The sequence below is a fragment of the Impatiens glandulifera genome, chromosome 2 (assembly GCF_907164915.1).
Source record: "Impatiens glandulifera chromosome 2, dImpGla2.1, whole genome shotgun sequence".
Taxonomy (NCBI): Eukaryota; Viridiplantae; Streptophyta; class Magnoliopsida; order Ericales; family Balsaminaceae; genus Impatiens; species Impatiens glandulifera.
The window spans coordinates 13,342,399-13,414,487 of NC_061863.1; the positions used below are offsets into that span (position 1 = coordinate 13,342,399).

Sequence of the window (72,089 nt, forward strand, 5' to 3'; positions counted from 1 at the left end):
GTTATTTGCAAACTAAGCTTTCAAAATTTTTGATGTGAAAATAGTTACTTACTTATTTCAAAAATAAAATAGGATGAATTTCAAAATTAATTAAAATGAACGCAACTTATTTATCAATTGAATTGTACTATAAAGTGATTAAACAAATTAAAAAGTAACTTCAATTATTTTTAATGCAAAATAAATTTGATAAGTCTTTTAGAAGATTTCAAAATTGATTAGAAAAGAATAAAACTTGACTGACAATTTCATTTATTTTAAAGTTGCAAAATAAGTTGTAAATACCCTTTTTTTTAGTTTTAATACAAAATAAATGATTTTAAAACCATTAACGAGATTTTAAAATTAATTAAGAATAAATTCTACTTATTTTACAATTTTATTTTATTTAAAGTGTTAATCAAATTATAAAATATAGCTTTCAAAATATGTTAGTTTTTTTTTAGAAATATTCCAAAAATATTTTGAAATCATTTTCTAACTTTTTACGATTTTAGAAAATTGTTTGAGATTCCAAAATTACCAAAATAGTTTTGAAATTTTAAAATTCGAACCAAACAGGCCTTAGGACCAGTGTCCTAGGTCCTGGGTTCTTTTATCAGTCAAGGGCTATGAGCCCTCGATCCTAGGTTGGAGACCTCTCGGTTCGGGTTCGGGAACCTCGGTCGGGGTGTGGGAGCCCCTCGGTCGAGGTGCTAAGGCCACTTGATCCTTGGCTAGAATTCTCGGTCGAGTGCTATAATTCTCGGTCGGACTTCTCGGTCCTAGGTGGAAGTCATTGGTTCTAGGTTCAGGAATTCTCAGTCGGGTGCGAGACTACTCGGTATTGGGTCTGACTTCTTGGTCCTAGTTGGAAGTCATTAGTCCCAGGTTCATGAGTTCTCGGTCGGGTGCGAGACTCCTCAGTTCTAAGTCTAACTTCTCTGTCTTGTTTGGAAGTCATTGGTCTTAGGCTTAGAAATTCTCGGTCGGGTGCGAGACTCCTCGGTCATAGGCCTGGCTTCTCGATCGAATGTAAAAATCATTGGTTAGACCTCTCGGTCCTAAATGAAGAACATCGGTCGAACCTCTCAGTCTTGACTGAAAATCCTTGTTCGGACATGTTGGTCCTAACTAAGTTTTGTCAGTTGGACCTCTCGGTTCAGACCGAAGATCCTCGGTTGGATCTGTCGGTCCTTAAGAACATCAAAATTTCAAGTTATGTAATTTTTATGGAGGCTTGGATTTTTTTATCCAAAACCTATGTAGCTTCACCGAGATCCCAGAAACATTTAAAACATCACCCCCAATGTATCAATCGACCTGGGTGATGATCAATTCATTCAAAACAATTTTTGGCCAAAAATTAGATTTTTGGTTTTAAAGTTGTTTTGAAGTATAAGGAGCTTTCCAATAGCTTCCTTATACTCCATATACTTGATTGATACCAAAAAATAAATATTGACTTTCATTTGAACCAAATCAAGAACTCAAAGTTTTCAATTATTTTGAAAATTTTGAATTTGATCAAATATGATCCAAATAGATGCCACCATCATTATAAACATGTTGGGGAGCTTTTTGAGTTGTTGTTCTTGAGGATTAGCTTAAGAATAGTAAACTTTATTTTTAGATTTTTTAAATTTAAATTTGAGTTTTTATGTTTAAGGTTGATTGATTAATTATAACCTAAATAAAAGTATGGTAATGATCTTATGATTGATTTACAATCTTAAAATTCAACAACTAGACAATATACAAACTTATGAAACTTGAAATATAAAAAAATTCAAATTCAAATTGGAAGTATGAATTAAAGGGTGATTAGAAGCAAACCAATGATTGGAGAACACTCCTTAGACCTTATGGAATCTTTTGGGATGCCTAGATCTAAGCTTTCGAGCCTTATATAGAAAATTCGAAAAATCGGAAAGTTTGAAGCTTTAATGGCGGATTTCTAATTTTATTTGATTTGAAGTTGGAGATTGGATCTCTTGGCTTAAGATTTATTGAATAGCCTCTCGAAGTCGGTTGAGGACTTCAAGTGGATCGAATCAGCCGAAATCCATTTATGGCATTTTGGTTTCTCTTCATCCAACTTGCTGATATAGGTATGATCAATGACTATGAATGTATGGTAAATGATCACCGAAGTAGGGTGATAATTTTATCCTTTGAATCAGCCGAAATGGTTGACTGTAAGCAAAGTTCCATCTTTGAGAAATCAAAGGATGATATATGTTCTTATCCTCTGGCGAACGCGAGGAAGACGACGAACTAGGGTGAAACAACGTTGTTTCGGGCGCATTTGGAAAACGTGGAGCGTTCCATCCGTTAGCGCTTAGTTGCGTTTCTTCCGTGATTGAGCGTTCATTTGGCGTTTCAGCTAACGGGCGTTAGTTGATCATGTGCGGCGCGACTCGCACTCCTTCAGTTACAGCGGGCTACGGACGCAGGCGTTGGATGAGAATCCAGCATCTATCCAATGGACGCGGTTTCGACTGTAGTTTTTTTTTTCAAGTTTCGGCAACACCCGATTGTGAATTATTTTTATTTAAAACCTTAAGAGTTTGTTTGAAATTTATTTTTCTTACACCCTTTTGGCTTTAATTTTTTTTCATTTAAAATATACAAAATATTAAAAATAAATATGACAAATAATTTGTCAAATTATTTTATTTTTTATATTTTTGGGTTAAATAAATAATTTTTGGGGATGAAAAGGGTAACCTCATTTCATCCTAAATTATTTATTTTTATCCCTTTTTTTTTCTAAAATTACTTTAAGATAAAATGAGTACAATATTTATACAAAATAATTTTTTTTTTCTTTGACCATTTTCCTTATTTAATTAGGTTTTAATTATCACAATAATTAATCCAATTAAATTTTTTAATTAGGTTTTGGCATTGGGTTAATTATTTTAATTTTATTTATTTAAAAATAAATCAAAATAATTATTTTAATTTTATAAATTAGGTAGGTAGATTTTTAGTGCTTAAACCTATATATGTATTATGTGTATGCATATATAGTCTAAATGAACATCTCAAACATGTTCATTTTTTTCAAAACAAATGCAATTTTATAAATGTTTTGAATTTCTAATCATAGACGATGTCCATGCTAAAGGATATTAAACTTATCCCATTGATCAATAGTTTCCACGAAAATGAGTGGAATCATGACATTTATGGACTGACCCCCATCATGAGGTTTACAAACTTTAAGATAAACCACACCTTCATGATGCAAATGCAGAGAGGTGGAGCCAAACGAGATGGGTTTTCTATATGGGAGAAGGCATATGTTCCCAACCATAGAAGAGTTCCAAGTTATGCTAATGATGGACAACTAGAATATTCAACATTTAAAACCACTTGTGGAATCAATGTCCTTGAGGAAGCTTTTGTAAGAGGAATACGGATATACTAAGACAACATCTGAGACAATCCTCAAAAAGAATGTCATCGACTTCTATAAATGGACAAAGATGGAAATCAGGAATGGACAAGTCCCCTTAACTATGGAATACTCCTTGTTGGCGATGACAGTCCTGTTGGACCATTTCTTCATGGTTCTAGCGGATGATAAGCCATACTCCAAAATCTTAGAGGTAGCATACCACATGTGTAGGGGAAAGAAAGACCCCTCATGTATCCTTTGGCTGAAACACAGAAGGGTTTGGATGACCCATTCTTAACTTCTACAGTGAGTAAAAGAGGATTACCTTTAATTCTCTACATCTAGCTGCTCGACAAACTATGATGTTTTTCGCCATTATGTACAAACACATCATGTCCCTTTCTCTTCAATATCGAATAATAAGGAAAGATTTACCTAGATATTTTGTAGAAAATGACGACGAAGATAGGGAATTTCTCCCCTGTTATCCCATAAGAATATGGAGTACATGATGCACGATGAACCCATGATCATGCTTATGGGCTTGGAGTGGGTTACCTCCAAGTACACTCACAACCTCTTCAAACAGTTTGGTCGTAACTTTATGTCCCCTTATACAGGAAATTTCATCTCCAAAGACAGGCTAATCGATCATAAAGCTTATGTGAGATATCTCGAGAAATGGTACAACACCTCTTAGATGAGCATCCCGAAGAAGCGGAAAAACTACTTGATCGTCATTATTGAAGATTACAAGAATGTGAAGAAAAATGAAGAGGATGAAGCTTCTAGTGTGGGAACATGTTACAATTGGACCTAAAGCTTGTGACCGCCATCAACACTTTTTCCCTTTTAGACTCTCTTTATAAATCTTAAACAAGAGAGATTTGTCTGTAACAAATTTAATGAGTATGTTTTATATAACAACTCTATGTGTTTTATATAACAACTCTACGTTTGCTTTATGAATCACAAAGGAGATGTTCATTCTCTAAGATTCATCTTATGTGCATATGTATTTTATTTTGTTAAAATTTCGAACCCTCACTTATTTCTCTTCGCAACAATCCACAACTACGACAACCGACATAGCCACTAGAAAGAGATATCAAAAAATCGGACGTTTTATACGCCACCAGATGGCCGAAGAACTCCCAGAACCTGATATGGTCTTTACGACCGTATTTAGGGAAATGAAGGAAACTTTGCAACATATGAGGAAAACTCGCGCTGATCACAAACTCTTTAGCTAATCAACAAATCCCGTCTACATCCCAAAACATGCCTTCCTCTTGATTTCCTACATAGCCTATCCCAGTTATGTTAACTCCCATCAATCCCCGTCCTACTGGTCCTCAAGATCAAGAGGAAGTCTCTCTCTATGAAGACTCTAAAGAGGATATTGGCCTAACCATATGGGCACAACATGGGACACATGAGGAGGTACTCAACCCCCTAGGACCATATGAAGAACAAATTTCAGCGGCTGACCAATCACCGCTAACGGAATATGAACACAAAATGGTTAAAATTCAAACCATCCAGGCAAAGATGCAAGCCTAGCTAAATAAAATGGATAAGGGAAAAAGTATTGAAAACTCTATGACTAGAAAGACACTATGAAAACTGTCGAACGAGTAGTTATTCCTTTATGCGTTAAGCTTCCAGCCATATCTAAGTACAATGTAAAAAGCGACTCGTCACTTTTTTTCAAAATGTACACTTCTGAAATAACTCATTGCGACTTGGAGAACCAATAGTTCTCCACCTATTCCCTAGTACCTCGATGACGCTGTTCTGTGCTAGTGTCACCATCAAAAGATAATGTATCTACAAAGCATTGAGAAACTGGTTGTAGAATTCATAGAACGTTTCTCTATGCACCTCAACTTGGAATGACCAGAAAAGAGGATGAAAAATATTAAACAAGGAGAAAATGAAAAATTCTCCGTGTTCATCGAATTATGGAAAGCTATCGCCGATGAAATTGATTCCCTCCCAAGCGAACATCAACAAATCGATATGACCTTGGAAAGCGTTAACGAACGATATTTTGTTGGGTTCGCCGTCAAAACCTTTTAAAATATGAAAAAAATGCTGAAAACTGATAATAATCTCAATGACGCCATTGAGAAAGAAGAGATAGAGGGAAAAACAATCAAAGTTACCCCACCTCCAAGTTGTTTCCCGAGAAAGGAAAAGACAAAAGTACACTAGGAAACCATAGCCTGATTGGAATGTCCTCCTCAAAAGACAAGCCCAAATAAGTCTCCACAGGCTAAGGTAGTATAACCACCCCTACTAAAACCACACCTCCAAAGGCACGTAGACCTCCTAGAGTCTTTGAGACTGAGGAATGCCTTTGAGTCAGGTGATAATGATTCTCCAAAAAAAGAATCTTATCAAACCCCTCTCCCTAAGAATGAACAAACCATTTTTGGGAAAGTATGAGAAATCTTGGTGTGACAACTATCAAGCAAAGGGCCATGCTACCGATAGTTGTAGTGCCCTTAAATACTTGTTCCAGGACTTGATCGATCAAAACGTGATCGCTAAGCCGAAGATAGCCAAGAATCCGCTACTGGATCACCAAGTTAGCATGATCACAACCGACGAAGCATCCTTTGAAATCAACGCGTTACTAGACCTAATCCATGACGCCGAACCATAAATGAACATGATTGATCCATGGCCCAAAAAGAAGTCTAAAATATGTTCCGTTAAAACTTCTAAATGGTAGAAGTAAAAAATGACTGCCCACATCTATGCCCCGATAAATATCGTGACAAAATATGGTGGAACATATTATCAACCCAGTTTCATAAAAACCACGCCGACCAATGTGCCATCCACTTCCCAACCACCAGTATGGAAAAAAAGGGAATACGGGACTAGAGCTCTTAACTTAGGAGACAACCTCCTAATTCAACTAAAAATGACGAATTTAACATTTCCATCTAGGAAATCCTGATGTACTCTATTGAGCATAGAAAAACAATCATCAATGAGTTAAATAAGGTCAATATCCCTGCTAACACCACCCCATAGGAATGATTAGGAATCATTTTTGCGAGTTTCCAACATAACATGATCGGCTTTGAAGACAAGAATCTTTCATCAACCGAATCAGACCATGATAAAGCCCTCTACATTTCTGTGCAAATGGAGGGAAAGGATATCTAAACGACGCATAGTTGTCCCACTAACCTTGAGTGGACAATTCATCTGCGAGGGACAAAGCACCCTATGCTTTGACTTCCCCAAACTATTTACCAATCCAAATTTATAGATATATTTTCCAAGTCTCAAAATATTTTCAGATTGTCCTCATAATCATAACCATTCTATTTGTGTGATTAGAAAAAGAATTGACTATTAGCACGAATCCCAAGAAAACTTGGCTCGGATTCCCAAGACAGCTGATCAAGCACAGGAAGCCAGCTCTTCCAGTCTTCAAAGAACCGATTCCCTTTCATCATCCTTCGATACTATGATCGACGAAAATATAACTCTTTCTCCTCTCATGTGTAGAGAGATGTCAAATATTGTACATTGTAAGAATATGAGAACAATGATCTTGTTATATAATATTTTCTTACATGTAATAAACCCCTCGATGTATCATCAGAAGTTGACTTGAATGTATGAGTAAAAATGATATATTTCATTTTACTCTGACTTAAACTTTGAAACCAAACACTTCTTAGAAACCGTGGATGGGATTGTCTCCTCAACAGAAAAGAAAATTAAAATTAATTTAAACATGGCCAATGATCCTCTAATCGTACTGATCGACCCAAATTTAAACCCGCGAGAACGTCTGGAGATAGTTGAGTTTTTGAAAGCCAACAAAGATGTCTTCGTCTGGTCATATAAAGATATTATAGGTATTTATCCAAGGATAACACGGGACCACATTCCTCTATATTCGGACATTAAGCCAATAAAGTAGTAAAATTTTAGACGGATGAAAGAGAAAGTCGTGATCAAGATCAAAGTGGAAGTCCGTAAGCAACTCAAAGTTGGACTCTACAAAGTAGCATACTATTCTACCTGGATAGCTAACGTAGTTCCCGTTCTGAAGAAAGATGGGAAAATACGTGTATGTAGATTATCGCAATCTGAATAAGGTCAGCCATAATGATCACTTCCCCTACCATACATCGACATATTATTCGATCACGTCGTCAATCATGAATTATTATCATTCATGGACGGATTTTGAGGATACAACCAAATCATGATGGCCGCGCAAGACAAAAAAAAAGACCACGTTTATAATAGAAGTAGGAACATTATGTTAAAGGGTCATGCCTTTCGTTCTTAAGAATGTGGGAGCAACCTATCAAAGGGTATCCACCATGATCCTTCATGACATCATCCACAAGGAAGTGGAAGTATATGTCGACGACATGATCTTCATATCAAAGGATCGAGAATGACATGTCAAAAACATCGAGAAACTCCTACAACAAATCAGGAAATATCAGCTACGACTCAACCTAAAGAAATGTACCTTCGGTGTCACAACTAGTAAAATGCTCAACTTCTTAATCACACAGAGGAGAATCGAAGTCGATCCCTCTAAGATAGAAGCAATCACGACTATGAAGGTCCCTTGAAGAGAAAGAAAGGTCTGTTGATTTATTGGGAAAATACAATACATTAGCCGATTCATCAGTAAGCTTACTATGACATGCGATTTGATGTTGAAGCTTCTAAAGAAAGACCAAAATTTTGTATGGGATGAAAATTGTCAACAAGCTTTTGACAGAATAAAGAATTATTTAAAATCTCCCTCATACTCATGCTGCCCATATTCGGCATTTCTTTCATCCTATACCTTACTATAATAAACATAGTCATGGGAAGCCTGTTGCCTCAAGAAAACGATGACAAACTTGAAACGACTGTGTAATATATCAGTAAAATAATGACTAAGTGTGAACTTAATTACACTTCAGTTACGAAAATATGTTAGGCATTAGCATGAGTCACCAAAAGGTTGAGACACTACATGCAAGCCCATCTCATCAAGTTCGTGTCAAGACTAGACCCGATCCAGCTACTTGTTCAACCGCACTCTTCTGTCACCTAGGCTAGCCAAATGAATGACGATGTTATTCGAATACGACATAGCCTATAAGGTACAAAATTCTATCAAATGAAGGGTTGTTGCAGACTTCTTTACTAACAAACCTATCATTATTTAGTCAAAAGACAAACTCGAAATCCCCGATAAGGGAATTATGAGTATAACATCAGACATATATAAACTAATATTTGATGGAGCTTCCGGAAAACAAGGTTATAATATTAGGATTTTTTATTTGACCCAAAAGGGACGTACAATCTAATATCCATAAAACTCAAATATTCTGTAAGCCATAGAAAGAGAGAGAAAAGCTCTAAATATTTTTAAGGAAACGTGATCGGCACAGGCGGCACTACTCGGCACGATCGGCACAAAGACACGATAGGCACATCAATGACATGATCGGCATAGGCGGCACGATATTGTCTTTTACGATATTATCTTTGAGTCAGAAGTCATAAAATCGGCGCCGAAATCAGCATTGATCAAAGGAAGTGTGATCGGCATAGTAGGCACAACACGATCGGCACGGACGGCACAATAGGCACATGCGGCACAACCCGCTCTGCACGGACAGTTCGATATTGTATTAATCAAAGAAAGCGCGATCGGCACAGGTGGCACGAAATGATCAGCACGGGCGGCACAATAGGCACAGACGACACGACCCGATCTGCACGAACGTCATGATATTGTCTAGCGACGTTCTGTTGTGTAGTTGGTTTTGACTGTTATTTCTGGTTTTTAGTTTTTTTGGCGGCTTTTTTGGATTTTTTGGTTGTCGTTTACTGTGCAGTTTGCTCCTCAATCAGGCTGGTCTGGGTTGGGTGGCTTTCTTGGCTCCTTTATTTTCATCTGCTGCTAAAGATTATTGTTGTTGATTTCTGATACAGGCCTGAATTGTTGATAGTTTCTATGTCATTTGGTTGCTTGCTACGCAGGCTGAGCCACGATGAGCCTCCGCTCGACTAGCCTTCGCTCGACCAGCCTCCTCAACCGAACTAAAAGCATAAGGAAAAATAAAGGGAATATAGAGAAATTGGCTGAAAGAGCTGCCACTTTTTCTAGGTGTCCGACCGGTCACAACATTGCTGATGCAGATGACGTTGACTTCAATACAACTGTTGCATCGACCACTCACATGATTGGTCTATCAACCGGTCGCGCCCATCTCCCGACTCATCTCCCAACTGGCCATGACGCCCCTCGCTTGACCGATCATGTATCCTCCAACCTGACCATCCTGGCTGCTGTCAACCAAACTAGTAGTGCTACTCCTTCGACAGGCCATATCGCTACCACCCTGACCGGTCACGATGCTATTTTTCCAGTCGGACTCACCTCATCCACTATGGCATGTCACGACATCCCCACCCCGACCGCTCAAATTCCCGATAAGTCGTGGACCATGGGATTAAATGAAATCACATATATGGAGGGCATTAGGAACCAAATTCTCAAATCTCTCGCCTAGTTCCAAAGGCATGAACTTGTCATGACTAATGAAAGGAGCGAGCAAATCATTTGTCAATTCAAAATTCGATTCAAGCAAGATTGGAACTCATTCGACAAAACCGAATACGAGGAAATCATTTTGCGGTCAGTTAGTGTCACGAGGGAGTTCTACAAGTGCACCAAAACCTACGCCTACACTACACAAACAAATGCAAACCGATCATGGCAAACCAATAAGGTTTGGGGGAAAATGGGACAGTTAATGGAGGCAAGCTCAATGTGGATCCTAGCCTAAAAATTAAAATGCTCGAACACCCGCTCCAAATCGAACTCCCCTTATAAATTGAAGAGGAATGCATCAACGATTGGAAGCGAGTTGTCGTCGGTCACTTCATGGGCACCCACAAGGCCCCATTCTGAGCAATCAAGGCCGCCCTTTTCCGACAATGGAGCAAAAAGGGACTTAAAAAGTCAAAGTCAACGATTTTATCTATTTCTTCCTCACTTTTGGCATGGAGATCGAAGCCCAAGCCATTGCCGACTTAGATTTCACCTTAATGTTCAGCTTATGTTTGAAGCTTGTCAAATGGAATGAAGAAATGGACATCAATAGCAAACTACCACAATACGAACAAGTGTGAGTGAGACTAAGAAACATTCCACCGCACCTTTGTAATGTCAAAGCACTTGCCTACCTCACCGGACTCATTGGAAAGCTGCTTAAGCTCGATCCCAACTTTAACTCGTTTGAACAAGTCACGTTTGCCCGTGTTTGCATTGAGATCGATTCAACAAGTACAAAACCGGAAAAATTCGAGTTAAGATGTCGGAATGGAAACATGGCTGTCATTGAGGTCATGTACGAGCAATCGGAAAAAGAGAACGGGAAAAAGCAAAAGAAACCCATGGCCACCCCCGAACAAGAGAATCTCAAGGTGGTTAAGAAATCCTTTATCGAAATTCTCAAAACAAATGAAAACCACAACGAACATGTGAACGAGAACCAAACTAATCTCGATTCCACCGAGCCTAAAACTGAGGCCCTTTTCCCACTAATTAGGCTCGAAAAGCCTGACGTCGACATTGATGATAGCGAAAGCCAAAACATCTCAAAAACCATGAGCTCCGAAACCAAAGAAAGGCACAATGTTGTCAAAGAAACCACCTTAAGGGAAACAACTCATACGTTCAACTCCAAACTCAAGCCCAAAAGAAAAAGAGTGATAAGAGAAGCTAGCGAAGAAAAAGAAGCCGGAACTCTATCCAGAAATATATCCCAAAAAGACATAAGAGTGACAAGAAAGAAGGAAAGAAAGAACAAGGGCAAAGACAAGAGAGACGAGTCCGAGGAAATCAACCAATATCGTCTTGTTTTAGTTGATTGATTGTTAGTTTCATTCCTTATTCACTTTTGTACTATGATTTCATGTCCGTGTGCGTTTCTTAGGCCAACTGTGAATTTCTTATGGCCGTCATGTGTTGACTTTGAGCAAATTGTTGTAAGCTCAATTTCAGCTCTTGTACTCATTTTACCCTTTTCGGGTTTTTTTAATTAATAGAGTAATCTATTTCTCAAAAAAAATATTCTATAACCAATAATGTGGTCGAATGCGAGGCATGCCTCTCGGGTCTCAAATTGGCATATGAAAAAGGGGCAAACAAGCTAGAAATCATTGGTGACTTTAACTTGGTTATATCACAAGCCAATGTCACTTGACAAATGAAAGGGGAAAACTTAAAACCCTACCATTCTTACCTGACCAAACTCATGAACAAATTTGATCAAGAATAATTTGTTCACGCTCCAAGAAGCCAAAACTGTTTCGCGGATGCCCTTGTTACTTTGGCAGCCATGAATCAAATTCCTAACGGAATTAAAGTCAAACCATAAAAAATCAAACAAAACCAACGACATGCTTTTGAAAGGGAAGCAGTAACTTCCTGTGAGAATGTTGTTAAACCCTAGTACGATACTCTCCAAAAGTATATCGAGTACGGAGAATATCCTTCTCAGTTCCGAGAAAAGGAACGATGAATGTTACGCTAGTATTCCACCAACTATTCTTGGATCGCCAATAGGATTTACCGTCAATCTTTCGACAGTCAAAACATGCTCTACATAGATAATCCTAAATCCAAGAGGGTCATGGAAGAAGTACATGCAGGAACATGCGGCCCACACATGAACGGATGACTTTAGCTAAGAAAATACTTTGTTTAGGATATTAATGGCAAAACCTCGAACAAGAATGTGTGATCCATGTAAGGAGCTATCATTAGTGTCAAATCTATAATAACCTATAGCATACACCAGCCTCGCTCCTGTACAATATGACATTTCCTTGGCCCTTTTCTACATCCATTGATACTAGTATTCCAAATTTCCGTTAGTACTCCTTTGAATTCTTTGTCTTTCATTGAGAAATTAAATAAATTCAGTCTTTTTTCCCTTTCCCAGAAAAATTTCAACGAGGAATGATCAGAGATTCCTGGTTGTAGAACTTGTATCTGGCTTCTTGGATGAGATATGTCTATTTCTCGTTGATCAATCCACGATCAATGGGACTCTTCATCATTTCCTCTAATCCTCTAGTAGCTGACAAGGAAAATAGATTACCTAAACTTGAAAGTTCAATACAGTTGATGTTTCTTCTGATGCATTCATTGAAGTCCAACATTTATTGCATGATCCCTATTTTCGGTTCTCTATTTTGGATGAATCTGGTGATATTAAAGTCTCCCATTAAGATCCAAGGCTCATCATCATCGACTTTACTCTTTATCTCTCTCCATAATTGCCTTCTTTCACTTGCTACATTTCTTCCATATATAGCAACAAAGTAGTGTTTCTCCTTTGTTATCCTACTAACAATCTCCACCATGATGACCTACTTATTGGCGAATAACTTCTTGACCTTAACTAGGCTATTGTTCTAGCCAACTCAGATTATGATGTTATACTCATCTAAATTGTGTATATAAGACCTGTCTCTTCAAAAATGGTATTTACTGACAGTATCAATTTGATTGTGCCTTACTCTCGTCCTCATTATACCCATAATTGTGATTTCCTGTTTTTTAATCATTTTTCTGACTTCCTTCTTTTTGATGAGGTCGTTGAGACCATAATATTCCAGGTCATTATATTCATGAAGAAATGTTGACAATGTTCTTACTCCTTCATTTCCTTTTCCCTACAATCTTTCTCCATATTTATGGTTTGTATGGAATTTAAGGTCTAGGATGGTGTCTACCTCTCGTCTGTGTTGGGACCTGAACCATTTCGTTAGAAGAGGAGTTGGAAATTCCTTTGCCTACAGGTTTCCCTTCTCTACCATTTTTGTTTCCTTTGGTGCTTCGGCTTGCCCTTCCACATTTTCCTTTCTTGCTTTCCTCTTTTTGTGTTTGATTTCCTTTTGTTCCTTCACCTGAGTTTTGAACTGTTTTTCCTTTGGCATTGTTTTCTTTTTCTGCTTGTTTTTTCACCAATTTTTCATTTGCATTTGGGAACCTTTTGTTGCTTGACTTCTCCATTCTACTTTTATTGTTCCTGGTTTGCTTTTTAGCTGGTCATTGATTTAGGGTATCTCACTATATAATGTTTAAAGGTATTATAGTTTATGCATTTATACGATCGTCATTCATAGTTTATTCCCATCTTGGTAGCATTGCCTTTCAATCCACCACTGTAATTTCATCGGGGAGAATGCTCTTGGGTTGAACTTCAATGTTCATCCTAGCGTATGTGAGATTTTCATTTTCCTCAGTGATTTTGTCTATCTATAACGGGTTTCTGAGAAGACTAGCAAAATGGCTTAAGGCTTTCGCGTTGTACATGTGGGATGGGATATTAAGCAGTTTGAGCTAGATTTCCTCTAATTCTTTTGGAATATTGTTATAGTTCGTACCCTCCTTCCATTTTTTGAGCTTCATGCATTCTTTCCCCACGTGCAAATGTCCAGGCTCTAGAATTTTTTCAAGATTTACCTCTTAATTAAACTTTAGGAAATACATGTCGTGACTGTTAGAGTTGACTTTTATCAAACCTACTTTTTCCCATCGCTTCATGAGTTCTTCCTTGGTAGCTTCGAAAATGGTAGGTTCTTTCCCAATATAATTACCCACTATCACATGTTCTCATGATCGAACACATTTTTCTTCCACGTCAGATGTAATGCACCTAGGAAAATATGTCCATTTGCTTTAAATGCACCTAGGGAAATATGTCCATTTTTAAGATTTTGCTTTTGCTTTCACTTTCATTTGTTATGATTTGGTCGTCTTTGTCTATGGATTCTTTTTTTAGACTTGATCAACCTGCTAATTTGGATTCTTCTTTAGAGTATAAACTTTTGTCTTGGTACATTTTATCAATTCTTTCATTGTGTTGACTGACCTGCTAACAATAACGTCATACTCCACTTTTTTTAGTAGGTTCCAATATTGGAGGTAGTGCATGTTTAGTTGAATAGTGAATTGAGCACTTTCTTTATTGAGAATCATTTCTCCATTATTAGCTTGCATCAACATCCTTGTAATTTGGTTTCTCAGCCCTTTAAGGTTTTCTCTCTCATTGAAACCCACCCCCAGTTAACTTTTACTTTCTCTTGAGTTTCCCATATTTCTCCTACATTTTTGTTTCTTGCATTATTCTTACCTTTGTTTCCAACTTTGATTTCTTCCAGACCAGTATTATTTCCCTTTTGTTCCCCTATGCTTTCTTTTTTCTTTCTGGTCCCCACTGTTTTTATTTTGTTTTCCTTATTTTCCTTGTTACATACTCGTTTTCTCGGATTGATTCTGATTCCCAAAAGAATCAGCAACAAATTCATTTGAAAAAGTTTGTTTATTTGGACAATCATTATGTATTTGATTTTTTCTCTTATCCCCGTTGATATTCATATTAACAAAATTATCGAAGGCTATAGTGGAAAAAGGCATATCTAGAGCTTTTCTAGAGTTGACATCGTTGCTCTTACTCACGAATTCAGGGGTGACATCCTTTCCTTCTTTAGCTAGAGTGTCTTTGTTTTTATGAGTAGTAATAGAGTGTGTGCCCCTCTTTCCTTCCTGTTGGTAATCTGCATCCTGGACTTTCTTTGAGTGAGTGGAGTAGGAATTCGATACCTCATGTGCCTATTTGAGAAAATTGGTCAGGCTTGAGCCAATGGTTGATAAAGAAGAGAGATTCCTTACTACAAAAGCCTTCATGTTTCCTAATGTTGATTCGAAGTGGAAAAAGCAGACGGATTCCTAATTAGAGAAGAAATAGACAAGAAATTAGTATATGTAATATTCTGCAGAATAGTGAACTTATGCACTACAAAAATCGAGAATGTTTCCTGATGTCGATCAAGATGTCGACCGAGATAGATAGTCGACCGAGAGTAAAACCACAGTTGGCTATGAGTGACCGAGAGTGCGACCACAGTTTATGAGATTGACTAAGAAAGATCGCTCCAAGTGACCAAGGGAGCAACCGAGAGCAACCAGAAGGGACTTCTAACGCTTACTGTGACAGCGAAAAGCGACTATATATTTTTGGATGCGGCTACAAGAAGCGACAATTGTTAGTCGACGCTTTGAGAGAACAAGTAAATAGTGGCGCTTATAGCGATGCACGATCAGTATGATTCAAACCCTAATTGCGCTTGCGAATGATCTGACTGGGGATTCCGCGGGGTAGTTGATCATGTCGTTCATGGCAATCGTGTCATTCTTGTCAGCGATTGTGTTGTATCGACCATGTCGCTCGTGCCGATTGTGTTTGAATCGACAAACTATGTTTCTTGCTTTTCCGGTGATGTGATTGAATTTATGATTTGTTATTATTGTTGAGTGGAATGATGTGCATGTTCTTGATGAAGAATTTCAAGAATTTGTCACCAGAAAATTTTGCCGGAAAATTCTCGCCAAACATCTCTTGAGCTTTATTTTTATTTAATTTAAATAAAGAATTTCTAAAAAATCAAATTGTAATTTGATTATTACATGTCTCGAATTATTCAAATTTAAACCCAAATGAATTATTTTTAATTAATTCAAAAGTTATCAAGATTATTTTAAATAATTAAAATAATATTTTATTTTAAAAATATTTCTAACACGCAAACCGAAGTTGATATTCTCGAACCTTGAACTTCCCCAAAACTAAAGAGTTTTCTAGGGTTACAGAGAGAATTATTATGAGACTCGCATTTCTAGTCATATCATTTATTTATTTATTATATTTTAATTTAATTTATAATATTTAAGTTAATATTTTATTTTAATATTTTAAATTAGTATGTTTAGTTTTAATTATATATTATATTTATAAAATTAAATAGTTTATTAATTTAATGAGAATATAAATAGATTTAGATAAAATGTTAATGAAAAATTTAGTAGCTTAGGTTATTAGACTAATTGTGTTTCGTGTGTGTATTTGTACTTGTGTCGTGTCCGTATCGACTCGTAACCGTGTTACGATCATATAAACTCATAATCATGATGTGATCATGTCGTCTCGTGTTTGTTTACGTCTCGTGTTTATGTCGTAATCATGAGCTGTGTCGTCTCGTGTTTGTTTCGTGAGATAATATTGTATCATGTCATTCCGTACTAATATTGTGTTGGATTGTATTGATTCGTGTTGATCTAACTCATTGGCCAGCTCTACACATAACTCATAAGATATAATTATGAAATTTGATAATATAAGAACTTTGAAAATCTTAACAATAAATTTGCAAGAGATATTATTGAATTATTATTTAGTTACCTAGTGGGTGTTTGGGACTATATAAGAATTCACTTTCATAAGATATTTTTGCTATTTCCACATTTATATTGACATTTTGAACACTTTTGAAAATTTAGTGTAACTAATTTTGATGAGTTTGTTTTTATGTTAAAAAATAGAGTATTTTAACAAATTCTCTTGTCATGTCTATTATAGAGAATAAAATTTATCTAGAGTAATTTGTTCTTGTGTTTAAAATATTTTCAAATAAGTGATTTAATTACATATAAATTTATTCATAGTATTTTTCTAGTTTCCTTTCTATATACTAATTAACATGATACTTCAAAAGTAAAAATTATTTAAATTTATGACAATGTTTTTTTTATAAGTATCTGGTTTTATCCAAAAGTTTGCAGGAATAATGATTTTTATAATTTGGACATACTAGTTTTTTCAACCAATTTTCATTAATGTCTAGTTTTACATTTATTATTGATTATTATTATGTCGTTTATATTTAACTCACGAGAGGTTATATGTCGTATTCACAAGTAACGACATTGCTTCCACAATATAGGGATATAGTAATCATAATATAAATTTATTGTTTCAATGAAAAAACAATATATATAGAATATAATAAATAATGAATCAATTTTTTTTTTTATAATAATTACAACTTAGTCCAAGATTTTCATAAAAAAAAAATGTTACAGCTACACTAACACACATTTGTCATCATGCCTTGAAGGCATGCATGTTTGATATAGTATTTAGATTACTTGAGAATAATTATATTATTTGATGAGAGAGTGTTTTATATAGGTCAAATGACTATACATTTTTTAAATGTTGTTTTAAAATATTATAAATAATAAATATAATATTTCAATATTAAAATATTTTACGTTGAATAATTAGTTGGTATTAACTTGATATTCATCATTTATTAAAGTGGTCAAAGTCAAAATCTCATTTTGAAAAAGATAATTATCAGCATCATCTAAATTTGAAAAGAAATTTATTTTTTCATCTACTTTATACATTTGTTATTATTATTTAAAAACATTACATCAATTTAAACCACATTTTCATATTAAATTCAAACAAACTAACTTTCACTTTTCAACTTTTTTTCAAAAATATTATCACCAATATATTAATACATACCAATAAAACAAATCAATATTCAAAATAAGATAAAAAAAAAAAACTTATATTATATTGGCATAGAGATTTGTTTGATTAAATATTAAATTCAAATAAATGGTTTTTATATACTTTTTTATCATTAGCAAGACGATACATGAATATACTATTCACATTTATATTAACAAATCACAAATTTTTGAAAAATTAAAATAAAACACTCCATTTCTCGATAAATTATTATCCAGTAAGCTTCCACGTAGAATAGGAATCACATTTAAAAAGAGAACAAATATAGATTTTGGACCTTAAAAGAGAAATTATTTTCCATTCTTTATCATTTTTAACTTTAATATCTATTAAAATTATTTATAATTAATTGTGATGCTCATTGCTATAAAATATTACTTGCTAAAAAAAGGGGGTCAATTGTATATGTCATACTAGACCTAAAGCAAAACAACTTTAGTTATATAAAGATCATATTATTTATTTTTAGATTGTGATTGAAAAACATATAATAGTTTAATTGATTAAATTCATTATAATATATTATAATCATTAAATATTAAATCTAAAATAATTTTAAAAAAATCATATAGATCACGTTGTGTTTTAGATGCATTTGGTTGCAATATAAACATTTATGTTTTTTTATTATTTTTATCGCTACGATTAATCAACAAATATCATATTTATATATATATATATATATATATATATATATATATATATATATATATATATATATATAAATTTTTTTAAAATTTTGATCACGTGTCATAAAATAACACTAATAAACAAAGAAAGAACAAATATAAAAATAATCCTCGCTATAATAAGAAAGAGCTCAATAAAACAATCTTTAATTTATAAAGTTTTTTTTACTAAGTTTTTTCAACTTAATTTGTTGATATTCTTTCTTATTTGTTCTTGTACTTTATTTTATTGAAATGAAATAAACATTAAAAAAAATTAATTACTATGAATTTAGATGAGAATTCAAAAAGAAGTTCTTACATCTTATCTCAAATTAATTACTCAAATCATGTAGGTAACTCATTTTAGATTATTAGAAATCAAGAAAATAACTTGTTTAGATTATTAGACCTCCAGTAATATAAGGATTCTTTGGATATTTGGATTTACATTACAATTATAATTAATTTAATTAAAAAAAATATAAATTATTTTAAATAATCAATTAATTAACAGTTTTATAGTATCGATCCTGGTTAGTTTGGACTTAAAAGTGACTGTTTTGACATTTAGGTCTCATGATATTTTGTTCTTATCTCATTATCTTATATTCTTAAATAATTTGAGATTTTGTTTATTTATTATGTATTTGACTAAATTTAAAAGTGGTCAACTAAACATTTTCCATAATTTTGAAAAAGATGTAATTCATGACAAATCACTTAAAATAATAAGTGTTATTTATTAATATTATCTCTTACTGATTATCTTCATAATTGATGGACTGAAAATAATAAAGTCAGTGAATATATGAAATATATATATATATGTATCACTTAACCTAATAACAACAATTGTTTCTATACATATCATAGAAGAAAAAACAGGACCAAAAAAATACCTAGTATCATTCATCTATAATGTTGTAATTATAAATCAATACTAACAAACAAAAGAAAATAAAAAATCAACAAACACTAATGTAAAAACAAATTTAATTATAGACACTATAATTGAGTTGCATGGGAAAATTTTATTTTGCTAAAAGAATTATTTTATTATTATTAGGTTGTTATATTATTAAACTATCAATCTAGTACTTTGACTTGAAACAATTCATCACACTAGACATGAAGTTAAATATTTATTTTAGTTTTACATATATTTAATATATAAATAAATAGAATAATCAATTTAACCAAAATTATTTTTAAATTATAACAATGTCAAGTCTTATTAAAATATTAATAAAAATTAGTCTATACATATTTAATGACATAAATACAGTTATATATTAAAATAAGTATATAACTATATGAGAAGTTAGTAATAATGTCTATTGTCTAAAATATTTTAACTGCATGTCTCAGTCCATTTATTGGTATTGATTTCTGCTATATATATATATATATATATATATATATATATATATATATATATATATATATATATATATATATATATATATATATATATATATATATATATATATATATATATATATATATATATATATATATATATATATATATATATATATATATATATATATATATATATATATATATATATATATATATAATATTCACTTTTATTAATGATAAATTATCTTTATTAAATTAATAATTTTTAATATATATTTTTTATTTGAAATTGATAAAAAAAAAATGTTATTTATCAATTAGAAAAGCAAAACACGTGATAAAGATGGTGGACTTTTTTCGTCCATCTTAAATAGGTTGTGAAAAACCAAGCAGAGTAATAAAATATTTTAAATATATATATTATAATTATATTAATGTTATCACTTAAAATAAATGATTTATATATTTATTTAATTTGAGATGCATTAGTAAAATGTATAACATCTAAACAAAATTAAGGTTAATTGATTTTTGTTTATTTTTAAATGTTAAGTACTTAATTTGATATCCTAACACCACAGTTTATATGTTTACTGTATATTAATTTTGTAACACAAATATATTATTATAATAATGTATAATATTAATTTTATAATTTAAATTAATAAAAAAACATATTTAAATTAGACAAATTTCTTCCTTTATATTTTATAACAATTTAAGGGACTATCTAACATATTTAATATCTAATTCATCAAAGTAGTCCGAGTTCGATTTTATTTAAAAGCGTTTGAGTTTAAATGAATATCATGATTTTGGGTGTTATACTAACTCTCCTTTAATTAAAATATATATATATATATTTAATATCTAATTACTATAATTTGTGTGTCCTTAATTTTGTATTAATAAATATGATTTTAATATTAACTTGAATTTTAATCCATTTATTATTGTTTCACTCACAAAAAAATATCTATTACTTTATTTCTATATATTTAATAAATTTATATTTATCTATTTTTGTTCTCCTTTTTAAATAATTTAATTAATAAAATAATAAAATCTCTCATTATTAATATTATATAAATTTTAGATATATTTGTACAAAAATCAACTTTCAAGATTCTAAAAAAAATATAATAAATTTTAAAATTTATAGTTTACAAATTATGAAAATATATTTATATAAAAATAAACTTTTTTTGTAAGTTTATCTATTATTTTCTTCATTAATAATTATATCAATAATCTTACAAGATTAAAAAAATCTTGATAATATCTTTACATTTTAAGAAAGTAAAAAGATAAGGATACAATAAAGATAGAAAAAAAAGTCAAACAAACAGTTCTTAATCTATTTTTTTTTATTAAGATTGTTTCTTTATATGTATATATATACCACCATTCTTGATAAATTTACAATAAAATTAATGAGTCATCCAAGAAGAAGAAAGTCTATGATTTAATACAAATATAGATGGGTTTCTTTAATAGTTCTTAAATTCATCTAATCATCCATTTCCCAATATAAAATCTGTTATTATTTCTTCATTTTGAGTTCCCATTTTCAAACTCTCTTTTCTCTCCCTCTCTTCAAAAAAACAAAGATGAGCTCCGGCGCCGGAATCGGAAACGGAAACATTCGTAGTTTGGATATTTATAATGATCTTCCGACCAGGGTCAATTCTGATTTAGACGACGATGGCCGTCCAAAAAGAACAGGTATATACATTTGTTGTTACCCACCTAAATGTTTCGAGCATTTATTCTGGGTGTTATTCTAGTTCTCCTTATTTTTGTTTTCGAAGATTCATACATTCCATTTTTCAGGGACACTTTTGATGGCAAGTGCGCATATAGTTACAGCTGTGATCGGATCAGGTGTTTTGTCTTTGGCATGGGCGACCGCACAACTTGGTTGGATTGTCGGTCCGATTGTTCTGTTTATGTTTGCTGTCGTTACTTATTTCACATCTACCCTTCTCGCCTCCTGTTACCGGTCCGGCGACCCGAATACCGGCAAAAGGAACTATACTTACATGGATGCGGTCCGGTCTAATCTAGGTATTAATGTCAAAACTCATTAAATATTTACTTTCTCTTGGAAAAGATAAAATTTTGACAAAAAAAAATTAAAAAAAAATTAAGATTTTGGTAATTTGAATAAATTTATAAAAATATTATTAACATTTAATTTTTTTTAATAAATCATTAAATAATAATATTAATTTATTTTTTTTAAATGATTTCAAATAACTCATCAATTATAAGTTTAATCTAAATCATTATTCAATTGTACATTTTTGTTGATAGAGAATATTATATAAAGTTAAGCAAATTCTTATCAATCTTGAAATAGAAAATGATGAACAAAAATTAAAATTAAATTGTTTGTGATTAATTAGGTCATATCATATTTAATTTCTTATTTGCTTCAAAATTAAAAAGTCATTGAAAAGTGAAAACATTAAAAGAATCCAATTCACATGCACCTTTAGTTTCTTTTAATAAAATTATATAAAAGTTTGATTTTTTTTTTAATGATTTTTCAGGAGGGTTTCAAGTAAAGTTGTGTGGGATCATTCAATACGTAAACTTATTTGGGATTGTCACTGGTTACACCATTGCATCTGCCACTAGCATGATGTGAGTTTTAATTAATTTATTGTTTTTAATTCCATTTAATATTTATTAAATAAAATATTTATAAACTTATACCAACAAAAACAGGGGAATAAAGAAGTCGATTCTCATCCTTCATGGAGAAAGAATACCTGATCATATGTCAGGCACACCTTACATTTTTCTGTTTGGTGTGATCCAATTATTCTTGTCACAAATTCCAAACTTTGATCAGATAAGCTGGCTATCTATAGTTGCTGCTGTTATGTCTTTTACTTACTCTTCCATTGGTCTTGTTCTTGGAATTGCAAAAGTCGCAGGTAACATTTATTTATTTATTTATTTTTAAATCGCGAATTTGTGTTAATAGACAACTAAGAAGAGTTTATAAGAATAAAATTGACTCATTTTGCCTTTAGTTAGGTCGTTTTAGGTTAGTCGGGTTTATTTGAGATTAATCCTAAATAACTCAAACCAAACTTTTAGGTTAAAAAGGTTTATTTGAGATTAATCCTAAATAACTTTAACCAAACTTTTATGTTATATCGGTTTGCATAGATGTGGGGAGATATCTTCTTTTGGTCTTTTTGGTTTGTAGGTTAGGCTAAAAAGAAAAGGAAAGATTACTTGTTTTAAATAATAGGTATACCATATATTTTTAAATAAATGAATAAAATGTTTTGTTTGACAATTCACTCATGAACTCTTTAATATTGAGTTTTTTTTTATAAATAAAAACTCATTTATTATAAATATATATATTAATTATCTAATCACTTCATTAATCAATCAAAATACTAAAATATTACACTAATTGAATCAACTAAAATTAAAATAAATTATTTTTTCATGAAAAATATTATTTAAAAAAATCCAATAGAAATATAAAACATTATTGTGCCTAACAAATCAATGGTCAAAATTTAGATTCCCAAAAAAACTATTTAAATTAAATAGTGATGTCATAATCGGTGGGATTTGGGTAAGCTTCAAAAGAAAAAAAAAACTAAAAACATGTTTTCTTAGTAACATTTTTGTCAGTTATATTAAACAAGGTCTTATAATTTAAAATAATCAAACTTCAATTTTTCTCAATATAATATGAATAAACTAAGGTGTTATATTTTATATTATTAGCTAATGGACACATTAAAGGAAGTCTTACCGGAATAAGGGTTGGACCAACTGTAACCGAGTCTCAGAAAATATGGAGAAGTTTTCAAGCTCTCGGAGACATTGCCTTCGCATATTCTTTCTCGGTTATCCTACTCGAGATTCAAGTAATTTAAATTCTAAATCTTAAACCCTAAAACATTTTTTTTTATATATATTTGATCGATAATCATTATTAAACAAAACAGGATACAATCAAATCACCTCCATCAGAATCTAAAACAATGAAGAAATCTGCTCTAATCAGTGTTTCCATAACCACAATCTTCTACATGCTCTGCGGCTGCTTCGGATACGCAGCGTTCGGCGATTTGGCGCCTCCAAATCTAATAACAGGAGACGGAAACGTCGGTTTTCACAAGCCATATTGGCTAATCGACATCGCAAATGTAGCCATCGTGGTCCATTTAGTCGGAGCTTATCAAGTTTTCAGCCAACCCTTATTCGCTTTCGTCGAGAAATCAGCATTAAAACGATTCCCCGGAAATAGTTTCATTGCTAAAGAAATGAAAATCGGGAATTTGAAACTTAATCTGCTTAGGTTGGTTTGGAGATCGATGTTTGTTGTGTTGACGACTGGCGTCGCTGTGGGGCTTCCGTTCTTCAATGATATTGTTGGACTTTTTGGTGCGTTTGCGTTTTGGCCATTGACGGTTAATTTCCCTATTCAGATGTATATTGCAAAGAAAAGGATACCTAAGTGGAGTATGAGGTGGGTTTGTTTTCAGGTTTTGAGTTTGGGTTGTTTGTTAATTTCGTTGGCGGCGGCTGTTGGTTCGATTGTTGGTGTTTTGAAAGATCTTAAGCATTCTAATTAAATTCAGTCTTTAAGGGAAGAATGAATATTTGTAGGACGTGTGGGTTTATTTTATGGGGTTGTTTTTAAATATTAACATAATTAAGAACTGTTCATGTTTTATTTGATATTCAGGAGTATTATAATGTTCTCTTTGTAGTGTGTTGTTTTAAACAAATCATATATATATATATGTTATTATTGACTCTTAGTTTATATAACATTTTATGTTTCCTTTTTTTTTTATTAGGAGTTCTTTCTTCTTTTGGGGTTTGAAAATTTGAAACTTGTCATTAATAAATCCATCATTGAATATGTTTTCAATAAAAGATCCCAATTTACAATGCAAGTCTTGGTCAACTTTTTGGAGAAACACTTGTTTACTTCTAATCTTTTATTTAAAACAGTTGAAGTATAAGTTAAGATGGTTTATTAGGTTGATTTTCTACACACACAAAAAAGACGAGTTTCAATGTAAAAGATAACATACATATTGCATTTCGATCCTCGTAAGGATGATTCATGCGTTTAAAAATTGGCATGAAAAATTATTCTATACCTATGGGGTACCGAATAACTATTAGAACATTTATGGGAGAGACACCATTGGTATCGATTTATGGCATGGACGTCTTATAATCCATTGAAATGGAAATTCTCACTCTTAAGGTATAATGCTCAAAAGTTGCAAGTTGTGGAAAATGATAGAGAAAGATCTTGATATGTTAAAGTAGTTTTAATGTAGATAAAAAAAATTTAATGTTATTGTCAAACACAAGGGCATCAGAAACGAAGTTAAACCATGGAGAACATATATGAAGAATGTGTGGTTAAGCTTTATGGATCAAAGAGAAAATTTCCAATTGCATTGGAATGACCCTAGACAAAGTGATTTTCTTCATTGATATCGACGTAGCTGAGATATCTGCACTACACAACCTCGACATTTTGAGCAAATAGTTAGTATGAACAAAAGAAAACGAGTGAGACTGTGGTGACCTAAGTAATTTACTTGGGAATATTTGTACTCTATTTTTCTTGCGTGTAACAATACCCAAGTTTAGAGCATTACATAATACCTTTAATGTAATATCGTAGGACAGAAGACATCCGTTCAAAAAACAAAATTAACAAAAGAAGACACTCCTTTTTGGAGAAGAAACATAACAAGAACATGTTTCAATATAAAACAAATTCCATGAAGAAACCTTGAATAGAAATGAAACGGCCTATTTAGGAATTTTAAAAAATAACTTGTAAAAATAAAATACCTAAAATTGATCAAAATTGTTTTGTTTCATTATAAAACAAGCAATTACTTACCAACCAACTTGAATTCGGTTGGCATTGATGTGTCTATTTTTCTTGTAAATGGTTTTGTGATTTTTTAACTTAATAAATTATGAATTACATTATATATGTTCAATTAAATAAATAACTTATTAAAATATAAAAATATACCAAGTTTTAAAATTTAAAATATAATTTATTGTGGTAAGATTTTAATTTTACTTATTATTTAACTAATTGCAATGATATATTGATATAATTAATTAATATTTTTTATAAATGAATCATATATATTAAAAATGAATAAAAATTGTTTAAGCATAAAAAAAATAACATTAGAAAATTAAATTAAAAATATTTAAAACATAAAAATAAAAATGATACAAACACGTTTTCCAACAAGTTATGAAACTCGTAGATTGTCAAGAAGAACGATTAACTTCTGAACCGAATTTATCGATTTTCCGGAACTAATATCGAATATTTTAAGTTTATCAAGTTCATCCCAACATATACCAAATTTGATTTTTAATTTAATAATATTTTCACAAACATGTTATAATAATTAATTAATAAATATATAATATAATTCGATTAATTTGTTTAGTATAAAAAAATAAAATTGATAAGGCGTATACAAACCGATTTCTTCTGATTAGTATTTAAACTCACTACTAATTTGATTTCAGACAATCAATACCAACCAATTTGATATTTACCATTTTTAATGTGCATTGTAATTGAAATCGAATTCATAATTTTAATATGTTCAGAATCACTCTTGTTGATTACTAATATTGGTTTTGTTTATATGTTTATTTTTTGTAATTGAAATTGAAATCGAATTCAAAATTTTAAACTTTTTCAGAATCACTTTTATTGATTACTTATAATATTGGTTTTGTTTATATGTGTTTCATCAAAATAATTTGATTTGAACAAAGCAAACCAGAATAAAGAGATATGAAAATGTAACATATATATTCTACTATAATCTCTCTTCCTCTTCTTCAACTTCTTGCAATAAATTCTTCTACAAAAATAAATTTGCTAAGAGTTAAAAGACGATGCCCCGATCCAAAAGAAAGAAAATAAGTCGAGAATAAAGATTTTGACATTCTTCAATTTGTTACGTAAAACATTGAATGAACATAGGTCACTAGCTTGATGTTTATTTTTAATATTTACCATGTTCATATTAGTTAACATTGCATGACTTGTATGAAAATAGTTCGATATACATATATAAGTCTTATTTTGGATGTTAAATAAAGTCTTTTGGTTGAGGCCCTGCCCAATTAGTAATCGTGATTTCTGGGGAGCGGTTAGATTTCTTTTCTGGAAGTAACCTTAAATTTGTAGTCGATGATGTCGCATCAAAGTGTTGTGGTTGGGGCTGACAAAGCTGAAGATTGGTGGGCGTGGTTGAGTGCTCATCAAGAAGCATAAAATTTCGGTTTGCTCCATCATTTTCATCCCTTGTACCATAAATCTAAAAATAAGTTGCTAAAGGGTTAGAGATCTAGGAGTAAATGTTTCATTCATTTAATTATTTTGGGACTTTAGAGATGAACAAACAATAATGAATAGTACCTTCTGATAGAGTTCCATATTCTCTTGATGAATAAGGTTTTCCTTCTTTTGGAGTTGCAAATTTTCTTCATGCATGAGCTCTCCCTGCATGCAACAACACATATAATCTTTTTCTTGGTGAAATTTTAAAGAATTTTTTTTTTTGTATATGTTAAAGCTACACTTAATGCAAAAATGGCATACAAAAACAAAAAGCACGCAAAGGGTTCAATTAATATTATTGCACATGTTGATCAAATATTTGAACCAAATGCAAATGATTTATGTATGAACCTTTCTTCTTAGTGCTTGAATTTCATCCATAAACAATTGGTCCTACACAAATATTATTAAGCATGTTAGATTGTGTAAATAATTTAACATAACAATTGAAAGATTTTAAGCTGATAGAATCTTACTTACCTTTTTCATGCGAATGCCTTGAAGACTTACTTCAAGATGGTTTTCTAGATCTTGTAACTCTCTTACACTAAGCCCATAAAGCTCTTCACCCATTATTTGTCTACAACAAACATTTCAACTTTAGTCATGTTTAATTCCCCAACCTTCCCCAAACAGTTCAACTAAAGAAAAACTGAAAAATAAAAAAAACTAGTTTATACAAGAATGAATCATGTATACAAGTTTATTACATGAATATTTTGAGCTAATAATAAGAATACAAAGATGCACCCTTTGCATGAACAAAAGACATTTTCCTCGGTTAAAAGAAGTAATAATTAGTCATTCAACTTTCATTAACATTGACAAATGATATCATATATCACTATGGAGACAATAACAAATCATTTATGTTTTGTTTTTAAATAGTTTATATATAACAAAAATGATGATAGTTTTAACTATGCATACATGACATGGGATAAAATAAAAAATAAAAAATATAAAAATAAGAACAAAAATATAAAAATATCTCCCAAATAGAGATGGTAAATCTTTGAGAAGGGCAATTAGATTTTCTACCGATTTCACCGACTTTTAATAACGAAACTCGAAAAATGTCGTAATAATAGCATTTTCAATAATAAATATCAGACAACTACGATTAGTGAATATTTGAACATTTTTTTTTCTAATTTGATTTTCATAACTCTTTATATGAGATACATGCTGCCAAAACAAAATGAATTGATACAAAAAAAATACAAAATTGGTAACTACAAGTATTTGATAATTGGCAGAATAGGTCAAGAAAAAGAAACAAAACAGCATTTGTCAACAATGAGGATCATATTATAAATAGTCAAAACAATTTGAATGTGACTTATTTATGAATTGTGATTATAATTTTTGTATAAATCAGTTATGAATTAAATGTTATGTCAAATGTAAATTTTATTTTGAACAAGTTGACAAAAACCTATAACAAATATGCCATAAATATTTGTTTATATATGATCTGTAACAAGTAAATATTGAGCTCAATTATAAAAGGAGTTTTTTTAGTAAATTTGAGATTTTGTGTACATATATAATTTGCAACCTCTAAAGACTTTTTTCTTTAATTTTTTTCTTATCATCTTGAGAAGGATATTTACCTGTGTCTATGTTGCAAAACCTGAAGTTCCTGCCTTAGCATTGTAACCTCCCTTTGCCATAACTATAATATTCAATTAGTCATTAATGAATTTTAGTATTTGAAGGTGGAATAATGATACAAATACATGTAAAGACAATGCAGCCCTTTTCACAAAAATAAAAAAATTGAATGTATTCTCAAATACCAAATTTTAAACAAATTGTTGTAGTTGTGTGAAGAAAATTTGAGAACTCCAATATTAGTTTTGACAAGTTTTATTTTAACATAACTGTAGTAATTATAAGCTCAAAATGGATATTTCATGCTCAACTAGTTTTTATTAAAAAAGACTCGAATTTAAAATTATGTTTAGTTTTAATTATCAAAATTTTAGTATCAGGACAGACAAAAGGTCAATTTTCTTATTTTGACGTGAAATTTGTTTTTTTTATTAAAAATATATTTAAATTATAAAAAGAAAAAACAAGAATTTCTATCAAATCGCGACTAGATCCTTTCCCCACCCCACATAATACCACTCCACTTCTAGTAAAGAAGGCGATGCCGAATTCTTCCCTCCAAGTCAATTGGACAATTTATTTGATAAATCAATCATGATCAAATTTTAAAATATAATAAAAAATTTACTTATCTAGATTGTTGTTGTTGTTAGAATTTTAGATTGAAGATCAGGAATGGACATGTCTTGTCTTGGAGCATGAACAAGCCTTGAAAGCCACAAATGAAAGATAAGGAAAGAGGAAGAGAAAATGGTGAATTTAGAGGAAGAGGAAGGCAAATACATGATAAATTCACCATTGAGTATTACAATTGTCTCAAACTAGCACAATTTACTTTTGAATGTCCAAGTAGAGGAGTTGAAGATAAAACCTATAGAGAATTACCAACTTTGAAATCTAACTTGTTGAGTGTAGGACAATTGCAATATAGAGGATTATTTGTTCTTCTTCAAGATGGTATATGTAAGATTTATCATCAAGTGAATTGTATGATCATGGAGGTGCCAATGTCTATAGATAGTACATTCATTTTCCAAATTCAAAAAGTGAAGGAAACAGAGATTGTTACTCAGAATTTGAAAGAAAAAGAGATCTGTTTTTCTACTACAGAAATCCATACTCAACTGTGGCACCACAGGTATGAGCATTTGAATTAGAAGGACTCAAAACTCTTCAACAACTATGTAACTGCAGAGAAACTAAATTACTAGAGTTGGTGCATAGTGACATCTGTAGGCCAATCAATCCTACATCACATGGAAATAAAAGGTACATTATTACTTTTATTGATGATTTAAATAGAAAAACCTGGATGTACTTTAATAGAGGCCTTTTGTGTTTTCAGAAATTACAAGATGCTAGTTGAGAAAGAGACTGATTTAAGTCTGAAGTATCTCAGAACTGGTTTACATGGAGAATTCATGTCAAATGAGTTCACAGAATTTTGTGAGAAACAGGGAATAATAAATAGACAACTCACCTCGAGCTATACTCCATAACAAAATGGCATCGCTGAATGTAAGAATCAAACCATTATGAATATGGTGAGAAGCATTTTATCAAGTAGAAAATTTCCAAAGCCTTTTTTGGCCTAAAGCTGTAAATTGGGCTGTTTATGCTATGAAGAGAAGCCCAATTCTTGTTGCGAAGAACATGACTCCAAAAGAAGCTTGGAGTGGCTTTAAGCCTACTGTAGATCAATTTAGAGTGTCTGGTTGTGTGGCTTTTGTTTATATTCTTGATTCCAAATGAACAAAGTTGGATAACAAGAACTTGAAATGTTTTCTAATGAGTGATGAGTCTAATGCTTATAAATTGTATAATCCAATCACACAGAAGGTGATTATCAGTAGAGATGTTAAAATTGAGGAAGGGGAAAGTTGAGACTTGAACACAAGTCAAGTTGAAGATTGTATTAAGATTCTGGATTGGAATGAAAGTGATGTCACTTAGATTCCAAGTTGTGAAGAGAACCAAAGTACTTAGTACTATCAGAAGGAAACAACAATGCTCTTGCTATTGTGATAGATGCTCATGAAGAAGAACACTAGCTAGGATGAAGGATTATTGGGCGAGAGATGAAATTGATGAAGAACAACAAGAAGATATAGAGCATGATGCTCTATTTGCAAACAATGATCCTATTGGAAAGTTTATCTGTTAGATGTGAAATCAGCATTTCTATATGGAAACTTAAGTAAATAAGTGTTCATTTGATCAATCCTGAGACTATATACAAAAAGGAGAAGATAATAAAATATATAGATTGAAGAAAGCTCTTTATGGACTAAAATAGGCTCCTGGAGCTTGGTACAGTCAAATAAAACTTATTTTAGCAAGGAAGGTTTTGGGAAGTGTAAGCATGAACATACACTGTTTACTAAAACTGGAAAATAAGGTATGTTTCTAATAGGGTCTGGAGTTGTATCATTGTCTTCCAAAAAGCAACTTATGATCTCTTTATCATCCATAGAAACAGAGTTTATTACTGTGGGTGTGTTTGTTAAGGGATTTGGTTAAGAAAGATACTTGAATAAGAGGAAAGTATAAAGCCCTCTTTCCCTTCTGGCAAATTTGAATAAGAGATCATCCTTCCAGACTTCATTTTTCTTACCTTTACATAGTTGAATTTTTGCTGACAGATGAGATGATTTAGAAGAACAGGGGCAGCAGTAACAGGTGCATCAGAGGTAAAATTGTCCTGATTGAAGCATTTGTTTCATTGTTTGAATAAGATGATGATGGAGTAGTTAATAGGATTGAGAATCATATTCTATCCACATGGAACCAAAATGTTGAAAAGGAAATTAATAACAAAAATCTCATAAAGATGGGAAGGTTAATAAATCCAATTTTAACCAGTTCTTAAAGTTGGATTCTCGTTAAAAACATTTTGATTTAAATAAAGAGTCAAGTTGATAATGTTTATTTGTTATTTGAGAAAAAAAAAAGGAAAGAAAAACCTCCTTGACCCGTTTTGTGAGTGCAAACAAATCAAAATTTTAATGTTAAGCCGTCCACGAAATTGCAATAATGTCTAATTGTCTATATGATATCAGGTCTCTTATAGGGGATCTCGTTTTTAATAAATGTTGTGATCTTATTTATCGGAGTTGTTCATTAAAAGGTAATAATAATGTTAAAGAAATGCAATGGTTAATATAAATAATTAACCTTAACCTCAGAAGTTGGATTTGTCATTTGCTTGTCTTCCTCCTTCACTTGAATGTACCTTTCAATTATTGCATTCATGCTGGTAATTACACCACACCAGCAATGTAAAATTCAATTAGTATATTGGTAAGTGCAGAAAGATAAAATGTAAAAAGTGAATGAATGAAATTTTATGTTATCAAAAAGGGCTCCAAACCGGGCCGTTGCAAAATACCCACAAAATCATGCCCAATATTTTTGACAAATGAATAAGGTCCAATATATAAGGAACGCTTTATAAACATAAAATATTTGTCATATATATCAAAGTCTTGCATCTCTAACTTTCTCAATAAATAAAAGTTTTGAAGAATGTAATAAGTCATTTTTTTTTATTGTTGGCCCATTCATGGACTCTTTTAGTATGCATAGGAATTTGTGAGGTATATTTTTCTACTACTCAGATTTTAGTTGGTATTATATTTTTGTTCGGCGTGACATTATATTTATTCGGATCGAGATAGTCATTTTGATTAATTCGAATAATTCTTTCATCCGTTGGTGAGTCATTTGCTATGCATACCTTTTGATTGTATTAGTTATGTTTTCTCGAGTCCGTGTTGATTTATGTTGTCGAATTTAAAATTACTTATTTATATTTTATTAATGAGTCCATCATCATCCACTTTAACAATCCTGAGAAACCCTAGAAAGAGAGAAAAAAGCTATAGAGATTTTAAAGAAAGTGCGATCGGCACAACACGGCACGATCGACATGGCGGCACGATAGGCACATCCATAACACGATCGACATAGGCGACACGATATTGTCTTGAGTCGGAAGTCATAACTTGGCGCCGAAATCAGCATTGATCAAAGGAAGTGCAATCGGCACAGGCAGAATGACACGATCGACACGGACGACACAATAGGCACAGGCAGTACGGCCCGATCTGCACAGACAACATTTTCCTTTTTATACATATGGCTGATGCTGTGTTGTCTTATCCAAACGAGCAACTTACTGATGGAAAAAATCAATATTTTCTAGCGTCGTTCTGTTGTGCAGTTGACTTTGCCTGTTGTTTTTGGTTTCTTTTGGCTACTTTTTGGAGATATGTTGGTTGTCGTCTGTAGTACAGTTTTCTCCTCAATCAGGCTAGTCTAGGTTGGGTGACTTTTGTTGGCTCATTTGTTGTCATCTATTGCTACAGATTACTGTTATTGATTTCTGTTGCAGGTCTGAATTGTTGCTGGTTGCTAAGGCATTTGGCTGTCTGATGCGCAAGCTGAACCACGATAAGCCTCAGCACGACCAACCTCCTTAACCGACCTAAAAACTTAAGGAAAATTAAATGGAGTCTAGAGAAATTAGCTGAAAGGGCTACCACTTCTTCTAGTTGTCCGACCGGTCACAACGCTGCTGATGCAGATGACGCTACCTTCAATCCAACTGTTGTATCGACTAGTCACATGGATTGTCTATCAACCGGTCACGCCCGTCTCCCGACTCATCTCCTAATCGGCCATGACGCCCCTCCCCTAACCGGTCATGTAGCCTCCTCCCCAACCGGCTTGACTGTTGTCAACCAAACCAGCAACACTACTCCTTCGATAGGCCATGTCGCTACCACCCTGACCAGTCACGATGCAATTTTTCTAGCCGGACTCACCTCAACCACCACGGCATGTCACGACATCCCCACCCCGACCGCTCAAATCTCCGACAAGTAGTGGACCATAGGATGAAAAGAAATCGCAAATCTGGCAGGCATCCAGAATCAAATTCTCAAGTCCCTCGCCCAGTTCCAAAAGCATGAACTTGTCATGACCAATGAAAGGAGTGAGCAAATCATTTGCCAATACAAAATCTGATTCGAGCAAGATTAAAACTCATTCGACAAAGCCGAGTACGAGGAAATTGTTTCGTGGTCAGTTTGTGTCATGAGGGAGTTCTACAAGTCCCTTAAAACCTATGCCTACACTACACTACACAAACGCAAACTAAACATTGCAAACCAACAAGGTTTGGGGGTAAAAACGGGATAGCTAATGGAGACAAGCTTAATGTGGATCCTAGCATAAAAATTAAAAAGCTCGAACACCCGCTCCAAATTGAAGAGGAATGCGACAACGATTGGAATCGATTTGTCGTTGGTCACTTCATGGGCACCACAAGGCCCCATTCCGAGCAATCAAGACCGCCCTTTTCTGACAATAGAGGGAAAATGGACTAAAATGTCAAAGTCAATGACTTTGGTTATTTCTTCCTCACTTTTGGCACGGAGCCCAAAGCCTAAAGCCCAAACCATTGTCGACTCAGATTTCACCTTCATGTTCAACTTATGTTTCAAGCTCGCCAAATGGAATGAAAAAATGGACATAAATAGCAAATCGCCACAATCCGAACAAGTGTGGGTGAGAGTGAGAAACATCCCACCGCACCTTTGTAATGCCAAAGCACTTTCCTACCTCACCGGACTCATTGGAAAGTCATTTAAGCTCGATCCCAACTTTGACTTGTTTGAACGGGTCACGTTTTCCCGCATTTGCATTAAGATTGACTCAACGAGTATAAAATCGAAAAAATTTGAGCTAAGATGTCAGAATGGAAACATGGCCACCATTGAGGTCATGTACAAACAACTGGAAAAAGAGGATGGGGAAATAAAAAGAAGCTTTGTGGCCACCTCCGAACAAGAGAATGTCAAGGTGGTCAAAAAATCATATAACGAAATCCTCAAAGCAAATGAAAGACACAACGAACACGTGAACGGAAACCAAACTGATTCCAATTCCACAGAGCCTGAAACCGAGGCCATTTTCCCACTAATTAGGTTCGAAAAGGCCGACGTCGACGTGGATGATAGCGAAAGCCAAAGCATCTCGAAAATTATGAGCTCCGAATCCAAAGAAAGTCGCAACGTTGTCAAAAAAACCACCTTAAGGGAAACAACTAATACACTCAACTCCAAACTCAAGCCCAAAAGGAAAAAAGTGACAAGAGAAATTAGCGAAGATGAAGAAGCCAAAACTCTATCCGGAAATAAATCCCCAAAAGACCTAAGGGTGACAAGAAAGAATGAAAGAAAGAACAAGGGCAAAGACAAAAGAGACGAGTCCGAGGAAATCAACCCCTATCGTCTTGTTTTAGTTGATTGATTGCTAATTTCATTCTTTATTCACTTTTGTACTTTGATTTAATGTTCGTGTGCGTTTCAGCTCTTGTACTTCTTTTACCTTTTTTCGGGTCTTTTTAATTAATGGCATAAGTCATTTCTAAAAAAAAAAGTCATTAAATTTGATATTTCATCTTATTGTCCTCTTATAGGTGTCCTCTATAATTTGTATGAGTTTTTTTTATTATTTTCATGGTATATGTATATGGTTAATTAACATTTGAGCGAACTTTTTCGACATTGCTTACCAGCTTTCAAAAAAATGATGAATTTTAATATCGCTCAGAATATTTGGTAAATATTTTTTTTACACCATTGATTGATTTTTTTGGTTTATTCTAATTCATTATTTATAATTATTGAACTCAAATAAGTTTGTCTTTTAAGACATTTTGAATAAATTATGTGATGGTAGGATTTTCTTGATTTTTTTTTACAAATTTATTATATTATTTAATATTTAAATTTTCATTTATTTGTTTTGAACGTTTATATGTTATTACATATTATTTATAAATTAGTTTTTTAAATATAACTTTTTGTTTTAATGAAGAATTAATTTCTTATCCAAAAAAATAGTTAAATATTTGTAAGCCTATAAATTACTTCAAATTTTAAGAATTTATTAAAATGAATTAGAAATATATTATACAAAACATAAACCAATAGTTCACATTTAGTTTAAATAACTAATAATTTTTTATGATTTGTAAATATAAATTCTATTTATTTTAATAATTTATAAATTCATAAAGATAAGATTGTAAATTTAAAATCGTTAAGGTTTAACCTATTTAATAGTTTAATTTCTCTGAAAAAAAATGGTTAAAAAAGTTTTAAAAAAATCTTTTTCTTTTTCTTTTCCTTTTCCTGAGATTATTCTAGTATTATAGTGTCTTGTTCTCTTTTTGTGGGTCAGTCATTGTTTATACTTTTTCATGAGTTGATAATCTTTTATCAATTCCATTTTGTTTGAATCTTAGGAGTAAAAGAGTTAAAATCATTGTATTTGGAGCTATTTTTTTCTATTAAAAGTAAGTTAAATTTATCTTTCACATATAAGTATCTTACATGTATCATTCTCATTGTTTTGTAGGTATTTTTTACTATTTTTTTTAATCACATGTGTATATGGTAAGTTTTTCTATTTCGTATTATTTTTCCGACGTTGCATATCAACTTTAGACAAATATAACTTTTATTGTCGCTCTGAATATATAGTATAGGTTTTTTTTATTGTTTAATTGGTTCGTTCGATTTATTTTTATTTTATCACTCTTTTTTTATCGAACTTAAATGAAATCGCCTTTAAAATTACTCTAAAAGCATTGTATGATACTTATTTTTCATTGAAATTTTAATGTTTATAAATTTATCATACAACTAGATGTTATTTTGTATAATTTATAAATTAACTTTTTATTTATAGTTTTTATTAAATTAAATGAAAAATGATTTCTTATAAAAAGTATATACATATAGAGATATAAAAATTGATTAAAAGACAATAAGAATGCATAACACAATAATAGTTAGTATATATACTAAATAAAACAATAATCAATAAAATAAGACTCATAAAAAAATGTATCATCAACAAAAAATGTATAAGGTTTCCATAGACACTAAACCTACATCAAGCTCTATCAATTCATATTCATGCTGTCAATAAATGATTTGTTGATCTTTAATTATGTGTAGAAATTATTCATATTTCATTTACCTATCTTTCATAAATGTCTTTGATTCTCTTATTTGTTTGTCATTGTTTAATTATATGAGTTTTCAATACCCAAGTCCAGCACATAGGCCTAAAAAGTGAACAAAGTTTACATGGCTGTAAGTTTATCATCCAAAGTTGTCCTCAATTATAATCTTTTCACATGTTATCATTTTCATATGTGTACTCAAGAGTAGATTATGAACATGCTAGTCATGTAAATTTGAATATTGTTCAAACTGGTTTTTACTTATCATAGTAGTTATTAATCTTTTATTGTATTTTCATGAAGTTACTAATATTTGAAAGACCGAAATCCATTAGATTATTTATGACACCATTGAAGGATGTTATGGATTGCGACTACTAGAGAGGCGGGATTGAAAAAACAATGAGTCATCATTCCATAGTATTATGGTGACTCATCTGGCTTGAACAAAGTTGTAGAACATTTGTCGCATGCCTACTATATTCGTTTGTAGCGCAATCATCATGACATTGTCTTACACGAGTTAAAGGATTTAATTGTTATGAAAAGGAATTTTGCACTAAAAACACAAATGCCTCATTTTTTGGGGCTAAAATGCATCCAAAGTGGATAACATAGATGAAACCAAATGTTTTCTTTTTGGTCATATGATAGTTCTTGGTAATCCTCCTCAATCCTCAACAAATTAAAGGCCATCTAGTCCACATGTCCCTCATAATGTGAAACTTAAATCCAAATCATGGGCCGAAAATAGTTTGACATTATATTCTATTTCGATCACTGTTAAAAATCAGAACGCTTTTAACTAGGTATTTGCGAGTGAGAAATCATCTAATTGTCTCTCTTGGTTTCACACAAAACCCTAAGATTATCTTGGATGCATTTAGTGAAATTTGATATAACTGTCTCTTCCATTTCGAGATAAACTACAAGGACATGATTTTCTCATACCCTACCTCCAACACAGGAGGGTTTAAGGATAATGATGTTTGTCTTGAAAAGATAAGAAGCATTCCTTTGTTCACCAAGTATTTATCACTTTTATTTCTATTAAAAAATAATATAAAATTGAGACAAACTCATGAAATCTACTGATAATGTCAAAGTATGTTGTACATTCATTTGTCAATATCATTTAATCCAAATGATCTAGATTTCCTATCGTTCTTCAAGTCCCATCTCATCTTATTGAGTGGAGAAAGACAGTCCATTGACCACCAATATAATGAATTTTTCAGTTTCCTTGGTTGTGTTTATGTCTTCTAACAAGGTTCGCACATCAAACAATCCACGCAATGGGCCCCCCATCAGCCTTGAACAACGTTTAGGCAAATCCTAAAGAATTGGCTATCACAAAATTTTTGAGGTAGGGGAGATCTCTACTCAAGTGATGATGTCTAGTGATGAACATCAAGCTTCATAAGTGAACCCTAAAGAAGAATGCAATAGAGGGAAGACTAATATAACCATAGTGGTTGGACCAAGTTGATGCATGTGGTTATACTTATGAAACATTTTTGTCCTTTGCTACCGCTCCAACCTAATCCCAACATGTTAATGGTCCTCAACCATCATACCAAACAATGTTTGATTTTTGCTCATGATCAAACTTGTGAATGTCTATTTCCACTAGAGGTCGTTCCTTTGCAGCTCACTCCCCCTAGTGTGCCTGAACTGAAGCCTAAAGTTAAAGTTAGGGAAAATATTTGCTTAAATCCTTAATTAATATTTTTTTTTTATAGCTTAACTGTCATTTTACTAAATTAACTTACTAAAATATTATCTGGACTTTAATATCTTTTTTCTTTTCAGGGGAAACTCATAACTCAGTGGTAAATTACATAAATTATGTGTCTTCACTTCAAATCATTTTTTAAAAACTCTCTTTTTTCTTTTCTAAAAAAGATATTGAAGTCAAAGACTAACAACAGAAAAAGTTGAAATCAATGCTGAGATAATGAGAAAGAGAGGATCAAAACCTGGTGCTGGAAAAATCATAAACCTTCCCAGAGCTAGAGAAGATCATGACTCCTACATCTGCATCACATAGTATCGAGAGCTCCTTCGCCTTCTTCAGCAACCCGTTTCTCCTTTTCGAGAATGTTACTTGTCTACTCGTCGTATTGTCAATCCTCTTTATCGCGATTTTCCCTTTCCGCATGATTTAGTAGAGAACTTAACAGTTCTACACATATAATGAAACATATACATATGTTATATATTTTCTTGAAAATGGCTAAGAACACCTCGCACTTATGACCTAATGGTCATTAACATTGTGCTCTACTTCTAGTTTGTTATAAATTTTTTTGAAAATTCATGATAGACATGTAAGTCATGTTTTTCAATGGAAAAACAAACCAAATATAAACTAAGTTATAACATAAGTTATATATCAGACACACACGTCGCTAAATCAAAAATACAATATCAACCAACATCACATAAAGAATAAACAAATATCCAAATACAACAAGCTTAAGAAAATATCAAAAAAACATGAATGAAAAGCTCCACTACTAATCAAAAACATTAAGGTTTGAATCTAGATGCCCTGTTATGCAATAGTATATTCAAAGTAGAGATCTAGAGAAAGATATCAATGGAAAACAAATGAAGTGCAGATTAAAGAAATTAATGGAGTTCAAGTGAGAAATCGAAATGAAGAAGATAGAAAAACTAACAAAATGAAATCAATACAATGTAACCCTACTGTTTTTAGAAAGAGAGGACATGAAAATGAATATGAAAAATGAATCCTACCTTGTTGGAGAGGAGTGGAGATCTGTTGCTGATTCTCTATTGAAGCTTCACATCATCATCATCATCGGCTAAACAAGGAAATGAAAGACAAAGAGAGGGGGAGGGAGAGAGAAATAAAGGAAACAAAACTAAATACCACTAGCGGTTTTGCACAATATGACAGGTTGAACCAATCAGACGACGAGTTGAACTGGAGCTTTCTATAAAGTATCAACAGTCGTATGGATCATCAACACGTGGGCGTTGAAGTTACAAAAAAGCTTTTTTACAGGATTATTATAAATTGAGTGTCAATTTATAATATAATTGTAATCTTTATGACAATTTTAAGCAATCTTCAGATTATATGAAGTATTAAAAAGTTATGTTTTAGAGTTATGCTTATAACGTGACGGAATCATTATGTAGTTCAATGTTTAAAACTTAAACTAAGGCCTCTTTTTAAATGAATTGTTTCTAATTCCACCCTTAGTTTCATATTTTTCTAAAATAGCAATATTATTAATAGAAACTTTTATGTTAATGTGGAATATGACAAGTCATGGGTAACAATTGTTCAATTTTTTAGAGTTCAATTATTTGTTTCTCTGTAGCGGAGTAAACTATGCGTTCATCAAAAAGAAATATTTGAAACATGATAAGGAAAAAAGTATTATGATTCATATCAAATTCAACTCTCTTTTTCACTTTAATGAAAGAAATATTATATAGGAGAAGACTTAAAGAGATTAGAGTTGATTCACTTTTCACACACATTTATTTTATAATCCAACATTGTTTATTCATTAGACAATGCATTCGCAATGATGACACTGGTCATATTTATTTCAATTACCCATTGAACCACAATAATCTCCCCAAATTTTGGGTGTGATTCCTCATATTATCTTAATTTCTAAAACATAATTATATTTGATGTTGATTATCTTATCTCGTAATAATTACACGTAAATATTATATGAATACAACACAATTATAATAAAAAAATACAATAGATTATTTAATAAATGAAAAAAGTCTCATTAGCTAGAATTAACATTGAGTTGCATCCTAAAAACACACTGCCAAAAAGTATGACAATAGTAGACATAAAAGGAAAAACCTACTGACATGAAAATCACTTATGATTAGAGGCTAGATAGACGCTCTTTCTGCAATACCTTTCAACATGCAAGCTCAAAATGTGATTTGGCTAAAGAAGGAGATCTAAACATTCACAAAAGTTAGAAAGTAAAGATGCAGGAAAATGAAACAGAGGTGCCTATAATCAAAGAGAAAAATATGATTAAAGAACATGAAACAAAAGATAAAGAAAATTATATACAAGAAGAAAGTAGTACGAAGAAGGAGGTGGAATCTCAACTTAATCATGTTGAAGAGATAGTTGAGGAATCGCAATCGAATCAAGTTGAAGTGGTTGCTGATGAAAACAGAGAGGAAGATATTCAGATTAATCAAGAGAAAAAAGAGAATTTCAATGTTGATACAGAGGAATCCAAAGTTGTTGAGAATTCCAAAGTTGAAGTTGAAGGAAGTGAAGACAATGATCTAGAAATTCAAGTTGAGAATAACAAGGTGAAGAGCCTGATAATCTTGAAAAATAATTCTTTCTATCAAATAAGAACAGGTTCGTGTAAAGAAAAAAATCAAAAATGAGAATAAATAATATTTATCAAGTTCTTCAGTTCATCATCCTTTCATTGCAAAAGGAAGGAGAAGGAGAAGAGGAATGACAAAGGGAAAAGGAAGACAACCTGTTGAAACATCAGATTGGTATAAAAATAGAAACCATAATTGGGATAATTAAGATTTTATACAGTTTGTAATCCCTATTTCTCATATATTTGATTGATACTAATCAGGTTTTTTAGGGTCGTTTGATTGTCATTTTTTAATCATAGTCTAGCTTTGATTCTAGACCCTCACACTTTTGAGATTTTAATCAAATGGTTTTAACCGTTTCCCCTTAAAAAAAGTCTTCTCATTAGCTCTGAGGCTTATGAAATCACAGTTTTCTAAAAATAGTTTCACTGTCTCCCGTTTGTGCTCCCGTTTTCTATGTTAAACCTGTAATAGTTTAACATAGAAAACCACTACAATATCTAACTAGACAAAAGTACCTAAATCAGTACTGGATTTCACACAGAAATGGCCGAGTCAAGAAACTCGAAGAACACTCACAAAAAATACTCAGAAAGAACACTCAGAAAGAACATGAAAGATTTTTGGAATTCTAGAGTAAGAAATGATAAGATTATGATTTGAAAGGAATACAAGGTGAAGGGACATATAATTGAAAATTAAACCCTAAAACCATTGATCAATTCTTTAATCTAACGACCACTTATCTATCATCCATCCATCAATCCATACGGTTATTCTTACTTGCATTTTTATTATCCTTACAAATTATATCCATCAATAAGTATATATTTTAGTTACAAGAGAAATTAACAAAATTTTTAATTGTCTCAATAAAGTCATTAATGTTAATGATATCAATTAACAAATTCATTTTCATTTGAATTAAATTTCACTTTAATTCACATTAAATTTAGTGTGAATTTCATTTGAATTAAATTTTATCTTAATTTACATTTAATTTTAGTGTGAATTTTATTTGAATATTTCACCATTAATTCATATTTGAATTTGGTATGAATTTATTTGAATTAAATTTCACTAATAATTCATATTTGAATTTGGTGTAACTTTCATTTAAATTAAATTAAATTAAATTTCACCATAAATTCACTTTTAAACTTAATGTAAATTTCATTTACCCAAATATTATTTTCATTTAATTAATGAAATTAGTTTAATTCCAATTCTTTAATTATCTTATCACTATTTTAATTATTGCTCCTTCATTTGTTTTTTTATATCAAATGTGAGATATGTATTGAAAAGTTCAGTGGAAGGAGTTATTCAACCAACTGAATCTCTTGTAATAGTAGGGAGTTGGTTATGATAATATTATTCGATCTAATTCTAATCTTTAATAATCTTATAGCTTTCTACTACTGTTTTAAAAGTAGTAGATTCTTTATGTTTAAAGATTTTTTTATTTCTTTGAGATGAACCTGCAAATTTGTTTACATGTAAAAATAACTTGTTGGTAAAAGATCATACCTCGACCTCATGGATTAAGCTTTTACCCTTGCTGTTTTGGACTTTTCAAGATCCTATGCATGATGAAGGTTGCAACCTTGTTGATATATTTTTTCGAATAATTGTTTAAAATTGTTGCTTGAGACTACTTTTACCTTTTGAGTTATTTAATATTTAAAAATTAAAATTAATTGAGGTTCTAACTTGTACTTAAACATTTTCTTTTGTTGGGAATTTCTTCATAAATTTGTGATCTTTATAAATATATGAATTATTGAAATGGTTTTATTAATTCAATATTAATGATCTTGCTACTCCAAGTTGTAATGGTTTGTTTCACTTTACTTTACATTGTTTTTGTGTTTTATATGGTTTGGCTGCTTGTTGTTTATGTTAAATTTGTTTTAAGTTTATAATTATTTTTAGATTGTGTTGTATTTTATTTTAGGTTTTGTTACTTTTGATGGATAATTTTATTTTAGGTTTTGTAAGTATGAATATTTGTGTTCTACAAGAGAGCCTTCTTCACTAGCGCGATTTGGACATTCTATGATTTTCCGGATAGGGTCATGGTGCTCCTAAGGTCAATAGTTATTCATTTGTTTCAGGTGAATAGCTAGGTTGGTTGAACATGGGCGCGTTTGAAAGTGTGGAGGTTCTTAGTTGTTAGGCTTGCTCATGTGATGTCTTATCTACCACTAACATGTCTTTAGCTTGATAGTTGTGAATTTCATTTGTGAGAAATGAGAACTCTTTTGATGTTTTACAAAGTATGACTATTTTTTGTTTTTAATTTTAAAGTTAGCTATTCTTTTGTTGTAAATGAGAAGTCTAATGGTCTCTTTCTACTGAGTTTAACTTTTCATCTATTGAACCAAAAAATCAGATTATGCTCCTTTCTTTTCCATCAACAATTCTCTCCCCACGTTGAACTAGTTCTCATAGGTTGATCACAAATTATTAGGTCCTATCCTTTCTTTTACCTAGGGTGGATATTTAATATTTTGTTATCTATTCTTTCATAAATATATATATAAATAACAAATATTAAATATTCACCCCTAGATAAAAGAAAAGAAAGAATAGGACCTAATAATTTGTGATCAACCTATGAAAACTAGTTCGACGTGGAAATGGAGAGAATTGTTGATGGAAAAGATGGGAGCATTAGACTAGTTCTATAGAGGGAGTTCGATATTTGGTTTGAATCGAATATCCGACATAGTTCTATATTGATGATAAATTATTAGGCTTCTAGTTTGTACACACCTACGCATCACATTCTTTCCTTTACCTAGGGTGGATATTTTGTTACTTATATCTTGCAGTTAAACAAAAGAAAATAATTGATATTATATATAATAAAATGTATGGTTCTATATGGGGGTTCGATATTTGGTTTGTAACCGAATTCGAATTTTATTTTTGATTTTGAATTAAATTTTAAAATAATTCGAATTCAAATACGGTTTTCGAGTTGCGGTTTCAACTTGAAAATTAAACTCAAAACAAATTAATTTTATTTATTTATTTATTTTAATTATATAATTTATTACATATAATTTATTATATAATATATTTAAAAAAAATTAAATACGATTCGAACCGAAAATCATATTCAATTTCGATTCAGTTTTATTAAAATTTATGCGAATTTAGTTTGGTTTTCGAATTGATTAAAATAATTCGAAGAACCTAAACCCAAGAAACCTGAACCGAATAACTCGAATAACCAAAATTCGATTCGATAAACACCATTGTTTCTATCCTTTTAAAAGAAAATATATTTAACAAAATGTTAAAAGTAAGTTTCCTAAGAAAATAAATTATGATATAAGATCACAATTTGTTAACACAATCAATCAAATCCACTCTCAATCAACTTTATCAAAGAATAATAATTAAATCGTTCTTTTTTTACCAACAAAATACGTCATGCATCTTATTATAAAACAAATCAATACCCTTAATAGTCATGTTCATGGAAAAACGACTCAGTCAACCAAAGTAGTTTGTCTCGAAAATTTGATTCATGCGTCTCGAACCCTCCAACCTAAAGTTGCCATTGAGAGTAACCATCACCAAACATTTCTTTACAACTTTAAATTTGATCGCTACAGTGTTGTTGCTCCACTCCGATCTTAATTCCTTCGGAGTTTTACCTCACTCGATTTGCTCACAAATCAAAATCCATCCATTAACCATTCTACTAAAAACTATTTTCCTTTTTACTCATAGTTAATTAGTTTAAATATGTTACCACCCTATATTAATTGAGATAGAACAAATATTTTTGATAATTATGCCATTAATTAATATGATATTAATGTGATTATGTAAATTGTAAGATGTTGTCTAGTTCCTAAAATAATCCGAATACTATCTAAATAGGGAGGTGTTAATTATCTCAACCTCATAGAGACTCGAGTTTTATGTTTTCATGATAAAATAGATAATATTTTATATTACAATCATTTCTCTTTTAAGTTTCAAACAAAAAAATCAAAGGGTTGAGTTTAACATCTAATTAAACAAGTTGGTACTTCCTAAAGATCAATAGTTTCCTTCATGAAGTGGGTGCTGGCCATGTGCAATGTTGGATTTTCTTTTGAAAGGATAAACTATAATTCATTAATCGAAAAGACTGTTTGATCTCGGGTTGTTTTGAAACTAATAAATATATTATTAGTATTTAATATATAAAAGCTTATGAGAAATAAAATAAAGATATTTTATTTTAATAAATCTAAATATTCACTTAAACAAATTGTGGGATATGATTTCCCTATATAGTACTTTAAGGTTACCATATTTGGAAACCGGAGGGCGTGCCTGCCATTTTCCTTCCCAAGGTTTCATCTTTTGTCTGTCCTGATTCCCTTCCGAAAATGAACATTTTTTTATGTGAAAAAGAAAAATATATAAGAAATTTGGATCAAATGTTAAAAATACTTTTAAGTAAAGATAAAATATTTTGGCAAATTATGATAATTACTATACAAATATTTTTCTTTATTCAAATCGAGCTGAAACCTTTCTTTATGTTTAGACATGATTCTGATCACTTAATTGCTTGAATTGTAATTTATGCAGTACATAATGAAAGATAAATCAAGATCTTATTTGAGTTATATATTTCAAAATAAAAATCTTTATGAGGTCACATATTAATTTAATTATTAAATTGTTTTAATTTATTAATTAACATACTTTTTATTTAATTGTTTTATAAAATTTAAATAAAAAATACTTTAACTTAAATAATTCTAAAAATTAATTTTTTCCATCAAAATTGTTTAATTTTCTTAAAATATTTTTTCAAATAACTTATTTCAATCCAGGGAAAAAGATTTATATAGATCAAATAACCTTGTAATAAACCTCACAAGTAGGTCAAATCACTTTGTTCGATTTTCATATAAACATATTTAATGAAAATAAAAGTAATGATTGTAGAGTGTAATACTTACTTCTTACACTAAAAAAAATCTCTTAATAATTTAGTTCTCAATTTACTTTTTTTTCTATTATTAGAGAAATTTGATGAAATGGCCTCCATAAGCCTTAATTCCAAAAAATGTCTGCACCTTATAATATTTGTAAAATAGGAATTTTTTCCTTGCGAAAAGTTTGTAATACGCCTCAAGCGCCTGATTTACCGCTCAATTATGGGAAATGTCATTCACACATATCATCTAAAAAGCGTGAGTTGATTAACGCGTTTTAGATGAAACGCGTGAATGGCATTTCCCGTAAATAGAAAGTCGAGAAATGTAATTCACACGTTTCATCTAAAACGCGTTAATCAATTCACGCTTATAGATGAAATGCGTGAATGACATTTCTCGTCTTTCATCGTATATATAATTTTTTCCCAAATTTAAAACAAAACCCATTCACGAATATATCGACTCTCTCACTTTCCCCACTCCAACTCGACTCTCAAACCCTACTCCCCTGAAGACCACGACCACGAGCAACAGGTGACGACGACGACGACCACGACCTCTCCATTTGAATTCGTGACTCACTACTCTTCGTTCTCAAAATGGGTATGTTTATTTTATGTTTTCTTAATGATTATGAACACTAGGTTGATTATATTATAGTATAGCTAGGTTGTATTCGATAACTCCTAAATGAATGTGAATCAATACTATGTTATACTAGATGTTATGAGTATTTTAGTATAGCTCATTCACGCGTATTTCACTCACGCATATTGTTTCTCACTCACGCGAAATACTCACTGATGAGGAGTTTGCTGGTATGTTTCATGGAGATACAATATGCCAAAAATTGTCCACAAGTTTGCTTCAATGGACCTATTGGACATGGGACTCCTATCCAATTAGATTCATTGAAGTAAAATTATGGAAAAGTTGTTGCATTGGATTTCCTGAAATTCTACCAGAAAACTCCTCCTCGGTTATGGTTCACGCCATCTTCAAAAAGCAACAACCGAAGTAATTCTTCTAATGTTTTTGAACTTTTTTCAAGTGCAACTCAAGTACTTCTTTACTTTGATGAAGATTGGAAAACTACGGATGATGTTACTCATTTTTCTGCAAAGTCAAACAATGGTATGATTGTTCCCCAAAATTCTACTTATACCAATTAGTTTATCTAATATATTCTGCTACTGATGTTGACAAATCTAGATATGATTTATTGCTTCAAGCCAAGTATAATGCTCCTCGCATGAATGTCAAATTTTCTTATATAACTGATATAAAAAAGATGTGGATGTGGAGTTCTTTTTACATGAAGCAGTTTCAGTCCACAACTGCACTCTATTGTGTGTATCCTTAGTAGAGAAGTCACTACCTAAAAATCCAACAAACCCAACTCAAGAAAGTGCAGTGGTTTTGGAAATTGATGATCTTGACATATTCCCGAAGCAGCGGGATGTTTTCTTTGAAACTGAAAATGACATTGAAGATGAACCATGTTTGCGTCTAAATGATGAGGATGATGATTGAGTTCCAATTACCCAACCTAGTAGTGATGATTGGGTTCCTATTACCAATCCAAACAGTGTTTGGGTTCCTAGTACACAACCAAATAATGTTGTTGCTCGTACACAACCAAGCTGCAGTGATTGGGTTGCTAGTAATATACCAAGTAGTGAAAATCCGATACATGAGGCATTAACTTGCGAAATCGGATTGGAAGTCAGTTCGTTGTTTGAGAATAAAAAAGAACTTCAACCGAGGTTACATAAATATGCGATGGTTAATCATTTTGAATTCAAGTGAAGAAGTAAAAAAAAAAGAACTTTGGTGTGTGAAATGTTTGGATATGAATTGCAAATGGAGATTGTGTGCTGTGAAAGGGAAATCCTCGGAGATGTTTGAGATTCATAAATTTGTAAAAGATCATACATGTTCAATTGTGACGAGGCAAAAGAATCAAAGGCAAGCACCAGCATGGGTTTTTGGGGAATGCAAGTACATGGACCATCACCATGACCACGTGACCAAGAAAATAATGGAAGACATACAAAGAACTTATGGAATAAAGATGTATTATAATAAGGCTTGGAGGTCCAGAAAAAAGGCCATAATGGCGGTGCGAGGAACTGTAGAAGATTCCTATGGTAAATTTCCATCATACTTGTACATGTTGGAGAAGAATAATTCGGGTACCATAACAGACATCCAGACGGATGAGCATGGCCATTTCAGCTATATGTTCATGTCCCTAGGCCTCTCAATTAGGGTTTTCAAAAACTATTGTCGCCCGATATTGTGCGTCAATGCCAATTTTCTTAAGCACAATGTTGGAGGTCAACTATTGGTGGCGATAGCATTAGATGCGAATGAACAACTCTATCCTGTTGCATTCGGCGTTGTTTATTCAGAGAATAACAACTCATGGACTTATTTCATGCAAAAACTTAGAGATGCAATTTGATTAGTTGATGATCTCGTCTTTGTATCTAATAGACACCCAAGCATCGCTAATGCCTTGTGCTCAGTTTTTCCAGAAGAATATCACGGTGCATGTACTTACCACATCAAGATGAATATTATGGCCAAATTTAAAATCGATCACTACCACTCAGAGTTTGATTTGGTTTCTCGTGCATACACAACCTTGCAGTTAAATTGGCATTTTGACAAGATCAATGCTAAGGACCCTCGTATTGCCATGTATTTGGAAGATATTGGGTTGGAGAGATGGAGTCGTGCCTTTTACCCTGATAAACGATACAATCAAATGACAAGCAATTACGTCGAGAGCTTTAATAGTCAAAGTAGTGAATCTAGAAACTATCCCGTAACAACCTTAACTGATTATTTAAGATTCACAATACAAGAATGGTTTAATAATAGAAGAGAAAAAACGTCCAATCACAAAGAACGTTTATCTCATTATTATGAAAAGTTCTTACGTGATCAAGCTGAGAAGGCCAGATTATATAACATCCATCCACTTAACCGATTCAAGTTTTATGTGCATGACGGTGAATTTGATTTTAAAGTTGACTTGAAATAATTAAGTTGTAGTTGTAGGGTATTTGATGTATCTCGTCTTCCTTGCATTCATGCCCTGGCTACTGTCCGTACCCATAAATTGGATGCCTATGAGTTCTTCTCAAGGTAACGATTTACTCTTGAATCTATCTAACTAACTAACCAATTGCTCACATGTTCAGTTGTTATCTTTTTCAGGTATTACTCAATTGAATCGTGGATCAATGCATATGCGGAGACATGCTATTCAGTTTGTCATCAAGACTCTTGGGATATTCCAGAAATTATCAAGCAACGAGTGTGCCTTAAACCACCTGTTAAGGTTAAGAAAAGGAGGCCACAAACAAAATGTAGGTAATCCCAAGGTGAGAATCCTAAGGTACCGAGAAGATGTAGCTCATGTGGTGGTCAAGGTCATAACAAGGCGACATGCAAATAATTGATGCCTGGCCTGCACCCTCTACTACAAGAGCTGCAAGAGCATCATCTCTTGCTTGAACAAATGTTGGTTTTATCTTATGAATATTGTATTATTGTTGGTTTTGTCTTATGAATATTGTCTATGGTTTTGATTACATATGTTGGTTTTGATTATAGATTGTTGGTGTTTATTAAGATTGTTGGCAATATACAGATTGTTGGTTTTGATCAACCATTATCATCTCAGCAGTTGTTCTAAGTTTACTTCAATTTTGTAATGTGTGGGCTGTCTATTTTATGAATTTTGTTGTGTTGGTAAATAATATAGTTGTTTCAGCTATAATTTCGTTGTATAATTCCAAGTAAACAGAGAGAAGCCATATTACAATTCAGTATTACAATTCACGCATATTCAATATGCGTGAGTCATGTTGTAATATGCATGAGTAATAACTCACGCATTATGTAATAGACTATATGCTCGAAACACACCATATGCGAGAAATATACTATTTGCGAGAAACACATCATATACGAGAAATATACCATTTACGAGAAACACAACAAATGCGAGAAATATACCATTTGCGAGAAACACACTAGATGCGAGAAATATATCATTTGCGAGAAATACACCAAATGCGAGAAACACACCAAATGCGAGAAACGCATCATAACTTATGTTACAACAATAATATTCAGTATTACACAACATGCTACAACAATAATCAACATATTACAACTTCATGGCTTTAAAATTTGATGGACAACCTGATTTCCCACTTTTCTCTATAAAATTTTATCTTATCTGATATACAATTTTCTAGATCAAGTTTAGAAGTCAGGTACTCTATATACATTAATAAAAAAACGCCACATTCCCCACTTATTGTTGTTTTTGGTACTTCTAGATGTGGGATTCTACGAAATCTTAAAGTCTCCGTTGTCATTTGAACTTCAGACAATGCTTTATGAAGGAAGGGCGACAACATTTGACACATGGGTATCATGAATTCTGCAAAATCATCGTCTTTGAAAATTGACTGATCGCAATCATAAACATCAATTCTCCATTATTTCATTCGTAGAACACACAATGTCTAGTGCTTGAGGTCGAGGTTGAGGGGGAAGTAAATGTCATCAACAGTTCTCCAATTGAGCATATGTCTATCTTCTCTACCCCAATAGTACAAGTAAAAGGATTCATCAAAAGAATGGCTTTCTAGTATATCAGGATCAACCGAATCAACAACAAATTTGTCATAGTGTGATGTAAACAAAGGGACGAAATGACAATCTAAGATGGTGAAATCCGCCGCGTACGTCTTAGGGTAGGTGAATGCTCTTTCTCTTAGCAGATCACATCCGACATTGATATCCACATTAGTTAGCCATTTACGTGTACCCAAAATTGTATTGAAGAAGGAATAGCCTATAGTGCCAACATAGAGCTCCAACTTTTTACATTGACCTCTTTTCGCTAACTCTTTCATCAAAGCTGTCTTTAGTTATGGATCAAACTTCGCCATAGGATCGACAATGATTGAATCTTCTTTCACCTTCTTTTTTGGACGAGGGACGGTGTAGGGACTAAGTAAAGCTTTGACCTCAACCTCTTTCTCTTAAATTGGAGGTGTGATGCATCGTCCAATTTCACCACATCCTCTTCCACCTTCTGCTTGTCCTTCTTCTGCACCAATTTCTTATTCGGCGCCACCTTCTTATTCAGCACCACCTTCTTATTCGGCACCTTGTCTTCCTTCTTCTCCATAAACAAATCATCGTCCACCTTCTTCTGCACCAACTTCTTATTCTGCACCACCTTCTTATTCGGCACCTTGTCCACCTTTTCCACAAACAAATCATCGTCCACCTTCTTCTACACCACCTTTTTACTCTGCACCACCTTCTTATTCTGCACCACCTTCTTCTCCTCCACCTTCTCATCCTTCACAATCCCATCATCCTTCACAAAACAAACAAAATGATTGAAAAATACCATTTGCGAGAAATACACTAATTGCGAGATATACTCCATTTGCAATTGCGAGAAATACACCATACATACCTCAATATCCTCAATCTTCTTCTCCACAATCCCATCACTGAATTTCTCATCAAGCACATCAGCTTCCTTCACAATCCCATCTATGGATTTCTCCTCCACTAGCCCATCCTACAAAAAAATGATTGAATTAGACAAAATACGAGAAATAGACCATATGCGAGAAATATACCAAATGCGAGAAATAGACCATATGCGAGAAATACACCAAATGCGAGAAACACACTGTTAGGATCTAGGTCGCCGCTGGTGGACCGGGGGTTGGACCGGTCAGCAGTTCTTACTCGTAGGGTGGTGATTAATCCTGTTAAAGATTAACATCGGGGTTTCAATACTACACAACCTGTCACAAACCCTTGAACTAGGTTCAAGCGCGGAAGAGGTTTGCTTTCAAGTTGAAGCGGCACGCTTGTATGATAGGCACGGTCGGTTTCGGATGATGAGGATTTGGAAATGGTGGGTCGGTTTCGGTAATCTGGATATTCGGTATGGTTAGTATAAAGTCGTTTTGGAGCGGTGTGGTTAAGTTAATCGGTTAGATAATGAAGCCAGCAGAAAGTAAATGACAAGACAGATTTTATGGATGTTCGGAGATAAAACTCCTACGTCACCCCTTCCTCTCGAAACCGCGAGAAGGATATTCACTAAGGAATACAAATACAATCCGATCGAGATTTATTTCCTGCTCGATAACACCCGTACAATTTACACCGAAATTGTAATCACACTTAAGCTCTCAATCTTGTAGAGAGATAAACACACTTAATTTTTCTTATCTTGTGTCCACATTTACTCCTCTTCAGCTGCTCCTTTTATAGGTGAAATATGTCAACGGTCATATTTCACTTCCTTGAATCTGATTGGCTGAGCAGAGGTTCAGTGATTCAGACCTGGCGGTCATCCTTTCAGACCTGGCGGTCAACTCTGCAGACTTTGCAGTCTGTTCTTCCGGTGTGTAAGACAAGCCTGCCGGGTTTGCCTTTTACTTGATGTAGGCACTGTCTGTTGGACAGTTGTCTGTACTTGGAAGATTTCCTTTCTGTCTTATCCTGAAGTGGAAGGATCCGGTAGTACTGTCTTCTGCAGCCTACAGTCTTTCCTCAGACTTGCATGGATATGGAAGTATTCAGTCTGTTCCTTTGGTATCGTTCTCAACAGATACCCGAATTGTCTTTTTGTACTGGTCGGTCATTCGACTTAACCGGATGGCTTCCGGTACGAGTGATGTAACCGGACTTCTTCCGGTTATTCCTTTGCCTTGTGGCTGATCGGCTGTCTAATGTTTCCGCTTTTTAGCTTTGGCCGATCCTTTCTTTGTGCGGTCATGTTCCAAGTGTTCTTGGTCGGTTTAGTAGCTTGACCGGCTATTCTTCTTAGTCGGTTCTTTTGTTTGACCGGTCCGGTTCCTTGTTCCTGCATGAAAGGTTTATTTATGTTAAGTTCTGTGAACCGGTCCAATTTTATCTAACACACACCATTTGCGAGAAACACACCATACATACCTCAATATCCTTCACATTCTCCTCCACTAGCCCATCCTACAAAACAAACAAAATGATTGAAAAATACCATTTGCGAGAGATACACTAATTGCGAGAAACACACTATACATACCTCAATATCCTCAATCTTCATCTCCACAATCTCATCTCCACAATCTCATCATTGGATTATCATCAAGCACATCAGCTTCCAACACAAGCCCATCATTGTTCTTCTCTATCCCATTCTACAAAATAAAATGATTGAATTAAACCTTTAGCGAGAAACACAGCAATTGCGAGAAACACACCATACATACCTCAATATCCTCCACTTTCTCCTCCACTAACCCATCCTACAAAACAAACAAAATGATTGAAATATACTATTTGCGAGAAATACACCAATTGCGAGAAACACACCATACATACCTCAATATCCTCAATCTTCTTCTCCAAAATCCCATCATTGGATTTATCATCAAGCACATCAGCTTCCAACACAAGCCCATCATTATTCTTCTCTATCCCATCCTACAAAACAAAATGATTGACTTAGACCATTTGTGAGAAACACAACAATTGCGAGAAACACACCATACATACCTCAATATCAACAATCTTCTTCTCAACAATCTCATCATTCACCAAATCATCCTCCACCACATCGTCATTATTCTTCTCCTCCATATGCCCATCCTACAAAAAAAACAAAATGACAGGACTAATTGTCTTATAAGACTAATTCTTGTCATCTTGAGCAAGAGAAAAGTAAGATTACAGAAAGATTCCTAGACAAAGACCCCATATTACCACCAAAAAGCTCACCGCAATTTGAAAGACAGGAATTGTTTTGATATGTAAGGCAACCAAAATCATGTTACAATTAGTTGTCTTATAAGTTTTCAATAATCCAAAATCACTAATAGAATTAACCATTGAGAAATGCTTGCAAATTGATAGTTCTAAATACATTAATATGTAAAACATAAAATAACAACTCAAGCAACATCAAAGAATACACGAAAATGTCATTTCTTAACAAGAACATAACAAATGTCATTTCTCATTTGTTAAGAACACTAATATACGAGAAACATAACAAATGCCATTTCTCGTTTGTTAAGAACACTAATATACGAGAAACGACACAATGCTCATGAAAGAATAAACGAGAAATGCATGCATACAAAAATATAATACTCGTCATATACCCTAAAGCATATACACACATATACACACATAAACAAATATAAGATACATGAACCCTAAAAGCTAAATACATCAATATCCATCAATATAAATGGCAGAATATACATCGAAGAGAACATTACAGATTAAACCAAAACCTAAACCTAAACTTTAAGCCCTACTCACCTGAATATATCGAAGAGACGGACGGATGACGGACTGACGACGAACGATGATATTGAACGACGTTGATCGATGATGTTGAATGAAGTTAGAATGGAAATTCGACAGTTGTAAAGACGAAGTTTTGGAAGTCGGGTGGGAGATAGTCGATAGATATTCGTGAATCAGTTTGTTTTAAATTAGGGCAAAAAAAAATTATATATACGATGAAAGATGAGAAATGTCATTCACGCATTTCATCTAAAAAGCGTGAGTTGATTAACGCGTTTTAGATGAAACACGTTAATGGCATTTCCCATAAATGGAAAATCGAGAAATGTCATTCACACATTTTCATCTAAAACATGTTAATCAACTCACGTGTTTTAGATGAAAATGCGTGAATGACATTTCTCGTAATTGAACGGTAAATCAGGCGTGCGAGGGGTATTACAAACTTTTCATAGGACAAAAAGGCTCATTTTGTAAACATTATCGGGCGTGGACCTTTTTTGGAATTAAGGCTATTAGTAGGGCCATTTCATCAAATTTCCCCAATAATAAAGTTTTAAACTCACAAACTTGTATGAGTTTTGCCTTACTAACATTAAGCTAAACAAACATTTCATTCTCAATTTAAATATCACAATAATGTAATAATTAGTTATAAAATTAAATAATTCAATGTAATTTACTAATTCCAGATGCACACGCAACTATTTTGTTCAAAGTAATTTTTATTTATAAAATTTCTTCATTCAAACATTTTTTTTTTAAATTATAATAATTGTTTAAAGTTATTTTGTTTATATATGTTAGGATCGGGGACGCCCTTGGAGGACCGGGGTGTTTTCCGGTTTAAGGTAAGGGAGGCCGCTTACAACAACACACACACAACTTGGTGATAGTCCGGTTAGAGACTAAAACCGTTCTCAGCACTGCACAATCTGTCACAGACTCTTGAACCGGTGTTCAAGGGCGGAAGTGTCTGTTTCAGGTTGAAGCAACGTTTGCGACTTTTAGATGATGTTTAAGGAGGAAGATGTTTAACGAAAGTGAGTGACCGGTTTTGGAGGTATGATTGGTTTGCGGTTTGCGGTAAGACAGCAGGAAATGAAAGCAAAATGAAAGAACACAAGACATGAAATTTGTTTATGGATGTTCGGAGCAAACCCTCCTACGTCACCCCTTCTTCTCAGGTTATGAGAAGGATCTCCACTAACTCTTTAGAGTTACAATTTACACTTCCGGTCGAGCCCAACTTCGCTACTCGCCGGTTACACCAAACTCACACTTTTGATGTAATACAACAACTCAACACAATATCACACAAGTGACTTCCGATTTTAGGCAAACCGACTTTAGAATATAGAACTTTATCTCTCTAGAATTGAATGCTTTATGACTTTCACGATTTCAACTACTCAACTTCTCGTATTCACAACTGCATTAAATGAAGACGTTTGATCTTCCTTTTATAGCTGAAAGTAGCTAACGGCTACTTTCTTCTCTTTCTTGCGGATTGGTTGATCATTAGCACGCCTATCTGCAGAAAGATTACTTGCACGCTTCAACTTCCTCAACACCTGGCATTCATGCAGGTGACTCTGAGCAGATGATGACATAACCGGTTTTCAGATTGATACACGTGTTGAACATCCGCTTCCGGTCGTCAGCATCGGATCACTAAGGCATCATTGTTTTCCTTCCATGCTTCTGATCGAATCCGATCTTCTTTTATTCTTTCGAGACACGTTTCTTCCGTCACAGTACGTCACTCTTGAGATTTGAATCTTCTGACCTTTGATCTGTACTTTCCGGTTTCTGTGTCTTTGTGCATTATGATCCGGTTGAAGTGTAGTCTTCTGTTCTTTGCTAACCGGTTGCTTGAGAAAGTGAAGGCCGGTTTCTGTGATCATTGATCTTGATCACTTGAAGCCGGTTTCTTTGAAGTGATAGCAACCGATTATTGATGCAGGATTTCCGGTTCCGGTTCGTTCAGTACCTGCACATGAAATTTAACTTCTGTTTAGTTTGTCTGGCCGGTTCCAAAATTAATCTTCTTAATTTTTCTATCAATTTCTCCCTTTTTGATTATTTAGAATAAATATTCAAAAATTGTAATGTGTGGCCGGTTTTAAGAAAATTAACTTACTTAATTTTTCTATCAATTTCTCCCTTTTTGATTATTTAGAATAAATATTCAAAACTTGTAATATGTGGCCGGTTAAATTTCATTTGCGTGTTTGAAAAACATGTATTTGATTTTTGATGGGTGTATGTTTTGAAAAACATGGAAAATATGTTTGAAAAATATGAAAGTTAGCAAAAGTAACCAAGTTCTGAAACATATCAAAAACATAATTGTTCAAAATAATTATGGAAATAGAGTTTAAGGCTTGGATGGTCCCCCCTTGTCTTGCTCCTTTTCCAGTTCTTTGTCCAGCCGTCGTTTTGCTTCTTCTACTCGTGCTCTGTGCTCTCTAGCACGTCTGTCAGCATCGATTACCAAACCGGCCCATACACTTGAATGACCGAGGACCTTCTTCTTAAGGTTGAAGTTGGGGCAAATTGGTTTTGGCGGTGGACGAGGTGGAACAGTCAAAGGTCTGCAGCTTGGAGTTGCGGTGGATTCTCCGGTTGACCTTCTTTTCCGTCTGTTGAGTTCCTCCGAGTCTTCTTCTTCTTCTTCATCCAGCGGTTCCGCAGCCAGTGCAACCGGTTTGGCTGTCTTCAGTTCTGCCCGCTTCATTACGTTTTTAATGGCACTCCGTTTCTTCTTGTTCTTGTTCCTTGTGCTCATGGAATGAGATGATTGACCCTGTGCCGGTTCCTGAGCGTTAGCCTGCTCCTCTTCATTACATTGTTGGGCAAGCTCATGATCCTTATCTTCAATTTCCTTCTGTAACCGTTCTCTTTCAATTTCTTCTTCTTGTAGCTTCCGAGCGGTTTCAGCATCCTTCTCGATTTGGGTTTGGGTTGAGCCGACTTGAACTTTTGACAATTCACCGATCTGGATTGCCATGGCTTGCAGCATGTCCAAAAGTGGAGCGGTTGCAGCTTTGACAGACTCGGTAATCATAGCTTGAACTGTCGACTGCATAGTTGAATCCATCATAGCTTGTAAAGAGTTTACCATTTTAGTTTCAGCCGCTGAGATCCTTTCTTCGGTTACTGCTTTAAAGTTCCCAAGGCATGAGTCAGCTGTTTCTACCACTGCTTGTTTGATCTGCTCGATGTCCAGAGCCTTAGCCGGTTGGGAGGCTTCTTGTTCCCGGTTTTCAGAGTTGCCAGATGTTTCACTAGTTATAAAGAAAGGCTTACTCTGAAATAACTCAGGATTGTTGAATTGTCGTTGGCAAGTATCCCACCATTTCTTGTCAAGTCGTTCGAATCTTTGCAAAAGCTGTTCTCGTACCCCAATAAATCGCTCTGCCATCTTCATTTCAATCGGTTCCAGCTCCTTTCCTTGGATTTCTTGAAATGCATTCTCAACTGCCTGTAGCCGCACATTCTCAAGAATTACCGGAGCTTTGGAAAACGCCGGTTGGATCAATTGGGTGCTAGCCAACTCGAGTGCCCTCTCTTCTAGCTGGACGAGAGCGTCCCATTGCTTATTTCCACTGAAACCTGGAAGCATGTCGGATAGTTTGGTCTCGCTTCGGAGCTTCACCCACCGCATATATGGAGCTAGTGCCTCACTTGCACCCTTGTTCATATCTTGGATGAATTCATCAAACAACTCATTCTCTTGCTCTAAAGTGTATGGGTATTCTTCTCCGGTTGTGGCTTCAGTCTGAGGATCAATCTGCAATGTGCCTGTTCCGGTTTCGGTTGGTTCTTCAATCAAAATGTCCTTGCCTTTATCTGCCTGAGTAGGACCTTCTGGAGCTGCCTTGTCTCCTGCGGAACCGGAGGGTTCCCTTTCTTCAATGTTTCCCTCCTGAGCCGGAGGTGCGGTTTCTGTTGACTTGGTCGTCTCATCGACCGGTTGGATTTCTGTTTGATCAGGCATTTCAACCTGATTTTCTGGCTTTCGACGACTGGAGACGTCGTCTTCTTCGGTTTCTCTTGTGATCTCTTGGACCACATTCTGAATGGCTTCAGAGGTATTCAAGCCCACTTCGGCTAATACCTCTTCGGCTTGTTTGCTTGGAGACTTGGAGGTTGCAGATTGAACAATTTCTTCTGCTTCCTCCTTAGAATTTGATTTGTTCTCCTTGCTCCCCGAAGATTCGGTTTGCTTTGGAGAATCGGATGGGATGGGAGTTGGAACGACGGTGTTGATGGGGATTGGCTGGAAGACATCTGCGGTTCTTTCAGGTGGATTGTCCGAGGAAAGAGTTTTCTCGGAGTCCGCCGGTTTCTTCGCACTTTTTTTTGCGGAGACTTTCTTCCTCCTTTTCGGTTCTGGTGGAGCTTCTGCCTCAACCGCTTTTCTTGACGATTTCCTTTGCCTTGTTTCTTCTTCAACCGGAACCGATGAGCTGGCTCCCTTGGATGACTTTGTTTTTGAGGTTTTTGGCTTGATCGTCTTCTCCGGTTTCTCTGCTACTGACTCAGAGTCAAGGATGTTGGAAATCGGAAGCGGTACGCCTTCACCTAGTTCCACATTAAGGAACTCAAGAATCTTCACGATTTGCATAGCATAGGCCTGCACCCGGCCTTCTTTCTTGATTACCATTTGACAGAATTCTTCGTATAACACGTATCCCCAGTCCACCTTATCGTTGCGGACGATGGCTAACAGCATTCTGAGCTTAAATTTTGTGAGGTTATCAAAGTTACCTCCTTTTCCTTGGAGTGATTTGGAGATGATGGTCACTAGCCATTTGTATTCCGGTTTCAGCTTGATTTTCCGGCTGTTGTGGAGCACCAGGTCCTGACCTGAAAGGGATACAACCAACCGGGCAGCATTTGATTCTGCGTCGGGTAGGTCGAATTTTAGGTCTGAACCTGTGTTGGGCAAACCGAGGGCCTCCGCAAAGATTTCTTCAGTTATAAGAACCGCCTTCCCGTTGACGGTAGCCGATACTTTTCTTTTCAACAGTGTCGCCGTCGCCAAGAACTCCGTCACCGCCGCCGGATATAGGGTGAACGGACCAGAGAGAAACTTCTCCAGCCCAGAATCTCGAAGGAGTTGAAGAACAGCTTTGTTCTTGTCTTCAGCGTGCTGGTCGATGTCTTCAAAATCAACCTGCAACATCCATTGAAACGGGACTTTGCCTAGATCCATTGATGATTTTTGAGAAAGAGAGATGAAGATTGATGATGATCGGAGAGAGAGGATCTTTGAAGTTCTGGAAATTTTTAGAGAGAGAAAGCGCATGTGTTGAATGGGCTGATTTGAGTTTATATAGATGGCGGTTCCAGGCAGTTTTGAAGATGAACCGTCATTCTGGAGTTTTTGGCGCCAATTTTCCCTCCAAAAGTTACTACCGTAACTTTCGGCGGTAAAGGCGGAATTTGATGGGCGGTAAATTTTGAAAGGTGAAACCATGGGCGGTTATGATTTTCAGATTTTCATTTCTGCCTGAATTTCCGGCTTCTGTTGATAATTTGTTAACCGGAGATTGTTAAGTTAACTTTATTTTTGAGTATGTGTTTGAGAAACCGGAATGAAATAATGAGGATGACAAGTTAAACAATAAGACATTTCATTAATATAGAAAAGGAGAGACATAGGAGCGGTTCTGGTCGTACAACAAAATGACCATGAACCGGAAAAGAGAATAAAGAAAGAGGTTTATTCGGTGAACCATCCTCCTTCTAGCCTTCTTTCGTACCACTTTTCCATGGTATTTTGAGGAGACCGTTCCTCAATCCTTTTCACCCATTTATAGACCATCTCTATAGTAATGGTGTTGAAGGATCCAACCGGAACACCTTTTCCAAGGTTGCGACGTTTGGACATGAGGAACCGGGTGATCTGAGGGGCGTAGCTGATCTTTCCCCTCTTACCGGTCATAAGCAGCTTCAGCTTATTGAATAGATATGATGACCAGTTGATGTCGGTTTCTCGGATGATGGCTATCATGATGTCGAATGCCTCCCGGCTGTAGTTCTGGTTGGGCATTCGGCCTATGATAGACCTTTGGACCAAGTCGTGAAAGACTTGATAATGGGGAGCGAGGTCTTCTTTCTTCCCAAAGTCCTTTACAGGAGTGTAGGAGGAAGAAAAGATCTTGAAGAAGATTTCCTTAGCCGGTAGATGCGGCGTCGGAAAGTCGGAGAAACCTTCCGTTGGAAGGTGAAAGAATGTGGCGAATTCCTCCTCAGAAAACTGGAGGAATTGGCCGTCGATGATGGTGCGAATGCTGCCATCATCAAGAACGTGACCGTTGTTGAAAAATTCGAACACCTCATCCACGAGGATGAGGTCCGAACCCTTGAGGAAACCTTTCAGGCCAGAAGCTACGATATGTTGATAAATGCATTTATTGTCGTTACTATGCTTGATGTCTTCGAAGTCGATGATCAAGGTGTTTCTGATTTCAGTAGACATGATGAAGAAAGAATGAAGAGGACTTAGGAGAATTCTTAGAGAGAGGAATGCTTGAAGGCGTGTTTTGAAAAATGGAGGTTGAGCCCCTTTTTATAGCTTGGAATGAATGAGAGCATTTAATGCTGGGATTTGAAAATCTAGCCGTTTATGCTTAGGTATTAATGATTTTGCAGTTTTCCAAGAGAATAAAAGCAAGTCTTGTCAAATCAATTCAGGCATGCTTTTTGATAATGAGATTTTATATTTTCAAGGATGTGATGATATATTTTTGATACGACGCATTGAATGTTGTAGATTTTGACTTGGAAAGGGAATGAAATCTATTTCATTAATTGAAGTCTAAAACCGGTAGTACATCAAAAGTACCGGTTTTGGAAGGAAAAGAAAAATAAGAGAAAGGACAGGTTTAGACGTTCGATGATTCAGCTGCTTGAGCGGTTGAAGCTTCAGCCGCTTCAATTCTTCTAGCCTTGACCGCTTCCCACCGGTCGATCATCTCCTGTACTCGTTCTTTGGTGAGCACGTGCCTTGGATGCAGAGTGACGAAGGCTCCAGAATGAATCTCCAGACTTGCGCAGAAACCGCTCAGCTGAGGAGCGTATCCGGTTTTGTTGGAGAGAATCATCATCTTCAGGTTGCTGAAGATGATCCAGGACCAGTTGACCGGTGTCCCAACCGTTACAGCTATCATCATTTCGAAGACCCTCTGAGTGTAGTAGTAACTTTTCTCTCTGCACATGACAGATTTTCCCAGAATCTCGCAGAGAATCTGGTACTTGTGAGAAAGTTTACTCTTAGCACCCCAGGGTTTAACCGGGATGTTAGATCCAGAAAACCGGTGACACATCTCTTCCATTGTCGCCGGGGAATAAGTCAGGTCGGTTACCCCTTCATTGGGTAAACCGCAGTATACAGCGAAATCCGTCTCGCTGAAAAGGAATTTTTGCCCGTAAACCTGTGCAACGAGTATCTCTCGATGCACCTCCTTTGCGGTTTCGAACAGTTCTTCGACTACAAGGTAGTCGATGATGAACCTGTTCTCAAGGAAACTTCTTAGCCCGCTCCTTTCAATGGCTAAGAACATTTCCCTGACTTCATGATCCTCATACTGGTAGATTGACTCAAAGTCTGCCAGTAGGATCTTCTTGGCTAAAGGGTTGGAGTTCATGTTTGTTTTGAGAGAGAAAATGATGATTTTATCTCAAGGATGACTCTTGTGAATAGTGAACTTGTGATGTTTTGACAAGGATTAAGCATGGTTTATATAGCCCGTGGATTCGGCTTGGTATTAAATGAAGTTAAGCATGCCTGATGATGTCATTGCCTATTAAATAGACTTAACTTGTTGAAGTAACTAATGGTTATTTCCAAGGTAAATCTAATAATTACTTAAGATAGTAATGATGAAAAATATCTATTGACAAGATGTAAGTCCCCTCTCTTGATGATGGACACATGTCGTCATCTCGATTGTGGTAGACTTGTCTTTAATTAATCACAGGCTTCATTTATCAAAGCATGCACGAAAACTCGGTTAGTCATCTCAGGTTAACCGGAAAAATTCAGTTCATCAGATCATAGTGCATGTGTACTAAGTGGTTTTCCATGACCGGTTTTAGTAGAATATTTCCGTTTATGAAGAATAGTTGATTGATATCAACAATTGTTCAATTTTGGATTTATCTTATCTACTTCAACCTGGTCATTTCAACCCCATAACAAGCATACAGTTGATATGAAATTTGAAGTAATCGGGCATAACCGGAGATTTCCTCCCGGTTGGCATATTTGATTTATTAATGGCCTATTAAATATGATTTGAGAAGCTTTAGCTTCTCCCTGAATATATATCCCGGTTTTGTATGCATCATGATTATATCAATTGATTTAAGTTTGTAAGACCCAGAATATTTCGAAAATGTGAAAACTTAGCTTCCTGTAGCGGTTTCGTGAAGATGTCCGCTACTTGTTGCTCGGTTGATACATATTCCAGCCGGATGTGTTTCTCCTGAACATGCTCCCGGATGAAATGATGTCGAATGTCGATATGCTTCGTTCTTGAGTGCAACACCGGATTGTATGTGATCGCTATGGCGCTGGTGTTGTCACAGAAAATTGGCGACTCCTTTGCTTCTATTCCGAAGTCCCTGAGTTGCTGTTGAATCCAGAGAAGTTGTGCACAGCAGCTTCCAGCCGCTAAGTACTCTGCCTCTGCGGTTGACGTTGCAACTGACGTTTGCTTCTTGCTGCTCCAGGTAACTAACCGGTCACCCAGAAACTGGCAGGTTCCACTTGTACTCTTTCTGTCGATTTTGCATCCCGCGTAATCGGCATCGGAATAGCTTATTAGGTTGAAGCTCGAGTCTTTTGGATACCAGAGTCCCACTTCTTGAGTTCCCTTTAGATATTTTAAGATTCTTTTAGCCGCCGTATAATGAGATTGCTTTGGATTTGCTTGGAACCTCCCGCATACTCCAACCGCAAACAGAATATCAGGTCGGCTGGCTGTTAGATATAACAGCGAACCGATCATTCCTCGATATGCTGTGATGTCAACGGCTTGACCATCTTCATCTTTGTCCAGCTTCACGGAAGGACTCATTGGCGTAGCCGCTTCAGCACAAGTATCCATCCCAAATCTCTTCAGCAGTTCGGCTGTATACTTCGGTTGGCTAATAAAGATTCCGGCTTCCATCTGCTTAACCTGAAGTCCTAGAAAGAAACTCATTTCCCCCATCATACTCATTTGAAATCTATCAGTCATCATTTTCGAAAATTTGTCACATAGCTTTGGATCGGTTGATCCGAATATGATGTCATCAACATAAATCTGAACAAGCAAAATTTGCTCATTTCTTTCAAATTTAAAGAGAGTTTTATCTACTGAACCGATTGTAAATTTGTGATCAAAAAGAAATTGAGTCAAAGTATCGTACCAAGCTCTTGGTGCTTGTTTCAAACCATAAAGGGCTTTATTCAGCCGGTAAACGTGATTTTCATGTTCTGGATTTTTAAAACCTGGAGGTTGATTAACATACACCTCTTCATTTACTTTACCATTTAGAAAAGCGCTTTTTACATCCATTTGATAAACTTTAAACTTTTTGAAAGCTGCATATGCTAAAAATATTCTAATGGCCTCAAGTCTAGCTACAGGTGCGAATGATTCTTCAAAATCAATGCCTTCTTCCTGTTTATAGCCTTGAGCCACTAACCGGGCTTTGTTCCTCGTAACTAAACCGTTTTCATCGAGTTTATTTCTGAATACCCATCGTGTGCCTATAACCGGTTTATTTTTCGGTCTAGGAACTAGATACCAGACTTTATTTCTCTCAAACTCGTTTAATTCCTCTTGCATTGCCAAGATCCAATCTGGATCTGACAGTGCTTCATCCACCTTTTTCGGCTCAATTTGTGATATGAAAGCAGAGTTTCCATAGTGATCCAAATTTTGTTGCCTAGTTCGGACGGGTGAGGAAATGTTACCTATTATTAGTTCAAGAGGATGATTTTTGTTCCTTCTGAGGTTAATCCGAGACGTGTCTACCAAGCTTTCGGCTGGCTGATCAAGGTTAGACTGATCGGTAGGTTGAACAGAGTCAGACCGACCGATTTCTTCAGTAGAAACTGAAGCGTCAACTTTCTGCGGTAGGGCAGCTTGATCAGGTTGAATTTCAACATCAACCGCTTGGTCCTTGACAAAACGTCTAAAAACCGGAACCTCGTCTTCATCATCAGAATAGATATTGAAATTTTCCATTCTGTTGTGAAGGTCGAAGGGTAATGCAGTGTTTCGCTCAACCGATTCATCGAAAACAACGTGTGCGGTTTCTTCAACTGTTAAAGTCCTAGTATTATATACTCGGTATGCTTTACTTACAGCTGAATATCCCAACATTATTCCCTCATCGGATTTAGCATCAAATGCGGTCAAGTATTTCTTGCCGTTATTATGAACAAAGCATTTACTACCAAAAATTCGAAAATACCGTACATTTGGAATTTTATCAAAATAGATTTCAAAAGGAGTTTTTGAAAACCGTTTAGTTACTAGAGATCGATTTTGTGTATAACAGGCAGTGTTGATAGCTTCAGCCCAAAACTTTTGAGCGATACCCGAATCGGCTATCATTGACCTTGCGGCTTCCTTGAGAGTTCGGTTTCTTCTCTCAGCCAGGCCGTTTTGTTGAGGAGTTCTGGCACTAGACAACTCGTGCCTAATACCGGAATCATCAAGAAAAATAGTTAAATTACTGTTAATGAACTCAGTTCCTCTATCACTTCTAATTTTGTTTACTCGAATAGATTTTTCATTTTGTATTCTCAAAATCAGTTTAATCAAGTTTGAAGCAGCTTGATTTTTAGAAGCTAGAAAAGTAACCCAAGTAAATTTAGAGTAATCGTCAATAACTACCATAGTATAATGCATGCCTCCTAAACTAGTTACTCTAACTGGACCAAACAGATCCATATGCAGCAGTTCCAGACATCTTTCAGATTGATAATTTCCTTTACTTTTAAAAGATGATTTCACTTGTTTTCCCATTTGACATGCAGCACATACTTTATCTTTTGAGAATTTAACATTTGGAAAACCGTGAACCAGTTCCTTGGAACAAATAAAGTTAATCGTTTTGAAATTCAAGTGATTCAACCGTTTATGCCAAAGCCAATTTGGATCATTTCCGGCTATCATACACACAGGTTTTTCGAAATCTGTTTTCCAGTTTACTTTATAAATATTTCCTATCCGGTTACCGGTTAACAGGGTTTCATCATTCTGATTCTTGACTAAGCATGAGTTTTTATGAAATTCAACTTTAAACCCCACATCACACATCTGACTTATGCTTAATAAGTTAAAACTCAGCTTTTCTACCAACAGCACATTGTTTATGGAAAGTTCACCATGGACAATCTTACCCTTGCCCACGGTTTTACCTTTTGAGTTATCCCCGAATGTGATGAATGCTCCGGTTTCATACTTGATGTCGGTCAGTAGCTCTTTGTTTCCGGTCATGTGCCTTGAGCATCCGCTGTCCAAGTACCATTCAGAATTCCTTAACCGGTTGCTCCTCCTAACCTGCAACAAACAAGTATTTACACATTTTTGGTACCCACATTTAGTTGGGTCCATGGTTGATTAGTCCCTTTGGGATCCAGACTTGAATTAGTCGGATCACTTTCCCGGTTATTGTTTTGATAATGTTTGGCTTAACTTCTTGGTCGTTGCTCAATAATGCCTTATGTGGTGATGGACTTCTTTGATGTCGATTTTTATTTGATTTCCGGTTGGCTTTCATTCTCTCAGGATGAAGCCATTTTTCAGATTCGTTAGGACCTACATACTTAAGCGTTTCTTCCGGTTTTAGTTCATTTTCTGTTTGTGAGCTTTTGACAAATTTTATGAACGGAAGATTATTTTTAGTTAGTTTCATCCCGTTAGATTGTTTTACTTCATTTTGTTTACTTGGATCATAACCGATACCATATCTACATTTCGGATGTCGTTTATAGTTACACATTTGTTTTACTGCTTGACGTGATCTCTCCCACGCAGCCGTAACGTACATTGCTCGTTCATCAGTTTCCATTTCCGGTTGAACTGTCTTCTCATCATCCGAGAATAGTTCATCCGGTTCATGTGTTTTAATCTCATATGTTTTATCGTTTTCATCATTTATTTGTTCGTTTTTAGTTTCTACAGATGCTGGCATATACGCAGATATATTTCTGAACTCAGCAACCATTTGGTTGAGTGCAGAAACTAGATCTTCCTTAGTAAATTCATCAGAAGAGAAATCAAATACCTCTTCGTCGTTTGCCATGAAGCATGTTACTTTCTCATCACCATCTTCATTGTCGGAATATGCCCATTCACTTCCACCGTCTGATGCAATGAGAGCTTTTTGGATCTCCTTTCCTTCATCAGCACGTTGATCATCATTTCTTCGGTAGTCGTTTCGTTGGTTATTGTTGTTTCCCCGATAGTTGTTTCCTTGATACCGGTTGCCTTGATAATTATTCCCTTGATAATTTCCTTGATGATTTCCCTCCGGTTTTCTATCGTCTCTTCTTGGTTTTCTACATTCCGACCTGAAATGTCCAAAACCATCACAGTTATAACATCTTTTGTTTGATTTATCTACATAGTTATAATTAAAGTCATTGTTAGATGGTGGCTGGCTCTTCTTCATGAATTTTCCGAATTTCTGGGCTAGCATCGCCATCACATCATCGGTTATTTGATCGGTGTTTTTGACTGGAGCCGGTGCGGTTGATACTGGGGCCGCCGGTTCCACCGATATAACCAAAGCTCTTGTTGCGGTAGATGTTGATGTTTCATCTTCGATCCGAGAATTGATCTCGAACTCGTAGGCTTTCAAGTCCTCAAACACATCGTGCAACTTCATCTGCCCAAGGGTGTTGGATTCCCTCATCACCATGGTCTTGATGTCCCACGTGCTTGGCAAGGATCTTAGAGCTTTGATTATCACTTCTCGGTTGTCATACTTCTTTCCGAGTGTCTGAAGCTCGCTTACTACGCTGGTGAACCGGTTGCTAAATTCTTTCATGTTTTCTCCCGGTTTCATCCTTATGTTCTCATACTTCTGCGTAGCTACCAAGATTTTATTTTCCTTGGTCCTTTCGTTTCCCTCGTGAATCTGGATGATCGTTTCCCAGGCTTCCTTTGCATTTTCGCACTCTGATATTTTATTCAAAGTGTTGTTATCTATGGCTTTATAGATGTGCCTCATGCAATGGTTGTCCAGGTTGCTTCTTCTCCGATCTTCACTTGTCCACTGGCTTTCCTCCTTGTTAATCTTGATCGGTCCTTCTTTCAGGACTCGGCTCATCTCATCATCTAATGTTATCAGATGTAAATACATCTGCTTCTTCCAACTGCTAAATGCTTCGCTGTTTAGCATTGGCGGCTTGTCGCTGTGAGTCATGCTTCCCACCATTTTTGGTTGCTTGAGTGCTAAGAACCTCGCTCTGATACCACTTGTTAGGATCGGGGACGCCCTTGGAGGACCGGGGTGTTTTCCGGTTTAAGGTAAGGGAGGCCGCTTACAACAACACACACACAACTTGGTGATAGTCCGGTTAGAGACTAAAACCGTTCTCAGCACTGCACAATCTGTCACAGACTCTTGAACCGGTGTTCAAGGGCGGAAGTGTCTGTTTCAGGTTGAAGCAACGTTTGCGACTTTTAGATGATGTTTAAGGAGGAAGATGTTTAACGAAAGTGAGTGACCGGTTTTGGAGGTATGATTGGTTTGCGGTTTGCGGTAAGACAGTAGGAAATGAAAGCGAAATGAAAGAACACAAGACAGGAAATTTGTTTATGGATGTTCGGAGCAAACCCTCCTACGTCACCCCTTCTTCTCAGGTTATGAGAAGGATCTCCACTAACTCTTTAGAGTTACAATTTACACTTCCGGTCGAGCCCAACTTCGCTACTCGCCGGTTACACCAAACTCACACTTTTGATGTAATACAACAACTCAACACAATATCACACAAGTGACTTCCGGTTTTAGGCAAACCGACTTTAGAATATAGAACTTTATCTCTCTAGAATTGAATGCTTTATGACTTTCACGATTTCAACTACTCAACTTCTCGTATTCACAACTGCATTAAATGAAGACGTTTGATCTTCCTTTTATAGCTGAAAGTAGCTAACGGCTACTTTCTTCTCTTTCTTGCGGATTGGTTGATCATTAGCACGCCTATCTGCAGAAAGATTACTTGCACGCTTCAACTTCCTCAACACCTGGCATTCATGCAGGTGACTCTGAGCAGATGATGACATAACCGGTTTTCAGATTGATACACGTGTTGAACATCCGCTTCCGGTCGTCAGCATCGGATCACTAAGGCATCATTGTTTTCCTTCCATGCTTCTGATCGAATCCGATCTTCTTTTATTCTTTCGAGACACGTTTCTTCCGTCACAGTACGTCACTCTTGAGATTTGAATCTTCTGACCTTTGATCTGTACTTTCCGGTTTCTGTGTCTTTGTGCATTATGATCCGGTTGAAGTGTAGTCTTCTGTTCTTTGCTAACCGGTTGCTTGAGAAAGTGAAGGCCGGTTTCTGTGATCATTGATCTTGATCACTTGAAGCCGGTTTCTTTGAAGTGATAGCAACCGATTATTGATGCAGGATTTCCGGTTCCGGTTCGTTCAGTACTTGCACATGAAATTTAACTTCTGTTTAGTTTGTCTGGCCGGTTCCAAAATTAATCTTCTTAATTTTTCTATCAATATATTTGGAGTAATAAAGTGTCAGAATATTTATCATTCTCATCTCTTGTTCTCTATTATATTATTTACTATATATCCTTATAACTTTACAGTTGAGAGATACTCTTTTTGTTCGAGATGTTATAAGTACTATTATAATCGAATAACTAAAAAATGTTATCAAAATAAATAGAAAAACTCTTTTCAGTCAAAAAAAAGACATCTATGATCGGACAATGTGAATAGTCTGTTCGAGTAAGGCCATGTACATGTCTAATTGGACAAACCCACGTGAAAGTTCAAACTTTTATAATTAATTAAACTCTGCACCAAAATATATTTCAATTAATTAGAACTGGGTATACATGGAAATCAAGAAAGTTCAGAAAAGGAAAGGCGTGACAGATTAAATTAACCTTATCTAATATCTCCCCCCTAGTTGTAAACGATGGACAAGTGTCAATCATCAACTAAATTAAACAAGTACATATATTAGGCTTAAAAAATAGAAACATAAAATAATGTAAAAGTTCATACTTATTTTAATTATTCGATTCGATGGCGGCGGCTAGGTTTTGAAGCGGAAAACCCTAGTCCCTATTACTCTCATCACATGTCCCTTAAGGACTTCAATTTTTCTTTTATTTGTTTTTGTTAAATTATGGTTTGAAGTTTGTTCTAAGATTATTATAATAGTTTATGAAATTATTTAAATACTTTGTTTAATAGAGAGTTACAATCTTTTTATCCTACAATGATATAAAAATCATAAATAGAGTTCACTTTCAAAATCCATGAAAATGGATTGAAGGCAGAGATGGCTTGTGATTGTGGGCTGCCTAACCCATTTTTTTTAAATAAAACGTGCATAAATCTCAAATTTAATTAGATCTTTATAAATCAGTAAAATATTTATTAAGAGATATAAAGAAATAAATAATTAAAAGACTTGTTTGAAACTATGTTGATATTTTAATTTATGTTGGGCTGTCCTAGTTTCAGGAGTTTGCTGGACTTATGACTGTAGGGAGTTGATAATAGAAAGAGAGGTACATATTATCAGTGTACTTTTGTATTCAGATTAAAAAGATAAAAAAATAAATTTAATTAGTTAAATGGTGTAATAACATTATTACTTAGATTTTTTTTCAAGAGTAATTTTAGTGAGAAAAAATATATTAATAAGAAAGTGTAGGGAATGATGTATCATTCTTTAATTAGATTGAAAATTTAAAATTTTCTCCCATATTGGATTAAAGGATAACACATCATTCTTTATATTTTCCTGTTAATATATTTCACGCTCTTTATTATTACTCTATTTTAATCACCGTTTTTGTATAAAAATTTAAAATATAATATTATACATTTAAGTATATTAAAAATAATAAATTTATATTTAAGCATATTAATATTATATATAATAACAATATATATATATATATATATATATATATATATATATATATATATATATAACGTAAAACAATAGTGTACAAATCTTTTAAATATTTATTATATATATATATATATTTAAGTTATTTATTAATTTAGGAAAAAAAATAATATTAAATATTATATATCGATAATTTTATCATAATGCCTAAATTATAAATTAATAATTATATATTTTAAAATTATATAATTTATGCACAATTTATTTTAAATTATGTATCTAAATAAATTAATAATATATCTTGCCTAATATAAACGCAAAAAAATGATCATTTTCAAGAAATGATTTTCAACTCGTGTTATATAACTCACACCACTCGAGACACGAGAAATCAAAATGTTAGATTTGACTAGATTACATTTAAAAGTGTCAATTCAAACTAGCTATAACTCATTTTAGAGTTATCACTAATTATTTTTTTGAGAAATTAGAAAAAAAAATTAACTTAATTAAACGCGTTTTAGGGATTCTATTATTCTTGATTTGATACTTGTAACATAAAAGAAAGGTCACTATGTCTAACGTGCTCATCCATTGATGGATGATTTGTACCTTAACTTTTGACATTCAAGTGATGGTTTTATATTTGTTGAGAAATACTCTCCAAGATCAACACAATATTTCAATGAAAACCAGAAATCCAAAACAGAAACCAGAGGAATAAGAAGAAGACACAAATTTGATATCGGAGTTCAGCCCAAATCGGACCTACGTCTCCGTCAAGCTCAGCTTGGAGCTTGATTCCACTATAAAGAAAAAGTATCAGATTACAATCGTTCACACTATCTTTCCTTTTTCTTACACACCTTTCTTTGCAAGAATTCTTCACCAAAATCTCTCAAGAAAAGTAATCTCACTCAAGAAAAGAAAAAAACAGAATGAATCTAAAGACTTAACCACCTATCTTCTTATATCAACTTAAAATGAATGACCCGGTTTTTACAATTAATTAAACCGGACCAAAAACAGCTAACAAAAAAAAACCGGTTCAACCCAAAATCAACAATCTCCACCTTGGGTTGTTTGATCATTCTTCAACTTCTAGTGGAATCAAAAACTCATATTTGCATCATTGCTTGAAGCCACCCACAGTTCAAGTTACTTCAACTCTAAGCAGTTTTAAACAATGTTTAAACTTGCTTAAAGTTAACACTTTTGTTCCAACATTAGCAGGATTATCTTCTGTTCCAATTTTACCAATTGAAACTACATCTTGTGCTATCTTTTCTCGAATGAAATGATATTTTATGTCCACATGTTTTGTTCTATCATG

The 72,089-nt window shown here is 33.9% G+C and overlaps 2 protein-coding genes across 2 annotated transcripts; one reads left to right on the forward strand and one right to left on the reverse strand.

Moving 5' to 3' along the window:
* Positions 1-21,713: 21,713 nt before the first annotated feature.
* Positions 21,714-24,617, forward strand: LOC124927323 (amino acid permease 3-like). Its single transcript, XM_047467720.1, has 5 exons — positions 21,714-21,941; positions 22,430-22,523; positions 22,608-22,819; positions 23,637-23,779; positions 23,861-24,617. Exons 1-5 carry the CDS (start codon positions 21,719-21,721, stop codon positions 24,488-24,490), a joined length of 1,302 nt encoding a protein of 433 aa, XP_047323676.1. The 5' UTR covers positions 21,714-21,718; the 3' UTR covers positions 24,491-24,617.
* A 2,405-nt stretch (positions 24,618-27,022) lies between these two features.
* LOC124924371 (MADS-box transcription factor 23-like) lies at positions 27,023-39,092 on the reverse strand. The gene is made up of 7 exons (XM_047464417.1): positions 38,911-39,092; positions 32,065-32,143; positions 28,890-28,951; positions 27,754-27,853; positions 27,625-27,666; positions 27,352-27,435; positions 27,023-27,250 (listed from the first exon to the last, which is right to left on the reverse strand). Exons 1-7 carry the CDS (start codon positions 39,090-39,092, stop codon positions 27,023-27,025), a joined length of 777 nt encoding a protein of 258 aa, XP_047320373.1.
* Positions 39,093-72,089: the final 32,997 nt, after the last annotated feature.

Bases quoted from the DNA above. Each gene is read 5' to 3' on its own strand.
- LOC124927323 (XM_047467720.1), top strand. From the start codon at position 21,719: ATGGCAAGTGCGCATATAGTTACAGCTGTGATCGGATCAGGTGTTTTG. The intron at 21,942-22,429 runs GTATTAATGTCA...ATGATTTTTCAG, and splicing joins TGCGGTCCGGTCTAATCTAG to GAGGGTTTCAAGTAAAGTTG. The intron at 22,524-22,607 runs GTGAGTTTTAAT...CAACAAAAACAG, and splicing joins GCATCTGCCACTAGCATGAT to GGGAATAAAGAAGTCGATTC.
- LOC124924371 (XM_047464417.1), bottom strand. From the start codon at position 39,092: ATGCGGAAAGGGAAAATCGCGATAAAGAGGATTGACAATACGACGAGT. The intron at 32,144-38,910 runs GTTTTGATCCTC...TGTAATTACCAG, and splicing joins TATGATTTTTCCAGCACCAG to CATGAATGCAATAATTGAAA. The intron at 27,251-27,351 runs GTACTATTCATT...ACTTATTTTTAG, and splicing joins ATATGGAACTCTATCAGAAG to ATTTATGGTACAAGGGATGA.